General features: G+C 38.6%; 1 protein-coding gene and 1 pseudogene across 2 annotated transcripts; one reads left to right on the forward strand and one right to left on the reverse strand.

The window, feature by feature from the left end:
• Positions 1-767: 767 nt before the first annotated feature.
• Positions 768-48,552, reverse strand: Zc2hc1a (zinc finger C2HC-type containing 1A). 2 transcript variants are annotated; one of them, XM_052180893.1, is made up of 10 exons: positions 48,475-48,552; positions 34,567-34,643; positions 32,766-32,882; positions 27,774-27,915; positions 25,941-26,089; positions 24,268-24,367; positions 23,703-23,802; positions 10,923-11,039; positions 7,817-7,924; positions 768-3,308 (listed from the first exon to the last, which is right to left on the reverse strand). In XM_052180893.1, the coding sequence occupies exons 1-10, from the start codon at positions 48,488-48,490 to the stop codon at positions 3,143-3,145; spliced, it is 1,092 nt and encodes a 363-aa protein (XP_052036853.1). In that variant the 5' UTR covers positions 48,491-48,552; the 3' UTR covers positions 768-3,142. The 2 variants fall into 2 exon arrangements, with proteins under 2 accessions (XP_052036853.1, XP_052036854.1); XM_052180894.1 differs by lacking the exon at positions 10,923-11,039.
• Positions 48,553-50,078: 1,526 nt separating this feature from the next.
• Positions 50,079-50,194, forward strand: LOC127683941 (uncharacterized; annotated as a pseudogene).
• Positions 50,195-72,089: the final 21,895 nt, after the last annotated feature.

Below are 72,089 nucleotides of genomic sequence, written 5' to 3' on the forward strand. Positions count from 1 at the left end.
AGGAGCAGCCCTAGTGCCTGAGGGTGTTCAATGCCCCCAGTGTAGGGGAATGCCAGGGTGGGAAGATGGGAGTGAGTGGATGGGTGGGGTAGCAGCCTCAGAGGCAGGGAGAGGGGAGATTATATGGGAGGGGGATTACTGAAGGGGAGACCTTGGAAAGGGGAAAACATTTGAGATGTTAATAAGGAAAATACCCAATAACAAAATATAAAAAGAAAAAAAAAATCCACTTTAACCTTTTCCCAGATCTACCCAGTATTAGAAACTATTTCAAAAATCAATTGACCTCTATACTAAAATATACTTACTGTTTAAACACATGTATGTTCAACTTGTGAAGTCTTTCTGTGGTTTTGCCTATTAGATTCTTTGAGCTTATATTCCTAGTAGAGAAAGTATTCATCTTTAGCTTAGAAAAAACTGAAATGAAAAGATGAAAATGTCTAATAGCCATAGTTTCATTAGACATAGAACCATCCTACAATTTAAAGGATGGCCTATTCTTTAATCCTCAGAAACAGTTTTTCATCAAATTATAGAATATTAATCTAGAAATATTACTTTTTCAACTTAAAGTTTTGGAGGGTATAAAACCAGTATGTCTATAACTAGAAAAACTTGCAACAAACATGCCTTAAAGGGTAGGAAAAAACAATTATAAATCTTACAGTAGGAAAAAAAAAGCAAAAGTTATTCTTAGTATTTTATTTATATTTTAGTTTGTGCTTATCATTCTAAAAGATATTAATAAACACACCAAGCTGCAGTTGATGTTTTGTGTCTTTATTGGTTCAATGGATGTGCCATCTATAATTTAAAAAAACAATGAGCGAGAGACAACAGTGGTCACAATGGTCATATTTTTCAACAAATAACTTTCAGAACAATCTATAAGCTATTTTGCATTTTAACCTAAGTATACAATCATTTTTCATTCTACTACACTCGAAACTAATTGTGCAAATAAATAAAAATGAATGGTGCATAGGAAGACTGCTTAAAAACTATTGCACAGCATAGCAGCATGAGGCTAAAATATGGACCAGAGTGTCATGGTAAAAACTGTTGTAACATGTTCCATGTATGCACTTCATAGACTTAATGCTTATAGTGATCTATGAAGTCGAGAACTGAACTTGTTTGACTGGCTTGTCTCTTGGCAGCATGCTATAACATGCTTGCTACTGTTGAAGCCAATGACAACAAGCATGTGCCTATTTACTTAAAATCGATGTATCCAGCTGCTCCTTAAGTAGAAAAGACTCCATGGAGTTAAAATACAGCAGAAGGAAACCATGCTCACTCCTAGATAAAGCATATTGGTGAATTAAAAGTTCAGATATCAAGCCGGGTGGTGGTGGCACACGCCTGTAATACCAGCACTCTGGAGGCAAAGGCAGGCGGATTTCTGAGTTCGAGGCCAGCCTGGTCTACAGAGTAAGTTCCAGGACAGCCAGGGCTACACAGAGAAACCCTGTCTCGAAAAACCAAACAGTTCAGATATCTGTAACCAATTAAAGGAAAAAAGGAGTTACTAACATGAAAATCTAATGTGTCTTCTTAGATTAGTCTTCCCCGCCAGTTACTGCTTACTGAAGCTGACGAGTTTTGAATGTGTTTATCAATATGATCAAATAGAATAAACAAGAAAGGAAGCATGAGGTGAGCAAAAGGATGACTCATTATCACAAGTTTAAACCCCTCCCCAAAGGAAAATACAACAGAATGCAAGAATGAAATAAAGTTCAGAAAGGAAAATCTAGACAATGAATTTCTATATTCATCCTTAATCATAAACAACAAATGAGAAAGAAACACATCAATACACGCTGTTGGTACCTGTATAAGTTAAAGTTCAGATTGAACTGAACAGTGATTACTACAGGACTGTGGGACATACTCTGCCAAAGCAGCTGAAGGTGTCAATGATCAAAACCCATGTCAGTCAGTCAAGCTGGGCTTATGCAAGTCAGTTATGTAAAACATCTCCATACATCTTCATGATAACATGTATAGTGCCTCAACATTAAGCACTAAAGAAAATATGAATAGAAAAAAGGAGATATTCTTTCAATGTTCTTGTAATGATATGAACCATGAGGAACTAAAAAATAGTTATATCTGCATGCTCAGAATTAATGAGAAACACAATTATTATTTATTGGGTGGGGTGATGTTTTCAAATGCATTAATTTCTTATAAACACACATACATAGAAGTAAAATTTCAAACATGTAAAATATTACAAAAAAAATCTGTATACTTAAATAATTATATGTTTAATACTGCAAAGACTAACAAAGTAAAGCCTCAGAGGAGCTAGCCCAAAAACAAGGAATATAAAAATCTCAGAACACAATTGGAAGTGGAAAAAAAAGTGTGGCCAACTAAGAGGGAGGCAAATCCATCATTCAGTTATAAGCAGAGTAAGACACATTTCTGAAAAAAGAGTCTGCATAGTTACATGTTCACAGAAGGAGGATTATATGTTTAAAATTTTAATTAGGTTGTAATTGATAATGTGCAATTAATGATGTGTGATTGATAATCCATGAAGCTACAGGCAATGTGGACCTCAGGTTTTCCTTTTTAATCATTTTTTTAAGGAATTTAACACTAGTTGCTGAAGAGTTCAGCTGGGAAAATGACCTCACACCTACTGACAAGGAATAAATAACATTCTCTTCAGTAAGAGATTCTCCAGCATCTCATTCTCCTATGATACTCTTGGTGATAGGCACCAATGACAGCACCTCTTCTAATCTCTTATTCAGCAATGTGATCATCCTAAAGCTTGCAAGGCTCATCACCACAGTGAGAGTGCTTGTGCAAGTGTACTAATGTATTTAAACAGCCAGCGAGCAGTACCTAAGACAATCATCTCACATCAACTTAGTGTTTGACATGTGCTTAAGTATTTCCTGGAATGACAAAGGCTGAAGGAATGAAATTTATTATATACAGAATATATATACATACATATACATAAACACATTATACAGCCAACGGACTCTGTTCAAAGACAAAGGAGAGAGTACTGTAAATAGCTTTAGTATAACATAACTATAAGAGGTGCTGTGGATGTCAAAGCAGCAATAATCATGCCATTCTGAACCTGGACCCTTAGCGTTTGCAATTCTGTTCACAGAATCATTCTTCGAATGCCACATTCACAGCAGAACTTTGCCCACTCAACAGGGTACTTTGTCCCACACTCATGACAGAATTTTGGTAAGTGGCCAGATGAATTTCCCTCGATGCCTTTAATGTTTCCTCCATTAACTGAAGATGTATAGTCTCCATCTGGCCTACAGAAGTAGAGAAAGAAGCACAGGAATCAACCTCACTCACATCTGTAGTTATTACCATGACCCACTATAAAACACAGAGTAATAAATATCAAAAACTAAACTTGTAGTAGCAATGTTGGTATTTCTCTAGTTCGGGTTAACAATCTGTGGGTCAGGCATGGTGGCTCAGTCCTGTAACTCTAGCATGGGCAGGCAAGGTCAAAAGCACCTTCAGCTACAAATAGAATTCTTGGAAAAGTAAGGTTTAGATAAATCCTTGTCTCAAAAAATCCAAAACAAAATGAAAAATCTCAGCTGAAAAATAATATCACAAGGTTTTCCCTGAGAAAAGCTGCAGATAGGCAAATACAACCATACTCCGTACTCTCTCCCTATTATAGTCCCAGGAGGAATCATTTGTATTGTCACCAATGTTCTCTGAATGGAGACACCTCAGCTCCTTCAGTCGCTTCTACACCTCCTCTATTGGGGACCCCTGCACTCAGTCCAATGGTTGGCTGTTTGCATCTGCCTCTGTATTTGACAGACTCTCAGGAGACAGCCATATCAGGCTCCTCTCAGCAAGCACTTCTCAGTATCCACAATAGTGTCTGGGTTTGGTGACTATATATGGGATGGATCCCCAGGTGGGACAGTCTCTGGATGGCCGTTCCTTCAGTCTTCACTACATACCTTGTCTCCATATTTCCTCCCATGACTATTTTTGTTCCCCTTTCTAAGGACTAAAGCATCCACTCTTTGGTCTTCCTTCTTCTTGAGTTTCATGTGGTCTGTGAATTGTATCTTGTTTATTTTGAGCTTTTTTACCAGTGAGTGCATTCCATGTGCATTCTTTTGTTATTGGGTTACTTAACTCAAGAGGACACTTTCAAGCTCTATCCATTTGCCTAAGAATTTCATGAATTCATTGTTTTTAATAGCTGAATAGTACTCCATTGTGTAAATGTACCACATTTTCTGTATCTATTCCTCTGTTGAAGAACAGCTGGGTTCTTTCCAGTTTCTGGCTATTATAAATAAGGCTGCTATGAACATAGTGGAGCATGTGTCCGTGTTTTATGTTGGAGCATTTTTGGGTACATGCCCAGGAGTGGTATAGCTGGATCCTTAAGTTCCAATTTCCTGAGGAACCGCGAGACTGATTTCCAGAGTGGTTGTACCAGCTTGCAATCCCACCAACAGTGGAGAAGTGTTCCTCTTTCTCCAAATCCTCGCCAGTATCTACTATCACCTGAGTTTTTGATCTTAGCCACTCTGACTGGTGTGAAATAGAATCTCAGGGTTATTTTGATTTGCATTTGTCTGATTACTAAGGATGTTGAATACTTCTTTAGGTTCTTTTTGGTCATTCAATATTCCTCAGTTCAGAATTCTGTTTAGCTCTGTGTCCCATTTTTTTTTAGTATTTTTATTTTGTATAATCTTTGTTTATATTCCAAATGATTTCCCCTTTCCCGGATCCCTCCTCCCCATATGTCCCATAAACCTTCTTTCCTCCATTCATTCTCCAATCACCTCCCTCCTTTTTCTCTGTCCTTATATTCCCCTCCAACACTAGATCAATCCTTTCCAGGATCAGGACCCTCTCCATAATTCTTCATTGGAGTCATTTGTTATGCTATTTGTGCCTTGGGTATTCAGAACTTCTGGGCTAATTAATATCCACTTATCAGAGATTGCATTCCATGTGTATTCTTTTGTGACTGGGTTACCTCACTTAGGATGATATTTTCCAGATCAAACCATTTGCCTAAAAATTTTGTGAATTCATTGTTTCTAATTGCTGAGTAGTATTCCATTGTGTAAATATACCACATGTTCTGTATCCATTCCTCCTTTGAGGGGCATCTGGGTTCTTTCCAGCTTCTGGCTATTATAAATAAGGCTGCTATGAACATAATGGAGCATGTGTCTTTATTGCATGCTGGGGAATCCTCTGGGTATATGCCCAGGAGAGGTATAGCAGGGTTCTCTGGAAGTGTCATGTCCAATTTTCTGAGAAACTGCCAGACTGATTTCCAAAGTGGTTGTACCATCTTACAGCCCCACCAGCAGTGGAGGAGTGTTCCTCTTTCTCCACATCCTTGCCAACACCTGTCCCATTTTTAATAGGGTTATTTGGTTCTCTAGAGTCTAACTTTTTGAGTTCTTTGTATATATTGGATATTAGCCCTCTATTGGATATAGGGTTGATAAAGATCTTTTCTCAATCTGTTGGTTGCCATTTTGTCCTATTGACACTGTACTATTTTGAGGCATTTAGGTTACTAGTATCTTATTTATTGATGTATGTGTATGTATATGCGTGCGTGTGTGTACTCACACACCTATGCACAGCAAGGGCTCTATTCACTGATCTACATGCCCAGCATAACTCATTTTCTCCATGTGTATAAGTCTGTTAGTTCCAGAATACTCTAAATATCTGTATGACTCCCTCTGAAGTAAGAAAGATTTTTAATCATCTGTGTGACTAAGGTCTTTACCTCTAATCAGTTTGTTCTATTTATTTATTCATAAATTAATATCAAACTATCTGAACTACTCTAACTTCATGTATCATTCGCAATACTGTTTTAGCCTTGTCATATTTAGTTTCACACCTTTGTTCTTCATATATATTTTCAAAATGATTGATCAAAAGTCATGAAGCATTTGAACGCTCTATTAAAACTGTATATTAATTTTGTCATTCATACAGAAAGGTTTAGAAAAGAAATTTTTGGTATTAAATATCCTATTTTATGAAAATTTTATATTATATTTACTTATATATTCTTCATTATCATTGAAAATTTTAAATTTTCTATGTCAAAAAATTTTCATGGTCTTAAAGCTGACTCCCATGTAATTTAAATTTGTATATTCAAGTGTGACACTTATAAAAATTGTATTTTATGTTTGTTGCTGAGACAAAGATTATAATAAGTTTTAATATACCAATCTCTAATCAGAAAATATTGTTATTTATGTAATAATTGGTCTTTTCGGTATATAGACACATAAAATAACACATTTAAACTTTCATGCCATATGTCTGTATGTTTCTCTAATAATTGAGACCGTAAATCTGCTATAATTTTAAGAAAAAAACCATCAATATCTCAGCTACCTTGGATTGTTATGATCGTAATAATCACCACCTGAGATGTAAGAGTGTCAACAAGTCAACGAACATGGTCTCGCTCTGTGAGCCAGCAATCAGTTAAGAAGAACTGCATTTCCTAATGTGCAAGGTCTGCTCTTGATGGTTAGCATGTTTTCTCTTTTGATCACTTCTCTAGATATTACATTTTGTACTGTATGGTACATACATTTTTAAGAGAATATTAATCTCACTCACAAACTTGATTCAAAATACATGGAGATATACATGTGTAAACCTGTTTATGTATCACAGTAAATCCACATTTCACATTCAGCTTCTAAAACTCAGGCTCATATGGTATCTGATCAGTATGCATCAAGACCCCAGCAGGCACAAACAGCATTTATTCAATAGTCTAGTTGGGAGCATAGTAATTCATGTTTCACTGCTGTTCACATCATAGTTATGCAAACATTTATATGGTGGATACAAAGATGCCCAATGACCTCAAAAGGAAGATCCTAGGTAATTCTGATAGGCAGCTAAGAGAGAGGACAAGTGTGAGCTTTGAGCCTATTCCTGGGTTACAGCAGAATGCTCAACAACTGGGAATGCTAGACCTGAGACAAAGCAGCTAGTACACACACAACTACAACACACATATCACAAGTTTGTAGTAAATCATAGGGTATCATGTCCTTGGTCTGCAGTGAAAGACACCATGAAGTTACCCCGCAATTACAGTAAGGACATTGCTTAAGTTATTCATTATGTTACCCAGGATCTTCCCCATGAAGATCCCTGGAACAATTTTTAAGACCACAGACTAAGTACACCTTTTCAGAGAAAAATGTACCTTTATACTTTATTGACATCAAGAACAATATCCCTGCAGCCATTGTTCGTGCAGTCGTACACATTTCAGGACCCAGTTTGTAAGTCACTGCTCATGTGTGCACAGGTCTCATGACACATCTCCTATGGACAATCAGGCCACTTTCAACTTACCTTTTAATTCTCATTTTCCCACTTTTCTCTTTATCCTTTCATTCAAAAATAATTTTGATGTTTCTTGTGCAAGTGCGTGTGTGTTCACATAAAAAGGTTTTTCAGGATAGATTTCAATGTCAAAATGTAGAAAATTACAATAGTGATATTCATAAGAGCACAGTTAATACTGTGTTTGATATTTAAACATTCAAGAAAAAAGATAAAAATAAACAAATCCAGTAAAACTGAACAAGAAGTATTTGAATATTTACAATTAAAAGTGTAAAAAAACAATATTCATGCCTCAACATTTTCTATTCAATTTAAAAGACATATTGAGCTCTATAATAAAGAAAAAAGATCTAATTATAAATAGCACATTATCTAGTTTTCATGCTAAATATTAGGTTAGCAGAGCTAAACATACCTGGCTGCATAGCTCTCTGTCAAAGTCTTTCTTTTGTTGGTAAGCACACCTGACACAGAATTTCTTGCCAAACTAGGAGGTGTGGTATTTCGAGACTTGGTGTTAGCTCTGCAAGAGGAAAGGATGCGTGATGAGAAAGCACTAAAGCTAATATGTCTTGTTTTATCTTTTTACATCAGTAGTTAGAAAAATACAAGCTGTAGAGAAGTTCAACAGAGTAACTTCCAAGTAAGTATTTTTAATCTGAAAACAAGTAGAATTAGTGACTAGTAATGGTAACTGCGTAATATCAGCTTTATAAAGTAGCACACAGACCAAAGCGTACTCATGCCTCATAGCTTTTTTCTTTCTTTTTTTTTTAAAAAAACTTTTTCTCTTTTTTTCAGATTTATTTATTTTATGTTGTGAATACACTGTCACTGTACACACACCAGAAGGGGGCATCACATCCCATTTCAAATGGTTGTGAGTCACCATGTGGTTGCTGGGAATTGAATTCAGGATCTTCGGAAGAGCAGTCAGCACTCTTAACCACTGAGCCATCTCTCCAGCCCTCATAGCTTCTTTCTAAAGCCATTTGCAATGTAAATTAAAAAAATTAAAAAAAAAAAGCCTCATTTATCAGTGCTCTCAATATGGACACTGGTAACTGTTATAGACAACTCCTAAACAAATGTTACACAAGTATTATTGCTAACCCAAAAAATACAGGATATAGCTAAAATAAGAAAATGTACTTGCTACTTTAAATAATATTCATTTTATGAAAGTGACTAAAAATAAATGACTAAAAATAAAGATTTGATTTTACCACCTACACAGACTGAAATATCTGAAACAGGGGAGATTATTTTCAAATCACATATTGAAACTTTAGTACATCTAAAACTTATACATCTAAAATATGACATTACCAAGAAAAGTTATGGAGCTTACATATTTAGATTAAAATTAGCTTTGTAATAGCAATTGATAAAAAATGATAACTTTAGTTTCCTCATTGGTAAATTGATCAACATTACAGAAAGGTCTTAAGATATAAATTCATATGTAAATGCAGCATGTTGATTACACTACTACTATTGTTCCTGCCACATGTTAACTTTCAGTGGTTACTACTATGCCCTCAACATATTTCTGTATAGCATGAGTAAGTTATTTAGTTCTAATAACTAACTTCATGCTGGCTGAGACAACCAAGGCAGAAAGCGCTTGAGTAACTTTACCAACGTGACACCTCCACATATGCTGCAGAATCAAGACTCAGAAAGCCAGTGCGACATCAGTCCCTGCCTCTTCTTTTAGGACTAAGTTCTTTTGCTAGCAAGCAAAAAACAAAACAAACAAACAAACAAAAAACTGTACAAATTCTTTAAAGGTTCCCAATCACTGGGTGCAATTCTTCCTAATCTATTTATATGGTAAATATGGAAGCACCCTAAAGGTTAAATAACTACTTTCAAAATACCTGGAAGTAGTAGCTATCCTTCAAATACTTACTATACTAATAACTATATGGATACCATCCCCTTCCGTGTTAAGTTTCTTTGTTTTTAAGATATTGTATAAATATACTGGATCATATGTCCAGCTTGGAGAACCTGTGTTTAGAGACTGTGTAATCTGTAATGCTATATTATGTGGCCAGATTAGTACTTTAACTTGTAACATTACAAATACAACATTCAACACACAATGCTACAGTTCAGTTGTTCTGAATAGTCACTTTTTCAGCAAAAAGGAAGCACCTGCATGCACTTACAAGGTACCTAAGACTTCTTGAGATGGTCCCAAGTCCATATGAGATTTATTCTAGTCTACTTTCGTAAAGTAGAACTGGAATCATGCCATGCCTTCTAAGTTAATATCTCTATATAAAAAAATCATCAAGAAGTGGTATTCAATAAGGGAATGTAGTTTGTTTTTTCTGTTTTCTTTTCAAAATCTCTACTAGTATTGTCAGACATAGTATCACCTTCATATACTAAGATACATAAATAAAAATGTATTTTTAATTATATCAAATTTAACTGATAAAATTAAAGAAAAATATGAGATTATCAGCATAAATATCTATGATATTATATGCCTATTTTTTCGAATATCTTCTAAGGCAAAAGCCATTCTGAAAAGATTAGAAAGAACTAACTATACTGACCAATTTTTAACATTTTGCTCAAATACTCAAAACACTTTTCTTCCCAGTCTCAACCTAGTTAAGTATTTATACTATGTATATTTGTGAGTTTTACATGGTATGGCTCAAACATAAAATAAAGTAGATTAATTATGAAATTACACTTCGTATTTTTCATAAACAATTTCCCCCTGACATCTGCATCAACCCAAGGCTCAGAACAGTGTCTTCCTTCCACAAATGACCACTAACTACGTAGATGCAACCATGCTATGTTATAATCTTTCCCTGTAACTCTTTCATTGCTTGCGTAGATTTATCATTATATTTCATGATGAATAATAAGCAGAATGCACTGTTAACTTTGTTAATAATAAATTTAAAAAGATAACCATTTGTTACATCCTAATTTCATCACTGAAAAATAAGGACTAAAATCAATAGATATTATAAGCCCAAATCTGTGAGTCCTGAAATCTCATGCTACAAGGAGTTTCAAGAGTGACTCCGACTGCTGGTTTCCTTGGCCAGCAGGGCAGAAGAAACACGTGTGTACATGGCAGGATAATAGTTCTTCTGGGTCATCGCATGGAATTTATAGACCGTACAGGACCTTCCTCTCCTAGCTGTAGCTCATCTTCTGCCTCACTATGTACCTCGGTCTCCACGCTCCTTTATAGGGTTACTACTCCTAAAAAGCCTTACATTCATAAAAATAACTGTTGAAGGTGACTGCCACAACTCCAGCCAAACGTTAAACAGAATAAAAACATGATTGAGGTTCATTTTAATAAAAACTTTGAATAATAAAAATATTTTATGGGTTTGAAAGCTATTTAGCACTAAAACAGCTTAGAATGATTAAGGGAAGGTTATTTTTACATAGAAGACAAGAAAATTACAGTATTCTATAATACAGATCCTGTAAGAACTGAGAAAGGCCAACCAAACTGCATCAGAAGTACTTACTTGCAAATGGGTACTAGCTCATGTCTTTTGAAGGCACTGTTTGACTTTGTCTCACTGCCATACAACCTTTGCACATGTCTTCCAGTTCGAAGTGGAGGGCCTAACTTGTCCATCTTACTATCAAAATATATAAAGGTGTACCCATAAGGAGACGGCTACTGCTGCTTGCTTCTAAAGAATTACGTAGACATAAGGATTATTTTTCTTCAAAAAAAGACATTCTGGTTCATGAGAAATTCACCCTCTTCCCTTGATACCCTGACTGCCGAGACAAAACACCTGTCACAGATCTGAGTTCACACAGTGCTGTCATTAGGCCATCCAGGCTGCCCTGTCAGCTACTATGCAGATCCAATGCCTTACTTATCCTGAGTAGGGAATAGAGCAGGAAAGGATGGTTTGTATGAAGCTAGAAGAAACTTCAAGCTTTTATTCACAAATAACATAATGTTCATTTTCCCTCATCTGGAAGAACCTATTATTTTACTTTATGATTTTTCCTTGTGTTTAAAAACTGTAATAACTGAATATGGAGTGCTTATATATTTACCTTCTCTCACCCTCAAATATGGAATAAGTTTATTTCTGAAATATATGTAGCAAAAAAGCAAACCATGATCTATACTTTAAAAGACATGGTCATTCTAAATGTCACAGGAAAGACATTAACTCACCACACCTTTGTGAAAACATTTTAAACATAAAGTATGCAATATCTCCATCTAGCGGATATTAGTGTTAACTGCGGGTCTGTTGGAGACTTCAATGTTTTACATTAGCTATATAGTCCAAACACATACCATCAACAACAAAAACCAATTCATAAGAAAGAATGGGAAAATTAACAAATTAGAAAAACTATTTCAAATGACTGGTAAGAAACATGCCATCTGTAACATTAAAAATATACTTTTGAGCTAGGTGTTATAGTGCATGCCTTTAAACCTATCACTGTGAATTTTAGCCCAGTCTAAAGAATCACCATGAATTTTAGCCCTGTATAGTTTACATAGTGAGTTCTAAGACATACAAAACTACACAGTGAGATCCAGTCTCAAATGTATGTGTACACACACACACACACACACACTTATATACATACATTATACATACACATCTATATACATACATTATACATACAACTCTACATACATATACACATAGACACAAACCCTATATACATACATTATACATAAACATATATATATATATATATACACACTATATATACACACATTTATATACATATATATACACCTCTATATACATTTACATATTATACACACATATATTCTTTTAAAGAGATATCTGCTCACCCAATTGCGCTTTTATGTTTTTCTCATTAAAAGTTACTCAGTAACTTTTAATGAGACATAACCGGATGTGTCAGACACTATAAATTTGAGAAAACAGAGGAGCAAACAAAAGAGTGGAATTCTTCAAGAGGTTAGTATCCAGAAAGAATCTGATTATCATTGCAGATTTTAAGGGTCTCTCGGGAGGAATGTTACAGTCATTTGACGTTCTTATCTATGTAGTCAAACTTGTTGTCCAGTGTGTGTGTAGTGGTATGCACATTACAAACAGCCTTCAGTCAAGGTTTTAAACATAATTTGTACAAGTCTTTGAGATTAAAATTTATCTTTAATTTATAGATTAAGATTGGAGAATTCAATGACTTCAAAATCTAATTAGTCAAATTTTTCTTTGAATTGTTAAATGTTAAATAATTATTAAAGCAATACTATTGCAAACACTACTTTTAAAAAGGCATCTGTGGTTTACGAATAAGGAATAAAATCTGTTTCAGAGAAACAATTACTAAAATTATATTTTAAAAAAATTTCAGTTTAGCATACTTAGAGCTCTAGATTCAACACCAGACAAAACACACATGAACTTTCAGTAAAAACAGATTATTTAATTATGGTAACAAATATTTAAATCCTACATGTGAATTAACAAACAAGAACAGATACCCAGGATCAGAAAGCCTCCTACTCTACACATGAGAGAGCCCAGGGGAAGTAAGTTCACACTGGAAAACTACTTGAAATGGAGGCCCAGGGACGATTCTTGCCAGACATGTGAGTTACATTCAATCCACTTTAATATATATATTAAAGAAAAAAAACTATATAAAAGTTTATATACTGACTAAATAAATGATTATATTTTAAACAAAACATAATTCGATTGTTTCTTAGACCAAATTTTAGTAAATTTTATTGGGGCTAAAATAAAATATATGTTCTGCTACAATTTCCTATTGTTAGGTTAAATACACAAACTAAAATTTATAAATGTCAATTAATTATCAAGATTTTTTACAGCACTTTTTTGAGTTTTCAAAGTATTCAGTCCACTTTAGGAAATACTTGGTAACAATCTTGACCTATTTCTGGCTTGTAGTAAGTTTCAACATAAGAAAAGTTCATTGTTCACTGCTGATATAAAGAATGAGTCCACAGAGAAATAAACTTCCCTGTTAATGAAGAGTCTAACTACAGAAAGCACAAAGACCGCTGTATAATCAACAGAGGAGTTTTAAAATCATACTGAGAAAAATTTACCAGGTAGCATGTGTCATTTTATGGATTTCTATATTTTATGAATCTCTGTATAGTTAGGATATTGTATGTCATATTCTATGGCATTCAAAGCTCTAGGATGAGCCGGGCGGTGGTGGCGCATGCCTGTAATCCCAGCACTTGGGAGGCAGAGGCAGGCGGATTTCTGAGTTCGAGGCCAGCCTGGTCTACAGAGTGAGTTCCAGGACAGCCAGGGCTACACAGAGAAACCCCCTGTCTCGGGAAAAAACAAAACAAAACAAAAAACAAAACAAAAAAAAACACAAAGCTCTAGGATGATCCATATGTGTCTGTGTGTCTCTGTCTCTATCTCTGTCTCTGTCTCTCTCTCTCTCTCTCTCTCTCTCTCTCTCTCTCTCTCTGTGTGTGTGTGTGTGTGTGTATTCTAACACATCACATTTAATTGTATATCAACTCCACAATAAAAAAAAAAGAGACAGAGATGCTGGAATAATAGCTTCAGTCATTTAAAAATGCTAGCTAGGTTCATATGCCAGAAAAAAGAAAGCAGTTTTTGGGTTGGTGAGATGGCTCAGCAGGTAAAGTTGCTTTCAGCTAAGCCTGACGACCTGAGTTCAATGCCCACAACGCACATGGAGAGAAAAAGACAACCTATTGTCCACAAGTTGTCCTATGATTTCTACCTGTATGTCGTAGCATGCACATCCACACACAAAATGAATAGATGTCAAAGTAAAAAAGTAAAGGAACATGTTTCTATCATATAAAATCAAGTGACATTTCTTACTAATTTAATTAACATTGATAATTGAATTCAATGTTTTATTAGAAGATGTTCTCCAGGGTTAGGGAGACAGTAGCTCAGTCAGAAAAGTGTTTCATGCACACAAAAGAGGAGACCATGAACTTGTTCCCAGAAACCATGTACCAAACTGAGCATTATCCTGTGCACCACTACCAGGAGGCCGGAGACTCAGCCCTGGCTGGCCATGCTAGCAGAATTTTTGAGGCAGAGACCCATGATACACCCTGCCTCGAGGACTGAGGAGCTGAAGATAGTCAACACTGACCCAGGCCTCCACACACACACACCACACACGCAGGGCCACCCACACCCGTGACTGTTCTTCACGTGCACTCCGCAGCTCCACTTCTCACCCCATCTACTATGATCAAATACAAGCAGGCTTATGTGTTCACAGTAACTGAAGTAAATCACTGGAAGACACAAATTCAGCTGTTGAAAACGATATGTCTGGTATATATTTAAAATGTCAAGCATTAAGAAAGCAGAACCTTCAAGAACACAGGCATGTCAGCTTTGTGGTCTTATTCAAATGTCACAGAATTTAATAACTCAGTGTTACATCATTTTTTTGAAATTTCTGGAGTTAAATAAACTTAATTTTTAGAATTAGGACAAAAATCTATATGAATATTTTGTTTTTTAAAAAGCTATAGAAATAAGTTATCTAGAACTTAATTATGAAACATAAGACTTTTTACAAGCACAAATATTAAAATGTGATGACTGCAATATATGATGCATAACACCAGAACAAAGCGATTTGTTTCCCTCTGCACCAGCTAAGCTGATCCTCCGCCACAGTGCTCCATAGCCAATTATCACTGGGAAGAGCTGCTGTCCCAGGAGTGCCAACAAGCCTGTAAGTGTAGGGAATACCAAAACTTCTGTTCAAATTTCAGGCCGAATAGGAACCTCCCACAGTCAACAGGACACCAGAACCAAGGACCAGCTGGGGACAGGATCCTTGTACTTTCTGTCTATACCCCGGAGCTGATCCTGCACCACAGCTCTCCATACCTAAATTCCTCCCAGAGAGAAGTGGTCTCCCAGGAGTACTGATACACAGGTTTGCAGGACAGACAAGCCAGTGAGAGACAGCAAGAACAAGCTAACACCAGAAATAACCAGATGGCACAAGGCAAGGGCAAGAGCATAAGCAACAGAAACCAAGGCTACTTAGCATCATCAGAACCCAGTTCTCACACCAAAGAGAGTCCTGGATACCCCAACACACCAAAAAAGCAAGACTCTAATTTAAAATTACATCTCATGATGCTGATAGAGGACTTTAAGAGGGACATAAATAATTCTCTTAAAAAATATAGGAGAACACAGGTCGAAGCCCTCAAGGAGGAAACACAAAAATTTCTTAAAGACTTACGAGAAAATACAACCAAGCAGGTGAAGGAATTGAACCCATCAAGGAGCTAAACATGGAAATAGAAACAATAAAGAAACCACAAAGGGAAGCATTCTGGAGATAGAAAGCCTAGGAAAGAGTTCCGGCATCATAGATGCAAGCATCACCAACAGAAGAAAAGAGATAGAAGAGATTACAGAAGATACCACACAAGACATTCACACAATAGTCAAAGAAAATGCAATATGCAGAAAGCTCCTAACCCAAAACATCCAGGCAATCCAGAACACAATGAGAAGACCAAACCTAAGGATTATAGGTATAGAAGAGAGCGAAGATTCCCAAATTAAGGACTAGTAAATATCTTCAACAAAATTAGAAAAGAAAACTTCCCTAACCTAAAAAATAAGATGCACATAAATATAGAAGAAGCCTATAGAACTCCAAACAGTCTGGACCAGACAGAAACTCCTCCTCTGGTCGCATAATAATCAAAACACCAAGTGTACTAAATGAAGAAAGAATATTAAAAGCAATATGGGAAAAAGGTCAAGTAACTTATAAAGGCAGACCTATCAAAATTACACCAGACTTCTCAACAGAGACTATGAAAGCTAGAAGATCCTGGGCAGATCTCATACAGACCCTCAGAGAACACAAATGCCAGCCCAGACTATACACAGCAAAACTCTCAATTATCATAGATGGAGAAACCAAGATAGTCCATGACAAAAACAAATTTACACAATCTTTCTACAAATCCAGCACTACAAAGGATAATAGATGGAAACCACCAACACAAGGAGGGAAACTACACCATAGACAAAGCAAGAAACTAATCTTTTTTCAACAAACCAATAAAACTGACTTTCAACCAAAAGTCATCAAAAACATAAGGAAGGACATCTCATACTCATCAAAGAAGAAATCGACCAAGAAGATCTCTCAATTCTGAACATCTATGGTCCAAATACAGAGGCACCCATATTCATAAAAGAAACTTTACTAAAGCTCAAAACACACGTTGCACCTCACACAATAATAGTGGGAGACTTCAACATCCCATTCTCAGCAATGGACAGATCAGGAAAACACAAATTAAACAGAGATACCATGAAACTAATGTCTCTGTTTAAAAATATATGGACCAAATGGATTTAACAGATATCTATAGAACATTTCATCTTAAATCAAAAGAATATACCTTCTTCTCAGTACTTCATGATTCCTTCTCCAAAACTGACAAAATAAATAGTCACAAGTCAGACTTCAACAGATATAAGAAGACTGAAATCATCCCATGGCTCCTAACAGATCACTATAAATTAAGACTGGACTTCAATGGCAACAAAAATAACAGAAAGTCCACATACACATGGAAGCTGAAATAAAGAAATCAAAGAGTTTTTAGAATTTAGTGAAAATGAAGGCATTACATACCCAAACTTATGGGACACAATGAAAGCAGTGCTAAAAGGAAAACTCATAGCTCTGAGTGCCTCCAAAAAGAAAATGGAGAGCGCATACACTAGCAGCTTTTAACAGCACACCTGAAAGCTCTAGAACAAAAAGAAGCAATTACACCCAAAAGGAGTAGACAGCAAGAAATAATCAAACTCAGGCCTGAAATCAATCAGGTTGAAACAAAAAGAACTATACAAAAAAAAAAAAAATCAACAAAGGCAGGATCTGGTTCTTTGAAAAAAATCAACAAGATAGATAAACCCTTAGCCACATTAACCAAAGGGCACAGAGACAGTATCCAAATTAACAGAATCAGAAATGTAAAGGTAGATATAACAACAAAAACTGAGGAAATCCAAAAACTCATCAGATCCTACTACAAAAGCCTATACTCAACACAACTGGAAAATCTGGATGAAATGGACAATTTTTTTTGACAGATACCAAATACCAAAGTTAAATCAGGATCAGATAAAAATAAACAATCTAAGGAGTACGATTATTCCTAAGGAAATAGACATAGTCACTAAAAATCTCCCAACCAAAAAAGCCACAGTTACGCTGATAACAAAACCTCACAAGGACCCAACAAAGAATGAGTACTTCACACCAATTTCCATTACGAATACTGATATAAAAATACTCAATAAAATTCTCACAAACTGAATCCAAGAACATCAAAACGATCATTTACCATGATCAAGTAGGCTTCATCCCAGGAATACAGGAATGGTTCAATATATGGAAATCTATCAATGTAATCCACTCCATAAACAAACTCAAAAAAAAAAAAAAAACACAAAAACCACATGGTCATTTCATTAGATGCTGAAAAAGCATTTGACAAAATTCAACATCCCTTCATGTTAAAAGTCTTGGAAAGATCAGGAATACAAGGCCCATACCTAAACATAGTAAAAGCAATATACGGCAAACCAGTAGCCAACAGCAAACTAAATGGAGAGAAAGTCAAAGCAATCCCACTGAAATCAGGGACCAGACAAGGCTGCCCACTTTCTCCCTATCTGTTCAATATAGTGCTCGAAGTCCTAGCCAGAGCAATTAGAGAACAAAAGGAGGTCAAAGGTATAAAATTGAAAAGGAAGAAGTCAAAATGTCATTATTTGCAGATGATATTATCACATACTTAAGTGACCACAAAAATTTCACCAGAGAACTCCTAAACCTGATAAACAACTTCAGCAAAGTGACCGAATAAAAAATTAATTAAACAAATCAGTAGCCTTCCTATACTCAAAGGATAAAGAGGCTGAGAAAGAAATTAGGGAAATAACACCCACCCTTCACAATAGCCACAAACAATATAAAGTATCTCAGTGTGACTCTAACCAAACACGTGAAAGATCTGTATGACAAGAACTTCAAGGCCCTGAAGAAAGAAATCGAAGACCTCAAAAGATGGAAAGATCTCCCATGCTCCTGGATTGGCAGGATTAATATAGCAAAAATAACCATCTTGCCGAAAGCAATCTACAGATTCAATGCAACTCAAAATTCCAACTCAATTTTTCACAGAGTTAGAAAGAACAATTCTCAAATTCATTTGGAATAACAAAACACCCAGAATAACGAAAACCATTCTCAACAATAAAAGAACTGGGGAATCAGTATCCCGGACCTCAAGCAGTACTACAGAGCAACAGTGATAAAAACTGCATGGTATATGTACAATGACAGATAGGTAGATCAATGGAATAGAACTGAAGACTCAGAAATGAACCACACACCTATAGTCACTTGATCTTTGACAAAAGAAATAAACCATCCAGTGGAAAAAAGACAGCATTTTCAACAAATGGTACTGGTTCGACTGACAGTCAACTTGTAGAAGAACACAAATTGATCCAGTCTTATCTTCTTGTATAAAGCTCAAGTCCAAGTGGATCAAGGACCTCCACATAAAACCAAACACACTAAGAGAAAAGAAAGTGGGAGAAAATCTAGAACACATGGGCACAGGGGAAATTTGCCTGAACAGAACACCAATGGCTTATGCTCAAAGATCAAGAATCCACACATGGGACCTCATAAAACCGCAAAGCTTCCATGAGGCAAAGGGCACTGTCAATAGGACAAAACAGCAACCAACAGACAGGGAAAAGATCTTTACCAAGTCTATATCAGATAGTAGGCTAATATCCATAGTAGCGGAATATAATATAGTAGTAGAAAAGAACTAAACAAAGAATTCTCTACTGAGGATACTCAAAGGACTGAGAATCACCTAAAGAAATGTTCAACATCCTTAGTCATCAGGGAAATGCAAAACAAAACAACCCTGAGATTCCACCTCACACCAGTCAGAATGGCTAAGATCAAAAACTCGGGAGACAGCAGATGCTGGCAAGGATGTAGCAAAAGAGGAACACTCCTCCACTGCTGGTGGAATTGCAAGCTGGTACAACTACTGTGGAAATCAGTCTGGAGGTTCCTCAGAAAATTGGACATAGTACTACCTAAGGACCCAGCTCTACCACTCCTGGGCATATACCCAAAAGATGTTCCAATGTATAACAAGGACACATGCTCTACTATGTTCATAGTAGCCTTATTTATAATAGCCAGAAACTGGAAAGAACCCAGATACCGTTCAAGAGAAGAATGGATTCAGAAAATGTGGTACATTTATACAATGGAGTACCATTCAGCTATTAAAACTGATGAATTCATACAATTCTTAGGCAAATGGGCAGAACTAGAAAATATCATCCTGAGTGAGGTAACCCAAGAACAAAAGAATACACATGGTATGCACTCACTGATAGGTGGATATTAGCCCAGAAGCTCGGAATACCCAAGATACAATTCACAGATCACATGAAGCTCAAGAAGGTAGACCAAAAGTGTGAGTGCTTTGGTCCTTATTAGAAAGGGGAACAAAATACTCACAGGAGCAAATATGGAGACAAAGTGCAGAGCAGAGACTGAAGGAAAGGTCATCCAGAGACTGTCCCACCTGGAGATTCATCCCAGATACAGTCACCAAACTCCAACACTATTTTGGATGTTAAGAAAGGTTTGCTGAAAGGAGCTTGATAGAACTGTCTCCTGAGATGCTCTGCCAGAGCCTTATAAATACAGAGATGGATACTTGCAGCCAACTATTGTACTGAGTGCAGGGTCCCCAATGGAGGAGTTAGAGAGAGGACTGAAGGAACTGAAGGGGTTTGCAAACCCATAAGAACAACAATATTAACCAACCAAAACCCCCAGAACTCGTAGAGACTAAGCCACCAACCAAGGAATACATGCAGCTCTGGCTGCATATACAGCAGAGGACAGCCTTGTCAGGGAAGAGAGGTCCTTGGTCCTATGAAGGTTCAATAGATGCCCCAGTGTAGGGGAACTGAGGGCGGGGAAGCAGGAGTGGTAGGTGGGGGATAGCCTCATAGAAGCAGGGGGAGGGGCATACGAGGGTGGGTTCCAGGGAGAGGAGGAAACCAGCTAAGAGAATAACACCTGGAATGTAAATAAATTAAAAAATAAGACCAGAATACATGAATAATGTGACCTATACCAAATGTTGTAAGCAATGCTTGAAACAGCTGTAAAGTCCAGAAGAACTAATATCAGGCTCGGTTGATTTTTCAGTCCTGTCAATGTTACAGTAGACCAAATGCCTCAGTACAAGTTAATGCATAACAGAAAAAGTTCACTGCCGGGCAAACTTTAAGGAAGTCTTTTACAGAACAACTATTCTATGAGGCAACAGGTTTATAGTTGAGAATTTTAACTTATCGATTCATTAGTTTTATCGTCATTCCATAAAAACGCCATACATTTAGGTAGGGTTTCTTTTTTCCTTCATTTTGATCACCAGGGTGTTTACACTTTGACAAAGAAAACAATAAAATTAATTGCTGCTCTAAAGATTCCAACACAGAAATGGTAGTTGGCACTCAATAGATAGCTGTTGACTGCTTCTACGTTAACAGGAGAATAGTAATCTCCAATTAATACTGTAATACAGAAACTACGTTGACCAGAAGCAAAGAATAACTCTGGTTCAAGGATAGGGGCCTTCTATACAGACAATGAGAATCTGAACACATGTGACTGCCAATTTAGTATGTTGTGGGGCATCCAAAGTGATCAATTTCATGGTATTATAAGCAGTACAATACTTGGAAAAGCATATGTTCAAAATGTTTTCCTGTTAGTAAAACATATTTTCTCTTGGGGATCATATAAAGCAGGTTTTGATCAGGTTTCTTAAATTAGTTATAAAAATATTTATAAACACAGTCACAAAGTATTGTCAGAGAGACATACTCAAAGTTTCACACTTACTTAGTGGCACAGTAGAACACAAGTGCCTTGTTGTCTACCTCCACCATCAGTGTGTTCTCACTCCTGTGCTTTCTCTCTCTCTGTGGTGTTTGCATGAATGTGTATGCAATTTTTGTTTTGATCTGTTATTTTGGATATGTGCGGCTGCATGTATGTGTACCGGCAGGACTGAAGTTGGAATGAGGAATCATACTTGTTCTCTATTCTTTGAAGCACGGTCTCTTAAAAACCCCTGAGTTAGTTGGCAAAGCTTGCTTCTCAGTTTAATCAGGTGACTCAGACACCACCTTCAGGGCTGAGCTGAAGACAGGCAGACTGCTATGTCCACTCAGGGCTACAAGGCTTCTAGTAACAGAACTCTAAACTCTGAACGTGCATAGCAAGTTCTTTAATTACTGAGCCGTCTACCCAGTCCCAAAACTCTTTTTTGAAAAATTCTATCAGCCAGCTTCATGTGCAGAGTCTACTTAAAAAGTTTGTCAACAACTTACTTCAACCAAAAAGGAAATCATCAGTAAAACAGAACTATTGAAAAATACTGCCTTCTAATTTATAATCAGCAATACCTAAAACCCTAAAAGGGCTATAGTCTAACTAAAAATAATTCTCTTTGCTATAGTAAAAAGGTTTTATAGAGTTGACTGCTGTGCCTATGCATTACTGCATAATGAGCTGACCAGTAGAAAGAAAAAAGGAAACCACTATTGTATTTATTAACCACCAGAAGATCAATAAGGAAAAGGCAAGTAACTCCTTGTACTTTGTCAGTATTTTGTTAGTTTTTTATTCTTTCTGCTCTGTAGTCTTGCTCATTTGTTTCTTTTGCTGATCTTTGTTCTAACCCCAAGGATGTGAATATGCCACGAAATTATCCCACCACTGACCTACATAGTCATCTGACAATGTTGTGTGTGTGTGTGTGTGTGTGTGTGTGTGTGTGTGAACACATGTGAAGGGAAGAGAGCAGTACCAGGAATCCATCCCCATCTCTACCTTTTTTGGCATTGGTCTCTTGCTTTCTGCTATGTAAATCAGGCTAGCAGGTCTGTGAGCTTCCAGAGATTCTGTGTCTGCCTCCCACAGCCCCAGCAGAAGCCTAGCATTACAGTTCCTGCAGTATCATGCCTGGATTTCACATGGGGTTTTCATGCTTACATGCCAAATGTGCTATCCACCTTGTATATCTTGGATTTCATATGCTATCTGATTGGGGGGGGGGGGGGAGAAAGATGGCTAATCACAACTGACCAATATTCCTCTGTAAATTTTCTTCATGAAAATAAGTGACTATGAGTCAGGGATAAAGTATTCTTGAAAATTATGTTAGTTATGTTTCCTTCACCAACTACATATCTAAAAAAATGTCAAAATTTTCTGTTTTGTTTTTGTTTTCTTTATTGTCATTGTCATTTTGCAATTTATTAACAGGGGAAAGTAAACCTGTGAAAATACATGTTTAGATAATAAAATGCCTAATTTTATCAAGTGTTCTAACATTATAATAGATTGTTAAAAGTAGAAGTTATTTCACTAGAAGCCATTATATAGAAAAACACAGTATAGAAAGACTAAAATTATTAGCAAATAATAATTTACTGATGATTCCATATATGCTGTCTACACAGAATATTCTATCTATAATATGTCTACATATATTTTTAGTTCTCATTATACTATACGTCAGACAATGCAGGCATACTACAGAAAATTCCATGAGGAATTTTGTACCCTATATTTTTCTTATAGCAAAATCATTATAAAAGTATATTTATTTTTACAATTCCAAATAACTTTATATACATCTCTATACACATTATTCAAGCAAAACTATACATTTTGTGATTTTTATGCATTATAATAAAAAATTTGACTGTTTTCTAGTCAAGGAGATCTCGCTGAGCACCTGACTGTTCCTAAAAGTTACATACCTTTAAAGAAATCTGATTCTCTGAGTTCCTCCATGACTACAAAAGAATTAAGTACAGACTTCAAGATATTAGTTATTACTAAACCTTCAATATTATACGTAATTTCCTTAGATACACCAAAATAAAACTTTTTACCCAAACACACACACACACACACCACAAATACATCCGGATCTTGATGAAGAGCAACTATATTTTCCGAAACAGTTATACTAGGATTTTAAGAGTATCACTGAATGTCTCTGCAGCAGAAATCCTCTAAGAGCAACACTGAACAACGGAAGAACAGAGCAAGGCAAACACAAAGCACTGCTGTCATTCAAAGCACAGCACCAAGCACGTGCAGCATGGACTTACCCTGCCTGAGGGGCTGCTACTGCTCTATGAGAAGGAGATAAGGTCTGAGGTTTGTTTCCCAAAGGACTGTTAACTGAAGATGCTTTACCAGTAGGCACACCTTATAATAAAAAGGTAACAGGTTTTGTTTAACAATTGTATGAAAGAAAATTCACATCAAACAGAGTCTCTAACAAGGAAAGCAGTTCCTTAGAGCCTGTAGTTATAAAATAAAGACTTTAAAACTACTCGTAAGAAATGCGTCCAGTTCTGTTTTTATCCCATCACTGCCACACAAACAACATCCCACTTTAGTGGTTTCCTCTTTAAGCTGTTAGTACCTGTCTTACTGGAAAGTTTCAAGCACACATACAAAAAAAAAATCATTGTGTCCTTTCAAGTAATAAAGAAAAGAACTTGGCTGTAGTTACTATTCAAAGTGACTTCTATTTTACCCAGAAATAACTACTAAGCTAAATTCTTATGTATAATTTTTTAATAATCTAAAATAGACCATTTTGGCATATCCTTATCAACTAACATGGTTTTGTTTGTCTGTTTAATTGGCCATATGGAATCTCATTACCTACAATTGTTTTGCTAGTAGTACTTGGTTGTGGTAGTCGGGAAGATCCTGATGATGTAATTCCAGGAGGATTTGATTTTTTAAGCGGAGACGGCTTATACTAAAATAATGAAAATTGGGGGAAAAAAACAACATCATTTTGATATTAAGAGGTACAAACTAGCAATTCAACAGCTCATAATTCCTAATGCCTAGAGTCTGTCTGTTTTGTCTCACATGAAGAAAAGGTTCTAGAGACAGATGATGGCAGTTATGCAGCATTATGAGTGAATTTAATAATACTGATATATACATAAATCCAGTCAAGCAAAATAGTCATAAAATATAAAGTATTCTAGTACAGAAATCAAAACAAGTTTATTGTTGACAAAAATGCTTCCATAGACCAACTCTTCTATCAAAACCATAAATATCTCAGGCAACTATGAAAAGAAGTTTACAGTTCCATGAAAGCCGTTTTAAAAGCACTGAGTGTTAGAGGCAGGAAGAAGCCACCATGTTAGCCCGCCCAGGCTGTGGTGACTGCAGGCCGGCCAGCACACAGACCCAGTTTCTAAGTAAATCAGTCAGCTACACTGACAGCACTTAACCAAACATGGAATGTTTCCAGACAGATGGTCTCCAAGAACCAGAGAGACACTGAAATACAAAGCCTGCCTTTGTCCTTAGCACCAGTGATGGAGGAGCGGAAGAATAGACATGTGTCTGGGTAAAAGCTGAAGGCAGCAAAGACCTAACACAATTTCCCAAGAATAACAATATTTCATGTATATGTTCAAACACTCAAACAACCCAGTGTACTTTGAAACAGCATGAACAAAAGGAACTAAATAATTAAGACTATAAAAGTCTAGTCTCTAGATTGGCAAACATATATTTAAGGTGAAGAAAAGAAAGAAAACATGTAAGCAAAACTAAAATTCATAAGTTGAAATGACTATTTTCTTATTAAATACAATACACTTAAAATCACCAGGAATAAAAAGCTAGTTTAAAGGACAATAAAGGGCACTGTATATTATGGATCACAAAAGCAGGCATTATTACAATCTAAGAAGATTTCCAAGTATGTGATATATAAGAGTCAAAATTAGCATGCGAAAGAGAAAATACTATAATCAAAGCTAAAGATTTTTCTCTGTAACTTGTGAGAGAATGAAAGCAAATGTCAGTAAGGGTCAGTCAGTTCCATCTGGCATCAACGCCTCGCAGCATGCAGCCTCACATGCAGGGGTGCTGCAGCACACACCCCAGGGAGACTGCACGCAAGGCACCAGAGCACACTCTAATAGCAAATGCATTCCTGGACTAAAATAGAATGAAAAATAAGCAGTAATATATCTACTACACTCTAGTGATCTGAAAATAAATAATTCACTTGAAATGAACTATAAGCAAACATTAATAATTAGAATAATTTTTAAGCTAAAAAAATTATAAAATGCAATTAAAGAGACACTAGGATAAGGAATGAAACACCTTTTAAATACATTAATTTGTGCTATTTTTTCCTCAAACTGTCACTTGAATTTTATACCAAGGCCCTTAGAAATAACATCCATTTTGACTGATTAAAAATTTACAGTTTATTGTTAGGAAAAATAAATATAAAAATATGAATCTCAAAGAGGCACATTCAAAATTTATAGAAATATTTCAAATTATCCATTTACCTGTGGCCGAGAGGCTGTTTTTCCTTTGGAATCAGTAGAAAATTTGCCCTTATTACTAATACGTGCTGCCTGCTCTTTACAAAAATTTATATGTCTGTCGGCTGCATTTTCATTGAATCTCCTCTGGCAATATGGACACTGAATATAATCTAAAGCATAGCAAGGGAGAAACACAGTCAGTGTCCGAACACTCCAATGGTCAGGATTTAAGCTGCGAAACACACACACTGGCACGTGATAAGCATGAGGTCGATCCCACACAGCATCCAACTTGGCTGACCTGAACTTGGTAAGGCTAGTTATGAAAAGTCTAAGTCAGTATCTCAACCAATCTGAGAAAAACTGAAGAAAAAATACGTAAAAGTATCAGTAGAAAAGAAAATGAAAACAAAAAAATATTTGTTTTCATTATGGAACAAACTTTATTGTACCTAAACAGTAAAAACACATTAAAATAGAAAGTGAGGTACAGATTAAATTATAAAATCTTTTTAAAAATAAAATCAAGAAATAGGTACGCAGACTGCAAAGAAATGTATTTTCTAAAAGGATGTACCAAGAAATGGCAGAAGTAGTTTAAAAATCAAAACGTCATTGACATAATTCAAGTTTCAGAAAAAAAATCCTACTTTTTAATGGGACAGTCTAAAGCATCCAACAACAAAATATACAGCAAGTCCAAAACCTTACAGAATTCCTGCAGCCCAGGCTGCATCTTTCGCTATGTCCAGGGATATGGCAAGCACAGCTAAGAAGCTGAGGCGTAGTTCAGAAGTGCCTGCAGAGTGGGATCTCAGCATCATGGCGTGTGAGTGCGCACTCCAAGGCCTTCCAGCTAGCCCAGGGGGGATGATCCCAAAAACCACAGGATCATTCCTACGTTAGGAGTTGACAAACTATAGCCTGAGGCACAATCCTGTCTGCCCATTGCACGTTTTTAAAAATAAAGGTTTTTGCTCTTGTTATTGTTTGGGATATAACTTTATCCACTCATTGACATATTTTGGCTTACAACAAGGAAAAGCAAAATAGTCCGATAAGTAGTCTTACCAATAGTCGATACTTAAAATTCTTACAACTCGATCTTTTACTAAAATAGTTGACAAGTGTCTCCTCTAGAATAAAATGTTTTAAATAATCACATACAGGTTTGCTAAAAAAAAAAAAAAAAAAAAAAATACTCCCTTTGATTTAAACTCCAATCTACAGCAAGGATGTCCTAATAGCCAATAGCAAAATGTCAATCCTACTATTTTATGTCTACCTTAGTATTTCATATGGATTTGCTATAATCTTTTTCCTTTGACAATAATAAACAGTACTTCTAGTTTCCCAGTAGAAACTGTAGTAAAACATAGTTTTGAAAACATCATTTGGGTAATTGGTATACATTTGATGTTCTGAATTAAGTATATAGTTTAGAAATGTTTTAACTTTTTTTTCAGGGGAAATACTAAAGAACCAAGCAACATAACTGTTCAATCCTAATGAATGTAAAATGAGCATAACTGATTTTCTATATATCAATGTTTTACAATTAAAACTTTTAAAACATTAAGCTTAAGTTTAAACAACGTCATTGTGATGAGAAGCAGTGTGTTTTAATGGTCTCTAAGGCTGCAATTGTATACCCAGATTCTTGATTATCACCATTACATTAATACAAGGTATTAATATAATATAAAGTATTAATACAATAAAGCATTAATACATTAATACAAGAGAGTATTAATACATTAATACAAAGGATTATGCGTCATTAGGTTTCTTGATAAATTATTTCACATCAACTTAAAAACACATGAACGTTTCTGGCAACAATCCTCCACATACCAGGGTCGTAAGAGGGTGGGGGAGGAGGGGGGAGCTTGCCGCCCTCTTTGAGAGCTTGGTCAAGGCCTTTTGCTGCTCTTATGGTGGCAATGAATTCCTCATGCTTTCTTCTCCAATTAGATGGTTTCTTTGGTGGTTCTGGCTAAAAATGAGGAAGAAGTAACATCAAAATATACTTTTTAATATACTGAAACAAAAATTCAGATAAAGCCATATTATTTTAAATGTTTTCTTAGCAGGAATCCATCAGTGAGCTTTCCCAAATTAAACATCAACAACCACTCTGTGTGCAACTTTTAAATACAATTCTCCTCAAGGCTAATACTGATCAAGCGTCCTCTACAGCGATGTAGACAAAGCTGTGCTTGCACTCCATATGTCTCTTTTGTGATCCTTTATATATGGTGTATGTACTGAAAGTGGATGGTTTGGACTGCTGCAGAGGTAGAGAACAGATTTACTGACTTTCTTGGACGAGTGAGACTGAAGACACACCCACTCTCAGGAAGCCATCTTGGTTTACCCTGTGAGCAGGCCACATTCCTAGGCAACCTCCCCCTGACTTTCAGTATTTCAGGAATAATTCTTCTAGGCTCTGAGGAAAGGATCCTTTTTTCTCCAATTCCTATGGATCTTCAGGTATCTTAAAACTATTAGTTAATTTACTATTTTCTATTGGGTTTTAGCTTTGTGGTTTGAATTTTATTTCTATTTTATTCATTGTGGATTACATGTATTTGCACAATGAATAGGATATGATACTATTTCAGCTTATTTTTTAAAAAAGTCATGCCATTGTGTCTGTATATTAACTCCCTACTCAACCACACTCCTACAGAGAGACACCCTCTTAAGTTTAAGTAAATTAGTGTATACCTAGTCTTGATTTCCCCTTCATTTCACTGCATCGAGCAGGATCCTTGCGCTAGCATTTAAACCCTGAAACTGTGTGGCACATGTGGCACCTGACGGGCAGCTCTAGCTCATGGCCACACTTTCAGCTTCGTCTTTCTTACGTGTGCACTGCTCTGTATCATCTCATAACTGGCTTCTCACTAAAACACTATTGATTTAACTAGAAAAACTGAACATTTTATTCATAAATAATTTAGGGAATCTAATCTTTCTTCATTTATGTTTTGAGTATTCTAAGTACTCTTCATAGAAGGCTTATACTTTGATTGCAAAATGTATTCCTAAGTAACCTAACACCTTGTGTTTTCATCTATATATGATTTTTCATAACTTGTTTTAAGAAGTTATCTATTACGTATATCAAACCTAGAAATGCTGCTTTTGTTTCCTCAGGTGAGGGATGAGATATAATCCATACCTAAGGAGTATGGATATCCGGCCTGGGCTGAGCCCAGAGCTTTTCTTTCTCTCTCCTAACTTTCCTAGGCCTAGGTCTGGAAGCTCCCTGCCTCAGTACAGTCTAATCTTCCAACATTACTGACTCAATCTGGTTTCTCTTGGCTTCTGCCTGACTTGCCAGCTGTCCTGTTCCTCTGACTTTTATAATCTCTCTGTTCCCCTTTGTACGATTTTTCCTTGAGCCTTATGTGTAGCAGGTTGCCTTACAGTTGTATCAGTTGGAGTTGGCCACCATGTAATATTTGCAGTGTGGACCTCTGTAAGAGTCCTGTTATAACAGAAGTTTCTTGGATGAAGTGTGAGAGCTACACTTGACCAGTCTAGGCCTGCACACATGCTGTATGACGAAAAAGAGGCCTGGCACTTAGGGTTTTAGTTCTTACTGTTTAGTTTTGGATTTGTATTTTTAAATAAATGTCTTTTGACAGCTGGCACAAAATAGTGACCTCTAAACATGACAGGAAAATTGCTCTCATGAAATCTAAACAGTATGCTTGCCTGAAGAAGACTAGTACAATGAGAATACCTGCTGACATATCAAAGTATGCGGGGAAAGCCCTCGATTAGGAGTTATGGGTGGTCCACAGCTCCAGGGAGAGGAAGAATCCATTTTCTCTAGGGATAATCTATTCCCGAATTACACACACACAGCATATGCATACACACACATATGTATGTACAACCCCAAGAATCAGCCCTGGACACATGTACATATTAACAATGCTAAATGGACTCAATAGGTTGTACATACACATGTGTATGTGTGCATATACCATGCATATAATAATAAGGGAAGACAGGGGAGGAAGGTTGAGCCAGTGGTGCAATGTATACAGCGATGATGTATGAAGTTCTCAAACTCTCCTACTAATTAAAAATAGCTGTCATGGATAGTTCTTACATGAAAGATACAGAAAAATTTGCAGAACAAAAATGGTAATTAAGATTAAAAAGAAACCTGGCAATAGTGTGCACATTATCCTAGCACTTGGAAGGCAGATGCAGGTGGATCTCTGAGTTCCAGGAAAGCCAAAGCTACACAGGAAAACAATGTCCTACAAAACCAAAAATAGAGAAATGGAAAGGAAAAACTGGAAAGCATCTTTAAGAAACAAAATAGCAACCAGAAAAAAGTTCACAAGACCTATTTGTTTTAAAAAAGTAATTCTACTATTAAAAACTTTCCTACCAAAAATTTCCCAGGCCCATATATCTATACTACTGAGTTCTTTGTTGTTGTTGTTGTTGTTGTTGTTGTTGTTGGTTGGTTTGTTGGTTGGTTGGGTTTTTTGGTCGTTGTTGCTGTTTTTTAATTAGATATTTTCTTTATTTACATTTCAAATGAGTTCTTTTAAAGTGCTATTTTTCCCAAACCATATTTTAAAGCTGTATTTTCCCCACAATTTATGAAAGCAATAAAACTTGGTAAAAAAAAATTATAACCAGCTTCACTCATGGATATATAATATAAAAATCTTCCATTGCAAAGTTCTCATTTTACAGCTAACTGTAACATTTATCCATTCTGCGGTATCAGTCATCTAATGGCAAGGTGTGTTTTCCTTATAGACTGATCATTGTATCAATGAGAGCTAACAGACTTTCTATTAATCATCACTGAATGAAGATGGTTTTCCTGGTATGTTATACCATGGTCCATTAATAAAGCTGTTTGAGGCAATTTCTGAGACATTATGGAAAACTACAACTAAAAGGACAGTCTTGTAATCTGTGTTCTTCCATAACTTTGGCTGTTCTGGAATTTAGCTTCCATGCAGGAATGGGTTTTCCTTTAGATTACCTATTATCTTATCCATTGTTACTTCGATGATGATTTGAACCAGGACCTTTCCCTGTGACTACATACAACTTGAACTCAAAGTCAACCTTGCTCACATGAACTTGCTTAGCCCTCATATACGAACTGTCTGATGCCCTGAGTAAAGCTGGCTACTACAGGAGGCTTTAATCGCCTCCATTTCAGCTCTGCTCTCCCAGGCTCATGTGGCCAACCAGAGTGGCAACACTGGTGCAGCCACTGGGAAAAGCTGAGAGGCAAAGGGTGCAGAGACCGCCAGGCTGCAGGAACAGCAGCTATCTTCTTCCTGCGGGGAGGAACAGACTAATTCTTACAAATCAGGCTCTATGTGACTGCAAGCACCTGCCTCCTACACTTCCTTAGGAGACGGGGAACTACTACTGTGACCTTCTTCCCTTCAGGAAGGGTTCTGAGAACCTTCTGAGAACCTCTAGCATTCTTTATCTTGTGTCTCACATGGCTGTAGTATAAGATACACATCCTTAAAAAGCTCACCTTAGAGGAATTTCCTTTAAGATGAAAAGACCCTCCTGTACTATACGATGTCAGACTCTTGGCCACAGAGTCCCACACACTTCCTACACATTCTCAGTTGCTTTAGGCCATTCTTATGTGTATCTGGCAGTCTGTTCATGGCATCTTATCTTTAATTTTATCGGCACTAGAGTCTGTTCAATTGTTTAGGTGCTTGCAATTTTACAGGAGTTCCTTAATATAAATAAATACATTAAGAAGTACACTACAATGTCTTCTAATTGCTTTTCAAACTATAATACACCCATGGATCTTGTAAACAGCAGATTTTAATTCAATGTATACACTGAATATATATGTAGGATATCCAAGATTCTGCATTTCTAAGAAGTTCTCAAATAATGCTGCTATTAATACACTAAGGATCATACTTTAAGGAGAAGTAAGGCAGCAAACTACTCAGTATAATTTTACTTTGCTTTTATTATTAAAACAATTAAATAAGACTTTTGAATATTATAGTCATTTGTAACCTCCTGAATAACCCCTTAAGATACCACCTCCATCAGCACTGTAAAGGCACACAGGAGCAAACACAGGCTAACTGGCCTAATCAGCATAGAATGTCACCTAAACACATCCAAGTCTAGGATTTTCATTCCTGTAGCCAGTCTCTGTACCAGTGGCCCATACTGCCTCATATATTCAGCTACCTTACCTACTTTATAATGTAATCACATAAATGGCACCTAGTATGAAAAACTTCAAATACTCATTTATGTTTCTTAGTTAAGTCTCACCATCATTCCTGCAAGTATTCGAAGACAGCAAAACAAAGTTAAATATCAGATTAGCCTAGCATCAAATAACTTCATCTTAAAAAGGGAGCTACTGGGCACAAGGGCTGAGAACTGAACCTGATTCCTCTGAAAGAGTGGCAATTACTGAGTGATCTCTCCAGAACCAATTTAACTCAAAAAAATACACTTTACTAAATTTATTTTTATCAGTATCTTCAAATTATCCCACAAAAAAAAAATCATATGGTTAGTTTAAAGAAGCCACTTAAATATAACCTAGCTCACAGTGAAGTTTTATTCAGCTGGAATGGCCACCTGACACCACAGATTTTCCTATATAGTGTTAAAGTTTCATTTTCAGTGGCATTTTTACTCATTCATGTTCTTAATTAAAATAAAATTTATATTCCTGATGACATTTATTCTGAACACATAACATGGAATTTTGTTTACCTAGACTCACACTCATAATTGTTTCACAAAGTGTAGTAACAAGGTTTACACTGCTCAGAAGCCTAGAGTTACCCTGGGTTTGAGAGGCTTGACTGTGGGAATATCAGTCCCTTCAGCTCTCTGCCGGCTGGAATCAAAAGTCTTCCGCTTTTTAGTGGCAGTTTTCTGGCAAATGGGTCCATGCTTTTTCTGTTAAAAATCAAGAAAGGCGGTATAATATTTTCTTTTCTACAGAGGAGAAAACAGCAAAACCAAAATTTCAGTCCTGCTTAAACACCATATTAAAAAACCCAGAGGAAAACAGTTACATCTTTCCTTAATTAGATTAAGCTTTAAAGCAAGTGTGTGCGTACACACACACACACACACACCACACACACCTACCTTTCAGGAAATTATAGGGGAGTATCTTAGGATTTTGCCAGGAATCATTTAAAATTCCAGTTTTCATCATTGCTAAGAAGCAATAGTGAAAGAACTCAGAGCTACTTCATGAGAAGTCCTCATACGTAAGGACACAGCCATGAGAAATCTTGTAAGAGCAGAAGAACTCAGTCTTGGGTTACAGAAGCTACCCATGGTACTTGGATGACATAAGGTAACATAAAAAATGAATTAATACAACACTATCTCAAAGTAGCAAGCAGAGTGGTCCGATGTGCATCCTTCCTATACAACTATCCCTTTCTCCTAGAACTCACCATCTTCCCTCCTTCTAGAGCCCAGGCTTGTTTTCTTCAGCTATGATTTTTCCTGACATGTGTAAGGGTCTGTATCTACAGATTGTTTTCTTAATAAATGCTAAATTATTTGCTCATTTTAAGCATGCACAGTTAAAGTTATCTTAGCCAGTCTCCAAATAACCACTTCTATAGAAAGAGATTCTCCATCCAGTACAGCAAGTTGTGACTGAGACAACAAGCTAAATGCACCTTTGCTCCTTTTGCACTTCAGTAAATGCAAGAAAACTGTACTGTTAAGTTTATCTTTAAAAAAGAAAAGAAGGGAGGGAGGGAGGGAAGGAAGGAAGAGGGAGGGAAGGAGGAAGGGAAGGAGGGGGAAAGGGAAAGGGAAAGGGAAAGGGAAAGGGAAAGGGAAAGGAAAGGAAAGGAAAGGAAAGGAAAGGAAAGGAAAGGAAAGGAAAGGAAAGGAAAGGAAAGGAAAGGAAAGAGGAAAAAGGAAAAAGGAAAAGGAAAAGGAAAGGGACTCCCTTATTTAGTACCAATGCCAATCATGAACCCACTGTCCACTTCTATTTGTTTTGTGCTTTATTTCAATAAACATTGCACTATAAATAGCTTTTACAAGGTTTGAACATGTACTTTTATGTGTACAAGCATGGACTTTCAAGTATGAGCATGTATCACATGCATGTCTGGTATCCAGAGGCCAGAGAGTGTGGGATCCCTGGAAATGATGGGTCACTATTAAGACCCCACATGGGTCCTGGAGGCAGAAGCTGGCTCTTCTGCAATGGGAACAAGGGCTCCTAGCTGCCATGTCTATCTTTCCAGCCTTTGATGAAAAATTTTAAATGTCTTGTTTTGCTTTTGAAACAGGGTCTCAGCCATTACTTTTGCCTCAATTTCTATTCATCAGACTGCTCAACAATTTCTCACATTTTAGAAAATAATCCCTGTGCTACCAATACTTTAAAGCCAATTCTAGAAATTATAAATTTTGCTGATGCATTGTCACTGATATCTATGAGGTACTTTGTCTCTTAAATTTATGTTGAGTGTTCTATCTCCTAATAGGCCCATTGCTCCTACAAGGCTGAAAGAGTTAGCATAACACAGAGCAACTGTCCTCATGTATGAAGCAATCCCTTCTACAAGGCTCCAGTGCAAATAGTTCGAATCAGCCTTCTCACCAGTGCTAATGGGAAGAATGTTCTTCCACAAATCTTGCAGGGCAACAATTCTCCAACTTGGACAGCACTTCCATTTTCTAAAACATAAAAAAAGTCCAATTAGAAATTTTCACAAGTCAAATCATAAAACTTTAGTTTTTAATGTTTTTTCTTAGGTCTTATAAGTGAGTTAAGAGCTCTTCCTTAAAAGTTTCATTTTAAAATGAGCAAAATTATCAATTTAAACGGCCTAAGGCTTAAGAGTTGCCAGTGACCTAAAAGACAACAGTACACACAAACAGTGATAATCCAAGGAAAACCAAATTGAGATAGTTGGAGACACAACAGTTCTCTTTTAATTACTTATATCTACTGTAAGGACAAGAATTCAGAATTTGATCTATCTTGGTAATGCTCTAAGGTATGGAGAACTACCTCTTATGAGCAGCTAATCACCTGAGCTTATCTGGGAGTCTAGAGTCAAAAGAATCTTATTTCATTTATCAACAGATAATATAAAATAGAAACACCCAAAGTTAAGACCATCTAGTTATGTAAACTGCATTTTGTGTACCCTAAAAATTACTCATTTTTATACATACATGTAATACTTACATGTACTCACTGGGCGCAATTAAAAAGAAAAAACTAGCTATAATTTGTACACAATTAAAAGCAGAGATATCATGTACCATTATACAAGAAATTTTATTGCTAAAATGATCCAAAAGAAAAATAAACCTATGTTCTTTGGGATGCTGTGCAACTGATTTAATTAAATACTTTATTTTTCTACCTAACTATTCTAGTAAATTGAAACTTACATCCATACCTGGGATTTGTAAAAGTGAATTGGAAACCTGTAAACTGAACATATATACCTTCTGTTGAAATTTCACTGTCAAAATTCTTTATTTATATAAATAGAAACTAGGGGGAAAAAGTTTTCTTCTCAAAGTAACAAACTCCTGAAAAAAACAAACAAACAAACAAAAAACAACAGAATTTGATTTCATAAAATATGCCCTTTGGCCTTTAGGTGAGTCCACAGAAAAGCACTAGAAAGGCCCAGCAAACAGGTACTTAATGCAGTCACAGAAGAGCATTTGTTCCTGAGTCCTTCTGGTACCCCACTGACCTATCTCACTGGTGAATGGTGGCATCTGCACTCAGATGGTGAGATGTCTGTGTAACAGGAGTTAACCTGCACTGAACTTTAGAAAGGCAAGCCTGGGACTCACCGGGTGTTCTCCTCCTCTAACACCAGCATTAAAAGGGTCACTTAAAGGAGCCTCCCTGCTCTGGACTAAAAGGCTGAAGTGGTTTCCATAAGCCTCATTAGGCCCATTAAGATAACAATGTTTTTAAATTAATGAGTCAAAGTAACTGGACATGCTTAATAATCTATTACCCTTCCTGAGTTTTCATATATTTTCATGATCTAAAATTTCAGTATTATAAATTAAAACACACACAGTTAGTTCACTTGGTTAAAAGTATATTTCTTTAGTTATCTACTTTGTTACAAAGGAAAACCTCATGACAATTAATTCCTGAGGCTGTAGGTATGGTTTAATGGTATGTGTTTAGTCACACCTAAAGCCTATGTTTAATCCCTGCATCCCACACCCAACACGTACACACTCCTTTCTTAACCATTCAGAAAAAAATGAATTCAATTCACTGACATGATCTGAGTGGAAACATGAGCACCTACTAGTTACCAGGTATATACTGGAGGACAAATATTGAACACCAACATCACTCTCTAAAGCCAACACTATCCACTTACGTACTTATTATCTATTCAACTCAGCAGGAATGAAATCGCCTCTCATGTTTTAGGTAAACTTCATAGCTGCTACAACTTTACCATATGATAAAATGGAATTATTGGAATGAATCCTTAGAAGCCACCAAACACCCTCAAAATATCTTGAAAGGAAGAAAAAACAGTCACTAGAATAAACATAAAAATGTATGTATATAGCTGTGCTAATCTCAAGCTATGTGGGATCCATTCCTACAACCGTGGCACTCTAGAGCTGAGATGTGAGGATTAGGATGTTAAGGCCACTTTGGGCTCCTTAGCAAAACCCTGTTTTAATGATGTGGTGGAGAGATAGTGTCTTAATTTTCCGTTGCCGTAAACATATCATGACCAAGATAATTTATTGAGGGCTTATCATTTCATTGGGTGAGTGCATGACTATCCAGGCAGTAGCGGGAGTGGGGGGGGGGAGAACACAGAGACAGAGACAGGGAGTGAGCAAGCTAACTAAGGATGGCGAATCTCTCGAGCCTTTGAAACCTCAAAGCCACTCCCCAGTGACACGTCTTCCAACAACCCACACTTGATTTCAACACAGTTCCACCAATTAGAGACCAAGTATTCAAACATGTGAATCATAGAAGCCAGTCTCAGGCAAACCACCAAGTTCCCTTCTCTAGCCTCTACAAGCTTATAGCCACCTTGAAATGCATTTAGACCAACTTCAAAAGTCCCCAGTCCTTCAGTCTCAACAAAGTTCTGAAGACCTGAGTCTAGTCTAATACCCACAATAATCTTAATATTAACCCCTGTAAAATCAAAAGCAAACTACTTCCTTCCCATCCTGACTTTGCATTAGCTGTCCTTTAATGCACACATTTTCTTTTTTAAAAGAGGAAAACCTAGCAGGGGTGAGTTCCTGCCCTGGGGGCACTACTTTCTTTATTCCATTTCACAGCAGGCTTCTCTTTATTTCTTTCAATTTAATATTGAACCTTGGCTCCAATATTAAATTTCCTGTGCTTCTCCTCCTCAGGTTGTATAATTTGTATATCTCTTTTGCCCCAGTTACTTTTTCATTATATATCTGCAAAAGTGTAATTACTAATAACCAAGTGACAGGGTCAATATTAGGCTGTCTTGGAATCTCCTCTATGAAGGAATTAGTCCAAGAATCTTCAGTTTAGACTCAGGCAGACTCTTAGGACAAATGGAAAAAGCATCCACATTCTTTGCCAAAGCATCACAACAATGCTCTCTATCTTAACTGCTAATATTGTTCTTCTGGAGCCTCTTAGGCCTGGCCACAGTCCACACTGCTCCCAGCACTATGTCTTCAAAGCTCCTATAAGGATAGCCCATAAGATTCCACTTAGAGCATTCTATCACTTTCCTCATCCAAAGTCCCAAAGTCTTCCACATTCCTCCAAACAACATCATAGTCAGGCCTGTCACAGAAATAGCTCACTTCCAGATATCACCTTCTGTCTTACTTTTCTATTGCTATGAAGACATTATAACTGTAGCACCTTATAGAAGAGTATATTGGGGGCTTACAGTTTCAGAGGTTAGTCTATGACAATTATGGCAAAGAGCATGACAGCAGGCAGGCATGGTACTAGAGCAGTAGTTGCTAGCTCACATCCTGAGATGGTCACTACAAGGCAGGAAGAGCATCAATGGTGTAGTGGGAATTACTAAAAAGAACCTCCCCATCAACTCTGTGTGGCGGTGGGTGACCCAAGCTCCCTGGCAGTCCCCAGCCTGACTGTCTCTCCATCAGTAAAGCATGACCCTTAATAGTTAACCAATTGTATTTATGTATATGAAACTCCCAATTACAAGATGCCAATTTACAATGATAAAAGTCTTATCCCAATTTTCTAACCTTTGGATAAATTAATGTCTGCTACCATAGCCCTTTATGACCTCCAGTGCCCCCCTGTCTCTCTCTCTCTCTCTCTTTCTCTCTCTCTCTCTCTCTCTCTCTCTCTCTCTCTCTCTCTCTCTCTCTCTCACACACACACACACACACACACACACACCTCCCAGCCCTTAGCTACGCCTCCTCTTTCCTCTCCAATCACAAGCCTCTCACTGCCTCAATGTCATTGGATAGGAAATATCTTGCAACATTTCACCCTGATTAATTAAAAAAAAAAGCTTTCTCTCCAAATATAAGTAGAGCACAACTATCACCTTTGTAAGTTATAAAGTACAAGACAGACTAATACCCAGTGCAATTTTCCCCACTAGTATCCCACTACACAGCTGGACAAGACATGGGCTTTAAAACCTCAAAGCCTGCTCCCAGTGACATAGATCCTCCAGTAAGAAAGTCACACCTTCTAATCTTTCTCTAATAGTTCCACTAACTAGGGACCAAATATTAACACATATAAACATATGAAGACCATTCTCATTTTTAAAAAGTCTTTCAAAATGAGAAAAAGATAAATTTCTACTCTCCTTTTGATTTACCCACGTGTGTATGTTCATTGATACCAATAAACCTAATAAAAGATTACACAAAGTTGTCATGATAAATAAACTGGGTCTCAAGAACCAGAAGCTAATTCTGTTCTTTGCAATTATTTAAAAGATATGGCAGTAATAGTAGTATAGTGTAGTGGAAAAATAATAGGAGTCTGTTATATATTATCTAACCTTAAACTGCAGCTCTACCACTGGAACTAAGTCCCTGAACAAGGAATTTAATCACTGTGGTATAAAATAAGGATGTCAGATTACATGATGCACCTGGTTCTTTTGTACCCACAACATACCAAAATTTAACAAAACACGACAACTAAGTTAATAGGTAATATAAATGAATAACAAAAGACTTCCCTTGTATTTTGTAAATTCCTCAGGTGTAAGAATTAATAAGCTAATGCATAAGGGAAAAAAAAGGAAGTATGTACTATGCTGATGAAATCACTTCTAGTCTACACAGAGGACTAAAATATAAAGGGCTCTATAGCAACGAAAATGTACTTTCTCTTTTTGCAGGTTCTCACCAATTGAACTAAAATAAATATGAAGCTAATTACATGGATAAATTCAGCTTAGCACCTGTCACATATGGGTAATATGCATTAAATTTACCTACAATTTGATTAAGATGTTATATAATAGAATTATTTACCTTACATAAAGAAGTATTCATACTTTCTGAGTTATGAAAACCTCTGCTAAGCTCTTCCACATGACAAAAATCTGTCAAATCTTAAAGCACACAAAAGTACAGCAGAGATGACATAATTCATAGTGGTGAAACCTGTAGCAGAGTCTAAACACTGCTGGGGGAAGGCACTCAGATTGGTGGGAACAAGTCAATAAAGGATTGTATTGTGCATGGGTGGGCAATGATTCTCCCAGAAGATATGAAAATCTCAATACCACATACAGGATATTTCCTTATTAGTTACTGGTCATAGAGATCAACACACACAGACACACACACACACACACACACACACACACACACACACACACACCTACACACACCCCACCAAACCAACAAAGCTACTGCCATTGCTCCTGGTTGCCTACCATTATTAGATGGTTAAGACCCTACTGCCTAAGACACAACATATGTTGGTTGCAAGATAGAGAAAGCAAGCTGGAACTGACCTGAAATAATCTTCCCTGGTGGCTAGCTTTCAATAATGCCAAAAGGTGCTGTGGAAGTATCTTCACTATGGAGGGGTTTTACTCCCTCGAAAAAACACCAGGACCATGGAAACTCAAATCAAGGAAAACGCGGGGCTGGCTTACAGGTTCAGAGGTTTAGTCCATTATCTTCATGGTGGCAAAGCATGGCAGCACACAGGCAAACATGGGGCTGCAGAAGAAGCCAAGCGTTCTTCATCTGGCTCAACAGGCAGCAGGAAGACAGTGACCCCAGGCTTGGTTTGAGCATTTGAATCCTCAAAGCCTACTCTCAGTAACACACTTCCTTCACCAAGGCCACAACTATTCCAACAAGACATACCTCCTAACAGTGCCATTCCCTATGAGTCTAAAAGAGCCATCTTCATTCAAACCAACATCGGAGGCCACTGGAGGAGAACAATACATACATAGTCTTACCTAGTGCTGGGTTAGATGTTACAGGACCAACAGTGGAGTGAGGAATACAAAGAAACTAAGTACTTTTTTATTGGATTTGAGGCCCATTTGAGGTGAGAGTCATGACTGGTGCTGTAAATCTGGTTCAAGGTCCCTAGCTCAAGTGGTCATGGGCTTTGGAAAGAGCCTATTACTAAACAGATATTTTTAGACATGTTTAGACCAAATATATTGTCAATCATTGCTCTCAATATTTATGTTTATACCCACAGATCAGTGCTGCCTTCAGCCTTGTCTAGAGATGCTTCTTCTGAATCAGATAGCAGTTAATGTGGAGACCCATAATTGGTCAAGTGCTGGTGATTGCTTAGTGCTCAGCCAAGAGTCAGGCAACATATCAGAGAAGAGTGCTCAAAGAACAGAACAACTGAAAGATGGGAAGGACCACCAGGAAATTCCTTCCACTGGACATGATGTGGGTACTGCACTTAGAACACCAAGGTTGCATTATATGCACAAGTCTGAGCCTAGACTCAGTGGGTTATTAAATAATAGGCAAAAACTGTGAGAACAGGGGCATGTGCTGTAAAATATCTCTGGTGAGTAAGTGGGAGGAGTTGGGGGTGGATATGATCATGATACATTGAAGATATATATAAGACTGCCTATGTATAAAAAATATTTTATTTAAAAATATTTTTAGCATTTTAAAACTCAAAAACCCAATATTTTCCTTGTGAAACTTATCCAGTATAAACAGGATTCTATATTTACTGGCTTCAAAACTTATATAAAGCTTATATATGAAATTATACTTTTATATAATACTAGCATAGAGTATTGGAGATATGAAAGAATATACTATTATCTAAAATGGTTATAATACTCTAAATGTATACAATTACTAGGAGAAAATATTTTCCAAAGATTTTGTGGCAACTAGAAACAATTCCTGCACCCAGTATAGTTATGTCAGTTTGCTCATAGTCAGTCCTATAAATTATAAAGAACCATAGCTCTTCTGAATCCAACTTTAACACACGATAGAACTCCTAAATTTGTTATACCATTTTCTTCCCAACATCCTGTACAGGCAGATCTGCTTTCAGATCTACAATCTCTAAAATACCTTAAAATTTTCCTTTCAAATCATTTTAAACTAATACAAATACACACACCATATTCCATATATAACCTTCATCATCCACACCACTTTAGTTATCTGACTTTGGATTAACAAATACGATTTAAAAGATTAAAATTTTTCCTAAAATATTCAATCCCTATCTGTAGATTTCTAGCTCCTAGTCATTATCTTAGCTTAAAGTGACTGACGTCTTTTCTAAACATAGTTGTCCCTCTCACCCAAGTTTTCATTTACTATAATTTCACCTAGTCAACCATAATCCACGAAATTAACATTAACCTTGACTTGCTCTCTCAAGGCCACATTTCCATAGCTAATGTCAGAGTATGATTATTCACTTTGCTGTCAATCTGAGCATGCCCAATATAAAAGCTAATTGTTTCATTCTTAAGTGCACACGGGGAAGCCATAGCACATACAGCAGGCATCCTAAGGAGCTGAAAAAGATGAGCTTCAGACACAGATGCTGCTGCATACTCCTCACTCCTAGGAGGGTTCCCACCTACCTGGTGTGCACAGACACAGATGCTGCTGCACACTCACTCCTAGGAGGGTTTCCACCTACCTGGTGTGCACAGACACAGATGCTACTACACACTCATTCCTAGGAGGGTTCCCACCTACCTGGTGTGCACAGACACAGATGCTACTGCACACTCATTCCTAGGAGGGTTTCCACCTACCTGGTGTGCACAGACACAGATGCTACTACACACTCATTCCTAGGAGGGTTCCCACCTACCTGGTGTGCACAGACACAGATGCTACTGCACACTCACTCCTAGGAGGGCTCCCACCCACCTGGTCTGCACAGACACATATGCTACTGCACATTCATTCCTAGGAGGGTTCCCACCCACCCAGTCTACACAGACACAGATGCTGCTGCACACTCATTCCTAGGAGGGTTCCCACCTACCCAGTCTACACAGACACAGATGCTGTTGCACACTCACTCCTAGGAGGGTTCCCACCTACCCAGTGTGCACAGACACAGATGCTACTGCACACTCACTCCTAGGAGGGCTCCCACCCACCCAGTCTACACAGACACAGATGCTGCTGCACACTCATTCCTAGGAGGGTTCCCACCTACCCAGTCTACACAGACACAGATGCTGTTGCACACTCACTCCTAGGAGGGTTCCCACCTACCCAGTGTGCACAGACACAGATGCTGCTGCACACTCATTCCTAGGAGGGTTCCCACCCACCCAGTCTACACAGACACAGATGCTGTTGCACACTCACTCCTAGGAGGGTTCCCACCTACCCAGTGTGCACAGACACAGATGCTGCTGCACACTCATTCCTAGGAGGGTTCCCACCCACCCAGTCTACACAGACACAGATGCTGCTGCACACTCATTCCTAGGAGGGTTCCCACCTACCTGGTGTGCACAGACACAGATGCTACTGCACACTCACTCCTAGGAGGGTTCCCACCCACCTGGTGTGCACAGACACAGATGCTACTGCACACTCACTCCTAGGAGGGTTCCCACCCACCTGGTGTGCACAGACACAGATGCTACTGCACACTCACTCCTAGGAGGGTTCCCACCCACCTGGTGTGCACAAACACTGATGCTGCTGCACACTCACTCCTAGGAAGGTTTCTATACACCCGGTCTGCACAGACACATATGCTACTGCACATTCATTCCTAGGAGGGTTCCCACCCACCCAGTCTACATAGACACTGATGCTGCTGCACACTCATTCCTAGGAGGGTTCCCACCTACCCAGTCTACACAGACACAGATGCTGCTGCACACTCATTCCTAGGAGGGTTCCCACCTACCCAGTCTACACAGACACAGATGCTGTCGCACACTCACTCCTAGGAGGGTTCCCACCTACCCAGTGTGCAGACACAGATGCTGCTGCACACTCATTCCTAGGAGGTTTCCCACCCACCCAGTCTACATAGACACAGATGCTGCTGCACACTTACTCCTAGGAGGGTTCCCACCTACCCAGTGTGCACAGACACAGATGCTGCTGCACACTCATTCCTAGGAGGGTTCCCACCCACCCAGTCTACACAGACACAGATGCTGCTGCACACTCATTCCTAAGAGGGTTCCCACCTACCCAGTGTGCACAGACACAGGTGCTGCTGCACACTCATTCCTAGGAGGGTTCCCACCTACCCAGTGTGCACAGACACAGATGCTGCTGCACACTCACTCCTAGGAGGGTTCCTGACCTACCTGGTGTGCACAGACACAGATGCTACTGCACACTCACTCCTAGGAGGGTTCCCACCTACCCAGTGTGCAGACACAGATGCTGCTGCACACTCACTCCTAGGAGGGTTCCTGACCTACCAGGTGTGCAAAGGCACCTATTGCTTCCCCTTTCATCAGTCACTCTCAACTTCCTTGTTACATGGGCAAACGTTTATGAAATATTCTAATTAACAGAGCTAAATGATCTTTCTTACTTTTTCAATTAAAAAATAATGAAAATATTTTCCTACACTTATATCATCAGGAATTCTCTTTACAACCAACAAATACTTAAGTCCAAGGTTCCAAGGAGTAGTATATTTTCAAACACTGACAATTGTCTGCTAAGTCCCTCCCTCTCACTCTCTCTTCCTAGGTGATTAAAGGCATGCTTTCTAAGCCTATCTTCTATATTAAAATAGGGTTCTTACTTGATTCAACAAATATTAATTGGTTTTCTGGCATTAGCTAAAACTGTTCTGACATCTGAAGCTAAAAGTAATAAAGTAAAATAAAATAAAATAAAATAAAATAAAATAAAGGTCCCAATCTTACAGAGATTCTACTCATCAACTATTGGGGGCGGGGGGAAGGTTAGTAAAAAGAAATGTTTAAAATGCCAAATGAATAACCACATGGAGAAAAAAAGGGTAAGGGAAAGCAGAAGCCTGGCTCAAGCTGTCTTCAGGAAGGCGACAGGATCCGGAGAGCTACAAGCAGAGCCTCAGCCATGGCGGCAGCAGGCCAGCATCACAGGATCCTAAGGTCACATCACATCCCACTGTGTCACGCTGAAATGCCTCTCTGCTCCCACTGCCTAGGCTGACCCTAGTTCCAGGGTCTGTTCACGGACCTCTCACCTTTACCCTTCTCACTCTTTCTGCTTCTGTGTTTCCTCCCAATCCTGAATGTCCCGGGGTTTCATCGCACTGGCAGGATTTGACAGGTCAGTACTAGCTTTCCGACTCACACCCAAGGACTCTGAATGTCTCCCTCACTTATTTATAGGTCAGTTTCTTCCCCCACGTTGCTGTCTTGTCTTTTCTTTCATTGTTTCCTTTGGCAATTTTTAAAATTTCCTTCAGATTCCACCCACCCATTTTTCCATCTCACATACCCTGAAATATTTAGTTTTATAAATAGTTTTTCTCAGTTAAGAATGATCTGCCTAGACAATGGCTCCCACTTGCTAGTGATAATCACTAAGATCTGCAGGTCAATAATTTCCAAGTAACAGCGAGGTTTGTTTATTTTAAACCTGACACTCCCAAGCACTGCATAAACACATTTCTAATGCCAGAGTCATTAAGTCAGGAACTTTACTCTCTTGCACCAACCACTCAAGCCTCATTTTTCACTCTCAGAAATATCTTCAAAATTTATCTTTTTTTACTTCGGCATGCATTTGCCATAATATTAATCTTCATCATAAAAACGCATTTGAAGTCTCTCCCTTTTTCCAGTTTATTTTGGGCATAGTTATTTGGGCCTCTTTACTGGTAGGCCAGTAAAGATGGGCTATATTTGAGCTTTATTGAATATTTTTAAGCATAGAACATGCTCCCTTAAGTCTTTAACCATTGAAAAATAAGAACTTCAATGAATTTGACATTTAGGTAATGTTTTTTTCTGTGTATGTTTAATACTTAATATAGTCAATGTGATTTAATTTTTAATAGTTTTGCTTTTTATAGCTGAAATTCTTAATTGAATAATACATCCAAATTGTGAATTAGAGAGAGATGACAAACTAGTTAAAAGTATTTGCTGCTTTTGCAAAGAACCCAGGGAATCTGCCACTTCCTTGTAACCTCTGTCAGCACCAAACATACACATGGTGCACAAGTGTACATGTACACAAAGTACTCACACACAAAAGACTTTATATATACATGTATGTATTCATTCTGCAAATCATAGAGGGGTAAAAAGGAACAAGAAGAAAAATCAAGAATTTAGATAAAGGCTTCTTTAAACCCTGGTCATTAAAATAACTGAATTCCTACTCAGCACCAATTAACAACCACAACAAGAAAAAAATGAATGCTGCTAAGAAAGATGAAGTGTTTCAGTATTTCTACGTCAGTATACAGTTATGCTAAGTTCAAACAATCAGAAGCAGTGACAAAGTAGGATGGCAGACTCCACCTGATCTGTGCTATAATAATGAGCAATGGGACTAATCAAGCTTCAGAGGCAACACTAAGATAATAAATTAAGCAGACTAGATGAGGAATGGCCTGCCTAATTTCTGCCATAATGGTTATAAGCATACTTTAGAATTTTAGGAAAACAATGGCAATATCTTATCTAAGGATAAAACCTTAGATCACCTCAATCTTACAGAGATAAAACTTGTAAGATATTAGAACTTCCCAACTCAGAAACTAACAGGGCTCCTTAGATAAGTCTAGTGTATAGCTTTCACATGAAAAGAGATTAAAGGCTTTGCTCTAATTAACCAGGCCATGCAAAAAGTTCTGCTATCAATTATACAACATTATAAGTAAGCTTAACATTTGGTTTCAAAATGTTATAGTGTACAATTTAAGTTCATTTTGTGACAATTCCAGACATAAAATTCCCAGATTAGTAAAATTTGCTTTTAAAGGGTAAGAACAGGCGACCAATAACTACTTTCAACTAGAAATGTAATTCAGATGTCAAAAATTACTTTTGCTGAATGACAAAGATAAAGTAAACAAACTTGAAGATTTTATACAACATAATCTCCTATAACATCCAATATAGAAAAAAAAAACCCTACCAAATATAACTTCTTGCATATTAAGTAAAAGCCTGGGTAAAAAAAAATAACAAATTTTATCCTTAAAACTCAAAGTTTTGAACTCTGAAAACTGTGATGTAGCAGGAGCTCACTTTTAAAAAGGATGATGGGTGTGGGGTGGGGCTGAGTCCAATCCAAAACAAAACAAAAGAAAACAAAACAAGACAAGCACTGTCTTCCACTCAACAGAACACTCTGGGCTTTAACTATGTTGGTTCACTTAAAGCTGCCAACAGTCACCTGTTCTGTCAGACAGAAACAATGACTTTCTTATATTTCAACCTAATTCATGACAATTGAACATATAAAGTGATGGCATCTTAGTTTGCTCAGGAAAAAAAAATCAAAGAGTTTAAGGGCCAGCACTGTTTAACATAAACCAGACTCATGAATCATGATCCATACTACATCAGGATCCATATGTTCTACACACACATACATACAGTGTACATTATACTAGTTTTCAATTACATCTCCTACATTTCTGATTCAGATAGCAAGGGCTTTGACAATCTTTTATTCTTTGCAAGCATAGATAAATAAGTGAAAAATTGGATAAATATTTCACTGTAAATGTTGATCAGTAAAAATTTGGGACGTGTTCTTAAACACTCTTCGTGGAGTATGATAGCAATGTAAAATCTTCACACCTATGCTTCAACCCTATTCTCTATATAGCCTCTACAGTAGTATAGTTTTAAATAATTAATATGAGCTGCCTGTAGGGGTATCCAAAAAAGGAGATTTTTGAAAGGTAGGTGTGCTGTTATTACTATTTCTCATTTCATGCTAATATGAATGTCACACCAAACAAGACCTTCACAGGTAATCTGCAGCATAAATGATCTATTAGAATTCTTTATCACCTTCGAGATGTTTGGAGAAAGCTTTACTGCAAAATAAAACTATGAAATAAATTCATATTATATTATTGTATTTTCTTTCTGGAACACTTAAATCACTGGGAAAAAGTTATCAGTTACCACCGTTCACTTCGTAACATGTCCTGAAATATTTGACTATATATAAGCCAAGGAAATAAAGAGATCAGTTCCCCTATTCATTCCAAGTACATAAAGTGGTGAAACATTTTTAAAGGGAAAAAAAAAAAACTGTTTTAAGACAACAGGATCCAAAAATTCTGAAAGCTTGTGTATCAGAAAGAGTCACCATCTTTTTAAATCCTGAAACTGTTGTCATCTCTGTTAGGATATTTGTTTTCTTCCTTCCTTTGTTTCTTAAGCGAATGTTTGTCCTTGCATGGGATTAAAATGGATGAAGAAGGAGGGACAAGTGAAAGAATTCGGAACAGAACAAAAACTGAAGCTCAGGCTAAGGCACGAGGATAAGTGAAGATAAGGAAGCAAAGCTGGCTCTTCCCTAGACAGTCCTCGTGAATAAACCATTAAGGCTGAAGCTATTGTCCCTGCGGTAGAGCTCGCCAGGACACTTCCTTGGGAGATGCTCAGGCATCTCTCGGAGCAAGGTGCGGTAGAAATGGAAGGAATGCTACCCTACCTAGAGAAAGGTGTGTGTCCTGAGCTCGCTGGAGCGGGGCGGGTCCTGAGGGGTCAGCAAGAGCTGGGGACCCGGGCGTCGCGAACCTTAACCAAAAATACACTTTGCAAAGACCGAGTGCCCACGGGAAACTCGGGGGTCCGGGAAGAACCCGAGATGGTAGTTAGGCCCTTCCGGCGCTCACGCTGGGGCTCCAACCCGGCGGGGAAGCCGCGCACTGTGCCCGGCGGGCAGCCCGCCGTCACCGCTCCGGTACGGGGCCGTCCAGCTCCGCCCCGGGTGTCGGCGAGCGCGGGGACCTCGCTGCAGAGCCGGCCGGCCGCACTCACTCCCAGAGTCCACATCCAGGTCGCTGGGGCCCGCTCGAGCCCCGCGGCCGCATCCCCTCACGCCTCACCTTCCAGCCCGTCCATGGCGCGCCGCCTCAGGCTCCGCAGGCAGCAGCCGCCACCGCCCAGCTCCGGCTGTAGCAACCCGGCCGCGCCTCCCACACTCTAACATCCTTGCCTCCCATTGGTCCGCGCGGGAGGGGCGGGCCACTGGGGGAGGGGCTACTACGGCGGGGCGGTGCCTCCTGAATTCGCCCCAAGGACGCTCCCTAAAGCAGCGATTTTCCAGCCTCCTCTATGGAAACCGCTGCTGCTTTGGTTGGCGTCCCGATAGCCTTACATGCCTTTGTTCCACTCCAGCCGCATTTAGCTTCCCACCTTGTTTCCCTGCTTAGAATACCTCCGCATCTCGGAGCTCCTCATCTCTGGTCAGTAAGAGGATGTCTTTTTGCAGGTCCCTCTGAGCTCTTGTTGCAAGGTAAGGGAGCGTTGGTCCAACACCATCCCGGGTTCGCCGCCCTTTTAAATCAAACAACCTCCTCTAGACTTGTTCTTCAGACACAGCTGTATGGGATAAGACATTGTTTCCTAGCTAGGTCATATTTTCTGTATGAGATTGTGGCGCTGAGATTGCCCCAAACTTTTGAAAACAGTTTTCTCACTATAAAAAGTTAGGCCCAAAATTAGAAATGAAACTTCCCCCTTGCACAATCGTTCCCTGGCCAGCACTGTACTTGCACTCAGCCTGCTCTCCTTACAGTTAATACAGTTCTACATCTCATCAAGCCTATGCTGTACTGAGCAGTTTAAACTGGGAAGCTAACCTATCAATGCCACAAAGGTGTCTTTCTGTCACAATCAAATGAAGTCCAACCATTCAAATGGTTTTGCTTCACAATCTAACACATTTTATTTTATCCTTGCTAAAACTCTTAGAAATTTTTACTTAGCAAGAATAAACTACCCATATTGTTTGCTGATTCTGAGGTATCCATTGCTAAGTTATCAGTATATTTTGTCTGTAACAAGTCTTACATTATTTTCCTATTGACCTGTTTAATTCAAAAGTTCTCTTAATTCTGTATACAGTTAACAAACCAGTAAACAAAGTCTCTGGTTTTGTTTGAACAAGTAAACCCCCAGAGGTCTCATCTATGAGAAGATGCTCACGGTGCATGTGAGTATGGTAGAGTTTATACTCACTTGTATAGAATCGTATAAGAAACCGTCCATTCGGGAGTTCTCTATCTCATGAGACTTTCCCTTGTTCTGCTCTGGCATGCCCTCACTTCTGAGTTTCTAAGCCAGGGACATACCCGGGACCTCCATACAGGCAACTTAGTTACCCTATATTGGTGTAGAGAGCCCGACCCCCTACCCCACCCCAACCCTTGTCCCAGACCATGCTTCTAAAACAAAATCAGATGAGATTGAGGATAGCTTTTATAAGAATACCAAAGAGGAAAAACAAAATGTACACAAAAACAATTATCAAAAATGAAGAAGGCTTTAAACTAGCTTTAAACATTGCATACTGCAAGTATTTCACCTGAAGTTAAGACAGATATTAGGATGATGGACACAAGTGTTATTAGCCGTAAAATCTACAGTAACATCAATAACAATAATAAAATTAGCAACAACAACAACAAAAGTACATTAAGAGGCCACACCTTCTTTCTAGAAGGCATTACTGGTGTGGCTGCTATGTCACATGCCTGTCAGTAGATGGCAGAGAGGAGAGAAGCTGTGTCTACACAGCTGACCCATGAACATGAGCCTAACATTCCTGAAAAAAAAAACCTGCCAGAGAAGCTTCCAGACTGGCACCAGGGGAGCCATACAGTGCCCAGGACTGGGAGCAAGTCTGAGGCTACAAGATGACCAGGTGAAACACCAGCCAGAGATGACCACCAGAATGGTGCCATGGGGCCTGGGCAGAGAGGAATCCTGAGATGACAACCAGTGGAGGGCTGTGCAGGCATGGAGGGGGCAGACCACTCCTGAGAGGACCCCTGACCAGCACCGTAATGCACGAGCAGGGCATTGCACGCCTAAGACAATCCCAGACACTCAGAGATCCCAGGCGCTAGTACGAGGAGCACGTAAGTGTGGAGAAATGGAAAAGAAAGACAGGCAGAAAGATGTGAACACAATGAGGAGAGGCAGAACTGGAGACTCGATGGTAGTAAGGAGCATCTCGATGTGAGTAGCCTGTGATGCTGTCTGAGACCATGGGGATGAAGTCCTGTGTTGTTACAGAGGCCATCTCTGGCTTCATAGCCCTACAGTAACAGAGCTCTGCTGCCTCCAAAGGCAAGGTGGGTGTCCCCATTTTGGGCTCTGCCCAGGCACATGATGATGTCTGAAAGCTGTAATGAACTGGCCCAATCCCTCACCTAAGCATCCTGTGACAGCAGGTCCTGGGAGCAAGACCGCAGGAAAGCAAGGAAAGCCACTCTTGACCTTTCTCTGCTGCAACGCTCAGGAGAGCAGACCCTGCACCTCCCTCACCTGGGCAGCACAGTACAGCTGCGGGCTGTGGGAGTTGTGAGTGAGCCAGCACTAAGGACACAAGTGCCCAAGAGCTGGCACTGCCTCTGTCTGCTGGGCTGTTGTGCAGAGGAAGCAGAGACACCCTCCTCGCCTCCCTCATTCCTTGCCTTCTCTGGCAGGCAGGAGATCTGGGCCTGGATAATGACACTGGAAGAAGTGACCATGTCCCTCACAGGCCACAACACTCAGGAGAGCCGCCCTGTGGCTCACCTGGGCAGCAGGAGAGAGCTGGTCCTGGTAACAGAGGATGCTGGTTAGCGCACCCAATGGTCAACTCAGATACCTCTCAGGCCCAGATCCAGGCCCCTATGTTGGCCCGCCCCAACAGCAACCCCAGTGATGAACTGCTGGAGTGCTTGGAACTGCCAGTCCTCTATATCAAAACTAAAGGATCACTATGACTCGTGGCAACAATAGGATATCCTATAGGATCCCCAGTGAGGATCCAGTATTGATCGTGTAGCAGAAGCCAGAGGCCCATATCAGACCAACAAGACATTGTGATGAACATTTGTAAGCAACGAAGTGTAGGGGTGTACTGTGAGACGCACTGTGACACACTACAGCTTCCACAACAGTATTTTTTTCTCTGTTGCTTCAGGGAAGATTGCAGGAGTGGAGGATAGGAATGAGAGGAGGTGGAGAGGAGTGGGATTGGGTGCATGAGGTAAAATTCACACAGAACCAATAAAAAGATTTTAAAAAAGAGGCAGGCTAGTCCACTTAAGTAAAAGTGGACTTGGTATGCAAACCTAGCCATATGAGTCTACTTTCCAGAACCCACAGTGAGAAGAGAGAGCCAACTATGACCTTCACACATGAATAACATGACACATACACACATCATGATACATCATATTAATAATAAAAAGAAAAAACATACATCATGTTAAGTATGTTTATGCATTCAATCTGCAAAATAAGTTCACAATCTTCAGTTCCAAGAATTAAAGTCTTCTTCTTCTGGATGTGACAATCCTTAATCTTCCATCGCGCTCTGTGCCAGAGGAGAATGGCAGAGCTCGGATGTAGACTCTGCTGGGTCTAACATGGGCGCCTCCAAGACATCCTTATGTGCCCTACCCCTGCCTTGTCTCCTCCCGCAGTGATTACGATCCCAGCCATTCAGACATTTGGACAGACACTGCTATAACTGCTATTAATTCTAAAATCCTGTTTGCTACACTTCTCTGCTGTGCTGGACTCCCAGCACTTTTATGCTACAGCCATCTTGCCTCCTGCAGCCCTCCCTGGTACTGGCTCCAACATAAAGTGTTGTATTCCTTAGCTGCCTGCAGCTATTACGAACTGAGTTGCTGGAACAGAAGCTGAGGGATGGAAGGGGAAGGGGTAAAAAGAAAAAAGGGCCAAGACAATGTTTCACTGATCGAGGCTGGAAACTTTAATGGCGCCAGACCTTTTAACAGTTTGGGCAAACTCTTCCCCCCAGACTCCGGGCTGAGTTCCGGTGGAAGTTGTCTAGCTTCTCTTGGAGGTCCTCGTCTTGACTGCTCCAGCAGCTGGGTAGATCACCTGCTTAATTCAGGAATTCCTAGACCAGGAGGAACAATGAACTTAGCCTTCACTGAACTTTTCCACCCTAGGATAAAAATTCCTGCTTTAACCTACTTCCCTATTATGTCCTAATGGCAGATTCCTGCCCGAAGCCAGGGATTGTCCTTGACCAATGTCAAACTCCAACCTAGTGCATGACTGCTGCAGTATGGCTCTGTACAATAAAGAAGCCACATTCCTCTCTGATGGCCTACATGTCTTTCCCTGCCCTCTAAAACCCTGGATTGTGAATATCCGTCTTCTTGGCCCACGTTTCTGACATCTATAGTCCATTCCATCTTCCTCATGAATCTATTTAGCAAACATGTATTGATTACACTTGAGGCTTCCGGCTGATTTTACTACTGGACAGACACAAGGGTGAACTCCTCAGTGTTCTTTATGCGCCTAAGCTCTTGTCTGTATACTATTTTAGCTGCCAAATGAGGCTAGTAATTAGTTGATAATGAGAGTTTCTCATTTCCTTACCATACAAAGGGAAAACTTACTTTAAAAATGTTGTCTGACCTGATCCTGTTACCCCCAAAGCAGGAAGCAGCTGAAATAAATATTCTACCTTGCCTTATTCAAACACATGATTTGTTTATCTTATATTACGTTCTCTTGTGTCACCATTCACGGGAGACATTCCACTCTTCCTCTTCAGCTGAGAGGGTTCAGTCAGTTACACAGAGCTTTATGTTTGGAAGCTGCAGATTTTTGTCGGGTCTCACACAAAGTTCAAGTTCCATTTCAAAAGACAGCCTGCACTTCTCATTCAGACCATTCCACGAGCTCAGCCGAGGGAGCGTCTAAATCTCTGTGAAAGACCCTGCTTCACCGTGCAGAGCATTTCTCTCACCCAGGGCCACAGAGCGAGGGGCCTGCCACGGCTCCATAGTCAAACAATAATATAATCAGGCAATCTTTAACAAAAGACAGATTAAATTAGTATTCAATGAAAAGATTTCCATTTTATTTATAAGTCAGGAGAAGCCATTGCCATAGTCTGAAAGTGCAAGTTTTGAACTAGGCAAGTTTCATTTCCCTTTTTACATTTTTTTCTTCCTCTTTAAATTGAAGTAGAAGGCAAAATTCATGAGATGTTCAGAGAAAAATTAGGGATGGTGGATTGTTAATTTGTATAGTCAGAAAGGAATGACAAGTATGCTGTAGGAGACAGAGATTTGTTGGGGAAAGGGTGTCCCAGGTAAGAAAACACGGAGTAAGAAGGGTGACGCTTTGATACAGAGGAACCTAAAGCAGGCTTCTCTTTGTGCTGATGAACAGCTCCATTACTTCTTCCCAGTGGGTAAGAGCTCCAATCCGTTCTGTACTGGGCTAGGAAAGCACCTCCTTCTCTTCTGTCCTGCTAGGTTAGTTCCACACAGAAAACACCACGTTTTCAACCTCCTATTCAGATCCCACCCATCAAGCTGTTGCAGTTAGAACTTCAAAGAGATTTCTCTTTTTTTATTCTTTCTTTTTTTTTAGATTAAAAACAAACAAACAAACTTTAATTTGAAGTTTGTGGTTCCACGGGATTACAGTCCATGATGGAGGAGCAACATGGGTTTATTATATGGGTTACTACAAACATTTCTCTATGCCCTGAGATCATGGGATTATCTGCCCTTGGCTAGAGATCTTTTTTTCTTAATTAGGTATATTTTTATTTACATTTCAAATATTGTCCCCTTTCCTGCTTAATCCCATAGCCATCTCCCCTTCCCCAATCAACCCTCCCCCACTTCCCTGCTCGGGTATTCCTCTACACTAGGGCATCAAGTCTTTCCAGGACCAAGGGCCTCTCCTCCCTTTGGTGTCCAACAAGGCCATCCTCTGCTGCCGATGTGCCTGGAGCCATGGGTAACTCCATGTGTACTGTCTGGTTGATGGTCTTGTCCCTGGGAGCTCTGGGAGCACTAGGTGACTCATACTGTTGCTCCTCTTGTGGCACTTCAAACCCCTTCAGCTCCTTGGGTCCATTCTCTATTGGCTAGAGATCTTGTGTATTCACAGTTGAACGCAAGGAGAAATATACACAAACACATTTGCCCGCCCCAGCCATGACAGCTTCACAGTTCAGATTCTTATGTAGCTTCTGTTCTTTACTCAGAGGGGTTCAACCTCCTTTCCCTGAAGTTTTTCTGTTCCACTGAACTGGCTTCAGAAGAGGAGCCCCGGAAGTCCCTGAAAACATCAGCAAACCTTCTGTGGTGGATTGAATGAGAATGGTTCATGGAGGCTCTTTCTACTGTTTGCCAAACAGTTCCACTAACTGGGAGCCATGGCTGTCTGCTTCCAGCTTTCAGATGGAAATGTGAGCCCTCAGAAGTTCTCTCTGTCATGCATTCACTTGTCCATCACAGACTGTAACCCTCTGAAACCATAAGCTTCAACAGCAAGGTCTCCTTTGGTAGTTTGCCTTGTTCACAGTTGTTTTATCATACCTGCACCTCCTCTGGCTTCAGCTAAGCATAAATGCCACAGAAGGGTTTATTGCTCCTCCGTGTTGTTCAGCTAAAATCAGAGATTTAAATGTGAATAGTCCTAAATGGCGCTCTACACTCAGGTAGCCTTCCCTTGACCGTCTGCCAGGATGCACATTTTCAATTGCTACTGCAAAACTATTAGGTTTTCATTGGGTTTTTATTAGGTTTTTCATCTCCTAGTACTTCAGTACTCTAGGCATGGCAGAGTTTCAAGCACACCGCTCAGATCACTAGGAAGTGGAAGTCCTGTATACGATATGATGCAAAGCTAAGTCTTAGATGTCATGGAACAACTTTTAAAAGCAGTTTGCATGAATGGAAATATTTGAAAGATAAGAGGCAGAAGTTAAACCATATCTTGAAAAGTATCATTGGAGAGATAGGGACCACTAACAATGCAATGTTATAAGTCTTCTTAAAAAAACAGCAACAACAAAAGCATGTCAGCCTGGAACATTCTGAGAAACAGTAAAGAAACAATGATAGTACTTGTATACATGTTTATTCCTATATAAAGGTTTTCCAGTTTAACATGCAGAGTTCAGGCAATAAAATGCACGTATCTAATGCCTGGTACAAATGAAAAATTAATTCTACAGTCCAAAAACATGGCCTGTTCCATTCCCTTTCTAGCTCTCTTCAGTGGCCCCTCCCACACATGGCATTCTGTTGCCCTAATTGGTGGTTAAGTTACAGTTTGAATAGGTACCAATACCCAAACTGATTTGAAACTGTCAACTTTAGCTTTATCTCATTTTGCTCACTGTCTTTTAGAAAGCTCAAATGTTTTCAAACATTCTTTTAGTACCAGGATAAAAAAGGAAACAGAGGGAAAAAAAGAGGAAAATCTACACACTCCCCTTTGTGTTCTTATTAATCGTAATATCTTTCTATGGCTGATAACGCTTGTCAGAAGGATTAAGTGATTGCCGGTGCTGACAGATGATGATGGGGTCTTTTGCTAATGCCAAAGAAGGAAAGCTCTTCGGATTTGAACCATCTAAATAAACAGACATTTCTCTGTGATTTTAAAACCTATGATGCTTTTGTGAAAAGGACACCTCTTAAATAACATAGTTTCAATAGCTGTTTTTTTTTTTTTAATAGAAGCGAGTATGTGAAAATTCACCCTAAAAGCATATGAAAATTTCTAATATAATTTATTAGCTGGATTTGCTTCACATTAGAATAAAAAAATTGAAAACTCTGTATTTAAATAAAAGTATATACCATTAAATAGTTAGACAAATGTTCCCATCTGAAGCCCATAGTTGTAGGAAACTTATTGAGTGATAATACACTGTTCTAGTTACTTATTTCTGAGTTAGAAATATACTGAAAGTAAGCATTTGGCATATTGCCTGCCTTAGATCACATAAATCAGTTCTTTGTTTTTTCTAAGAAACCTGAGATTCCTTGAGGCTATGTATATTTATGTTTCTTAGAAGTTAATAGATAAACAAAGTAGAAATAAAAAAAATCTTATCTACCTATGTGCTTGTTTTTGCAGTAAATAAAATTTAATCAAGACAGAAATTAAGTAAGGAACAACAAATGGATGGGTAAATCACTCGGAGAACAGCATAGATGTACAAACTGCTTAAAAATCACTAATAAATAGAATATACAGGACAAACTGGAAATCTTTAATACATACAAACATAATAGGCATTCTAGAGGAGACAGTGAAATGTATTAACTGCTGTCGCTTTCCAGGCCTTTACTACTGAAGGAATGGAAAGGAGGAGACATACAAGTGTAGATCAGAAACCAGAAAATGCAGTGAAGGCCTCAGAAACTGGGAAGGAAATGACTCAGCAGGTTTGGTTAATGGGAGCAGAAACTTAATCCTGGAAGAGAACATCACAATAAGCAGCTTGATGTACACCCAGGGCACAGGAACGTCAGGACGTGGAGTCTGGGACTTGGCTAAGTCTTCACAGATGCACACCTACATCTCTCTCACCAGGTACATCTACTGAATCTCTCCTGCTTGCTCCCTGATGGAGGACTGACATTCTGAGCATCTCTTGGATCAGAGACAATAGACCTAGATGAACTAAACAAAGCACAATTTTGGGTGCTAAAGAAAATGCATTTGAAGCTGGAACTGGTCCACCAGAAGCCCAGAAAAAAGACTCTTCTCGATAGATGTCATTTTTAAAGTTTGTGGAAATTAAAGAGAGGCCCTGACACATTTTGAATGCTATTTCTAAAAACTTAAGGGCAACACACCCAAACTAAGAAGTGTGAAGGCTCAGAATAGAGAGCTTGCCTAAGATTTGAGAGGTTCTGGATTCTATCCCTGCTACTTAAAAAAAAAAAAATTAAACCACCTGTATTGCTTGTTTCTCTGGAAAAACACCATGTCATAGTCCTTCTCTGAGGGAAGTTAAGACAGGAACAGAAGCAGAACCATAAAGGGACATTTCTTACCGACTTATTTTCTATAGATTTTCAGCTTGCTTTTTGAAACTACCTATGTGCTTTTAACTCATGTGTATCAACACAAGAAAGAATTCTAGATAATAGACATTGTCACAGAAATTTAATTTACCCATAACTTATTAAATGAACATCAATTTTCAATAACTAAATTAGAATAATTTTCAAGTTTTGCAAATTAGTTGAATTGTTTTTGATAGTGTGAATTACTTTTAGTAGCCAAGGTTATTATTGCCTCTAATGCCCCTGACTCAAAGGTGTAAGCTCAATTTTGATTAATGATTAATCTCTGCTTTTTTCTCATCATCAAGGGTAGAACCAAGCTGAGAGAGCAGTGCACCCCAATGAACTGGAAGTCATTGAGCAATGGCTACCTGCCCAGCTACCTGCCTAGACTCGGGTGGAAGAACACAGTCTTTAAGAAGGCTACATCCTCACACATTTTTTTCCTACCCTACTGACTGGACTTACTGTAAACTTCAAAGTTTTTTGTCATGTGGGTCTTTTACTTGCTTAGTTAGCAAGATTATATTTTTTGATACTATTTGAGGCTATTGTGAGAGGTATTGTTTTCCTGAACTATTTGTTTTGTTTTCCCAGACAAGGTTTCTCTATGTAGCTTTGGCTGTCCTGGAACTTACTCTGTAGTCCAGGTTAGCCTAGAACTCAGATATAGACCTTCGTCTGTTTCCCAATTGCTGGGATGAAAGGTGTGTTCCACCTCTACCCTGCATTTCCCTGATTTTGTTCAGGTTTTTTGTTTGTTTGTTTTGTATATAGGAAAGTTATTCATTTTGTGAGTTAATTTTATATCCAACTACTTTGTGGTAGGAGCTGTAGGAGTTCTAAGTGAAATATTTAGGGTCACTTATGTGTGTTCTCACTTCACCTGCAAATCAAGGTACTTTGACTTCTCCCCTTAAAATTTGGAAGTGTAAGCTCAATAAACCCTTTCCTCCTCAACTTGCTTCTCAGTCATGATGTTTGTGCAGGAATAGAAACACTGAGTAAGACACTATTCCAGCAGGCAGAACTGATTTGTACTTGATACATTAAAAATAAATGAATATCTTTCTTCCTGCATGAAGAAGAGTGCAAATAGAACCATATTTATCAGCCTGGCCAAAGCTCAAGTCTAAGTGGATCAAGTACCTCAACATAAAACTATATACACTGAATTTAATAGAACAGAAAGTGGGAAATAGCCTTGAATGCATTGGCCCAGAAGAGAATTTCCTGTCAGAACATCAATGGCTCAGTGGTAGGGCAATGGGTGGAATCTTTAGGAAGTCTCAGTGACCTGGTTGGGGAAGGCTCCCAGGAGTCAAAGCAGGTGACTGTAGCCAAGATGCCTAACTGTGGGGACATGGAATTTGAAGAAGCCATACAGGACCCCCAGGGGAATGATAAGGACACCAACCAACTGACAAAAGCTTTGACTCAAAATTTGTGCTGTCTAAAAGCAATGCTAGACAGAAGCTGAAGGAATGGACAACCATTAACCAGCCAACTTTGAGACCCATCTAATGGGCAAGCACCAACCCCTGATGCTATTAATGATACTCTTTTATGCTTGTAAACAGAATTCTAGCATAGCTATCTTCTGAGAGGCTCTACCTAGCATCTGACTGAAACAGATGCAGAGAACTACAGCCAAACATTGGATGGAGGTCGGAGAACATCATGGAATAGTTGAAGGAAGGATGGAAGGTCCTGAGGGGATTGGAATTCCACAGGGAGACCAACAGAGACACCTAACCTTGGAATTCTCAGAGACTGAGCAACCAGCCAAAGTGCATTCATGGGTTGGACTGAGGTCCACAGCCATCCAGCTCCATTTCCATGGCTTCCTTGTCTAGCTCCAGTGGGAGACTATGCGCAAGAGTAGGGGAATTACCATGGAGGACCCACCCACTCAGAGGAAAAAAAAGAGGGTTTGGGGGAGTGACTCTCTGAGGGAGCACTGGAAGAGGGTAGTATTTGAGATGTAAATAGATAAATGAATAAATTTTTCAAAAAGTAACATAAGCCAAAAAACAGAGGAAAGGCATGAGGGTAGGAGGGAGGTTGTCCTGGGAAGTAAGAAGGGTGTGTGTGGATGGTAGATATGATCAATGTATATACATCTCTCTGTATAGACATGAACTATCAAAATAAATAGTTAAGTCATGATTAGAAGACACAGATTAAAACTATTATAATCTAAATCTTTTGTTTTAGTATTTATTCTATAAACTTTTCCTATCATTCTGGCAAGAGGTGTTAGTTCAAGATTCTCTCCCTCACCACAACTTCTGCTCCTGAATCATCTACTGAAATAGTCTCTCATTCTTTCCCAGTTGGTCATTGCATTCCTAGCTGAGGCTTGTTGATTCTGGCTTCAAAAGTATTTTTAAGTAGAGTTCAAATAGTATAACATTAACATTTTCTGTTTTCAGATTGCCAAAGAGTAATCATGCTTGGATCTAGGCTTGGGTGTAGAGAATGCTTACCAGAAGTCCTAATATTAGGAACTTGAGGTACTTTATCTCTTATTCCTAAAATATCTTAATCCTTCTAATATAGCAAGAAATTTCAAATGAATTAACTTTTGCTTTCAAATTAAAACATATTTATCACCTACGTGTGGAGATAAGAAAAGTCAAGTTGGAAAGCAACATGCTATATACTTCTGTTAGAGCATGTGCTTATTTTCTTCATACAGAGTGAAGCTGTTCTAAGCACTTTGTGCTTCTTTACAAACAACAGGAGGAAATAACAAAATTGCTTTCACTTTCCAGCTGAGTAATGGTGTTTCCTCCTTTACAGCTTGTTCTCTCAAATGCCACCTTGTGAGCGGGAGAAATGCCTCACTTATTAAAAGCACTTGCTTACAACATGCTTCTATAAAGGATCCAGATTTGGTTTCCAGCATCCATACCTGGTGGGTCACAACTGCTAAATTCAGCTCCAGAGAATATTGTCCCTCTTCCAGCTTCCATAGGCACTTGTATACCTGTGGTTGACATAGACACACACACACACACACACACACACACACACACACACACACAATGATGTTGTGATATTTTGGTAGTAACCAGTAGACGTTAGTCGAGTAAGAGCTCTGTGCTAGGTGTGTTGCATGGTGTATGGTGCACAGAATCAAAGACATTCTACGGACTTATCTTGAGAGACTGAAATTCTTTTGAGAGTCACCCCAAGTTGAGATAATTGTGTTCATGTATGTAAGTTTTCACCAGGTCAAACAATTATCTTTTGACAAAGCCAAGATTCAAAGTTCGGTATAATGACTAGAAGTCCATTCTGTCTGAAATGTAAAGCATTGGCTCGTGAGGTAGGTCGAGGGCTGGGAGAATTAACACAGTACAGAGCTTTTGTTCTTTTCCTTGTTTAAACGATGCTTCCTCTTATCTTTGATAAATAATTCATTTTGTTTTATAAACAAAATATCTTTTTATGTAGTTCCTTGCTGTTTTTAAAACTGTCAATTGCCAGACAGTGGTGGCGCACGCCTTTAATCCCAGCACTTGAGAGGCAGAGGCAGGTGGATTTCTGAGTTTGAGGCCAGCCTGGTCTACAGAGTGAGTTCCAGGACAGCTAGGGCTACACAGAGAAACCCTGTCTCAAAAAGAAAAACAAAAAACAAAAAAACAAAAAAACAAAAAACAAAACAAAAAAAAAACCTGTCAACTGATAATGTGTATGTTACAAAATTTCATAATAAAATTCAGATCCTTGAGAGTTAAAAGTATATGCCTAAAATTATGCTACAAATTGGGCCACTTTTAATTTGTGATTATTTGTCTATTTTATTAGAATTTTACAAACTAAACATCAGGATGATTCTTCCCAACCTGTGTGATCATCTTTATCACTATTTTCTTTGTCTTCTCCTCCTCTTCATCTTTCTCCTCCTCCTTCTCCTTCTCTTCTTCCTCCTCCTTCTTCTACAATAAGTTCTAAAGGGGCAGATATTTAACTGTATACCAATCACTTTTCTAAATATTAGTCTGTAGGTCATTACAGGTTACCATATTTGAGGTATTATGCAATTTTTAAAATTCTAAGAAATGCTAGGACTCTCGGTTTTCACAGCTACATTTTCTTTTTAAAATTGTAGTTAATTCATTAAATATATAATAATAGAGTATAGTAATTATTCTGGAATTTTGCTTTCTTTAAAAAATATTATAAGAAAATATTTTTGTTTTAATCCCAGGTATGGGAATGTGGTAAGCTTGCTTCAGATTGTCCTCTACAGCTGACTATGATTAGCCTCATGCTCCAGTGGAGGATGGTTTTGCAAACTGCAGATACTGTCTGTGATTGTGTGATGTTAGGAATTCTGGGATCTTCTCAGAAGGTACATAAATGCTAAGGCCGTTAAGAGACAGGATCAGTGGTTGTTGTCAGTTCTGCAGATATTGGTTGTAGTTTGTTAGTACTCTAGTTCAAAGAAGAAACAGAAAGAAATTAGATTAGGGGATTTCTCTTTCTTCCTCCTCCTCCTCCTTCTTCTCTTTCTTCTATCTAGTGTTGGGGTAGGTACCAGGAGGGATAAAAGGTGGGAAAAAGAAGAACTTCACTATGCTAAGAAATGCCAGGTTACCTTCTAGTCTGCTTCCATACATGGGATAGATCAGCAGGCCCAGTAACTTCCCAAACTCTACAGTCTGCATGTCTCCCAGGAGGTCCACAGTAATCAGGGACACAGCCTGCTTGCCTCCCAGAAGGTTTGAAGTAACCAGGGACACAGGCAGCCTGTTCTAACCAGAGTCATAGGAGGCTCACCCTAACCAGAGACAGCACTGCCTGCCTCCCAGAAGACCAGTTCTAACCCCTGACACAGAGCTCTGCCTGTCTCTAAGGAGGCCAGCTCCAATTAAAGACACCAAAATCCAGTTGATATCAGAGATAACCAGTTGGCAAGAGGCAAGCACAAGATTATAAGCTACAGAACCCAACGCAATTTGGCACCATCACTACCCATTTCTCCCACCACAGCAAGCTCTGGGTACCTGAGCATGCCTGAACAACAAGATAATGACCTAAAATTCTATCTCATGAAGATGTAGGGACTATCAATGGAATATAAATAACTCCCTCAAAAAATTTACAGGAAAATGTAGGCAAACAGGTAGAATTCCTTTAAGAGGAAACAAAGAAATATAGGAAAATACAATCAAGCAGGTGAAGGAATTGAATAGTCCCAGAATTAAAATTGTAAAGAGAAACAATAAAGAAAACACAAATGGAGACAACCCTGGAGATGGACAACTTAGGAAAGAGGTCAGAAGCTGCAGATACAAGCTACAATGAGAATACAAGAGATAAAAGAGAGAATCTCAAATATAGAAGACACCATAGAAAATATTGATACATTGATCAAAGAAAATACAAAGTTTAAAAAGTTCCTAACCCAAAATATCCAGGAAATTTGGGTCACAATGAAAAGGTCAAACCTAAAAATAATAGAAATAAAAGAGGGTGAAGAATTCTCTTGGGATTCTAGCTCAATGGGCCAGAAACTATCTTCAACAAAATCAGAGAAGGAAACTTCCCTAATCTAAAGAAAGAGGTTGCCATATAAATGTATAAAAGTCCTATAGTACACCTGTAGCCTGGACCAGAAAAGAAAATCCTCTCATTACATAATAATCAAAGCACTAAATACACAGAGCAAAGAAAGAATATTAAAAGCTATAAGGAAAAAATGCCAAGTAACATAAATGCAAATCTATCCGAATTACACCAGACTTCTCAACAGGGACTCTAAAAGCCAGAAGATGCTGGACATGTGACATACAGATCCTAAGAGAACACAAATGCCAGACCAGGATGCTATACCCAGCAAAACTCAATCACCATAGATGGAGAAACCAATATATTCCATGAAAAAAAAATCAAATTTAATCAGTATCTTACCACTAATGCAGTTGTACAGAGGATATTGGAAGGAAATCTCCAAAACTAGGAGGGCAACTACACCCAAGAAAACACAAGAAATTAAATATTTCACCACAAAGAAGAGAATCACACACCACCAACAACAAAAATAACTGGAACTATCTTGTCTTTAATATCTTTCAACATCAATGGCCTCATCTCCCCAATTTAAAATGGCACAGGATAAGAAACAGGATAAATAAACAGGATTCCTCATTCTGCTACATGCAAGAAACACACCTCGCTGACAAAGACAGATACTACCTCAGAGTAAAAGGCTGCCAAAAAGCTTTCCAACCAAATGTCTCAAGAATGAAGCTGGAGTTGCCATTCTAATATCTGATAAAAGAGACTTTAACCAAATGTTTTCAAATGAGATGGGGAAGTACACTTCATACTCATCAAAGAAAAAATCCACCAAGAGGAAGTCTCAGTTCTGTTCATTTATGTCCCAAGTGCAAGGGCACCTACATTTGTATAAAAATTTTACTAAAGCTCAAACACACATTCAACCTCACACATTAATAGGGGGAGACTTCAATACCCCACTCTCATAAATAGACAGGTCATTAAAACAGAACACAGATGCAAAAATACTCAATAAAATTCTTGCAAACCAAATCCAAGATCACATCAAAAGCATAGTTCAGCACGATCAAGTAGGCTTCATCCAAGGAACGCAGGAATGGTTCAATATACAAAAATCCATCAATGTAATACACTATATAAAATTCCAGGAAACAGGCAACATGATCATCTCATTAGATGATGAAAAGGTAGTTGACAAAATATAACATACCTTCATGTTAAAACTCTTGGAGAGATCAGAAATTCATGGCACATATCTAACAATAATAAAAGCAATATATAGCAAAGCAACAGCCAATACCAAATTAAGTGGAGAGAAATTTGAAGCAATCCCACTAAAATCAGGGGCAAGACAAAGTTGCCTACTCTTTCCACATCTCTTCAATTTTGTACTTGAAGTTCTTGTTAGAGCAATTAGAAAACAACAGGAGATCAATGAGATTAAAAAAATGGAAAAGAAGTCAAAGTATCTCTATCTGTAGCTGATATGATAGCATACATAAGCAACCCACAAAATTCCAACAAAGAACTCTTACAGCTGAAAAACAACTTGAGCAAAGTGACTGAATAAAAAATTAACTCAAACCAGTGCCTTTCCTTTATACAAATATAAACAGGCAGGTAAAGAAATTATTGAAACAATATCCTTCACAATAGCCACAAATAGTCTAAAACATCTTAGTGTAACTCTTACCAAGAAAGTAAAAGGTCTGTAGAACATGAATTTCAAATCCCCGAAGAAAGAAATCTAAGAACTCAGAAAATGAATTGATAAACAACTTCAGCAAAGTGGCTGGCTACAAAATCAACACAAGCAAATCAGTAGCCTTTATATACTCAAAAGATAAGCAGACTAAGAAAGAAATTAGGGAAATGACACCCTTCATAAAAGCCACAAACACCATAAAGTATCTTGGAGTGACTCTAACCAAACAAGTGAAAGACCTATATGACAAGAACTTCAGATCTCTGAAGAAGGAAATCAAAGATCTCAGAAAATGGAAAAATCTTCCATGCTCGTGGATTGGCAGGATTAATATAGTTAAAATGGCCATCTTACCAAAGGCAATCAACAGATTCAATGCTATCCCCATAAAAATCCCAACCCAATTCTTCATAGAGCTAGAAAGAGCAATTCTCAAATTCATCTGGAATAACAAAAAACCCAGGATAGCTAAAACTATTCTCAACAGCAAAAGAACTTCTGGGGGATTCAGTATCCCAGGCCTCAAACTTTACTACAGAGCAATAGTGATAAAAACTGCATGGTATTGGTACAATGTCAGGCAAGTGGATCAATGGAATAGGATTGAAGACCCAGAAATGAACCAACACACCTATGGTCACTTGATCTTCTACAAAGGAGCTGAAAGCATCCAGTGGAAAAAAGATAGACTTTTCAACAAATGGTGCTGGTTCAATTGGAGGTCAGCATGCAGAAGAATGAGAATTGATCCATTCTTATCTCCTTGTACCAAGCTCAACTCCAAATGGATCAAGGACCTCCACATAAAACCTGACACACTGAAACTAATCGAAAAGAAACTGGGGAAGACCCTTGAGGACATGGGCACAGGGGAAAAGTTCCTGAATAGAACACCAATAGCTTATGCGCTAAGATCAAGAATTGACAAATGGAACCTCATAAAACTACAAAGATTCTGTAAGGCAAATGACACTGTCAAAAGGACAAAACATAAACCAACAGATTGGGAAAGGATCTTCACCAACCCTAATCCAACAGAAGAATATCTAATATATACAAAGAACTCAAGAAGGTAGAACCCAGAGAACCAAATAACCCCATTAAAAAGTGGGGTATGGAGCTAAACAAAGAATTTTCACATGAAGAATTCTGAGGGCTGAGAAACACCTTAAGAAATGTTCAACATCATTAATCATTAGGAAAATGCAGGTCAAAACAACCTTGAGATTTCACTTCACACTAGTCAGAATGGCTAAGGTCAAAAACTCAGGAGACAGCAGGTATTGGTGAGGATGTGGAGAAAGAGGAACACTCCTCCACTCCTGGCGGGATTGCAAGATGGTGCAACCACTTTGGAAATCAGTCTGTCGGTTCCTCAGAAAAGTGGGCATGATACTTCCTGAGGACCCTGCTATACCATTCCTGGGCATATACCCAGAGGATTCTTCAGCATGCAATAAGGACACATGCTCCACTATGTTCATAGCAGCCCTATTTGTAGTAACCAGAAGCTGGAAAGAACCCAGGTGTCCTTCAAGGGAAGAATGGATACAAAAAACGTGGTATATTTACACAATGGAGTACTATTCAGCCATTAGAAACAATGAATTCATGAAATTCTTAGACAAATGGATGGAGCTGGAGAACATCATACTAAGTGAGGTAACACAGTCTCAAAAGATCAATCATGGTATGCACTCACTGATAAGTGGATATTAGCCTAAAAATTTTGAATACCCAAGACATAATCCACAAATTAAATGATGTCCAAAACGAATGGAAGAGTGGCCCCTGGTTCTGGAAAGACTCAGTGCAAGAGTATAGGGGAATACCAGAACAGGGAAGTGGGAAGGGGTGGATGGAAGAACAGGGGGAGGGAAGAGGGCTTATGGGACTTTCGGGGAGTGGGGACCCAGAAAAGGGGAAATCATTTGAAATGTAAATAAAAAATATATCAATAAAGGAAAAAAATTAAAAAAAAAAAGAAAATGGAAAGATTTCTCATTCTCATGGCTTGGTAGGATTAACATTGTGAGAGTGGCCAACTTACCAAAAGCAATCTACAGATTTAATATAATCCCCATCAAAATTCCAACACATTTGGAATGTAAACAAAGAATATGGAAATAAAATTTAAATAATGCAACTGTCTACCAGCAATGTGACCAAAATAAAATTATTAATCAAACTAAAAACAAAAAACTCCAACACAATTCTTCATAGACATGGAAAGAGTAATTCTCAACTTCATATGAAAAACAAAACAAAACAAAACCCAGAATAGCCAAAATAATTCTCAACAATAAAAGATCTTCTGGGGGAGTCACCATCTCTGAACTCAAGTTATAGTAGTGATGAAGACAGCAGGGTATTGGTACAGAGACAAATTGATCAGTGGAATAGAATCGAAGACCCAGAAATAAACCCACACATTTGTGAACACTTTAGTCTTTGACAAAGAAGCCAAAACATACAGTGGGGGAAAAAGCATCTTCAGTAAGTGGCACTCATCAAACTGGTGGTCTGTGTGTAGAAGAATGAAAATAGATTTATATTTATCACTTTGCACAAAGCTCAAGTCCCAGTGGATCAAGGACCTTAACATAAAACAAGACACACTGAATCTAATAGAAGAGAAAATGGGAAAGAGCCTCAAACTTGTTGGCACAGGGGCACATTTCCTCAACAGAACACCAATGGTCTCGGCTCTAAGATCAAGAATTGAAAACTGAAAACTTTCTGTAAGGCCGAAGTCACTGCCAATAGGACAAATCGGCAACCTATAGATTGAGAAAAAAATCTGTACTAACCCCATTCTGATAGAGGCCTAATAACCGAAATATATGAAGAACTCAAGGAATTACATAACATAAAATAATATGTTATGTAATTACATAACCCAAACATAAAATAACCCAATTAAAAATGGGATACAGAACTAAAGACAGAATTCACAACAGAAGAATCTCAAAAAGTCAAGAAGCACTTAAAAAATGTTCAAAGTCCTTAGTGATCAGGGAAATGCAAATCAAAACCATCCTGATATTTCACCTTACACCAATCAGAATAGCTAAGATCAAAAGCTCAAGTTACAGCACATGCTGGTGAGGAATACTCCTTCATTGCTAATGGGATTGCAAATTGAATCTCTACAATTACTCTGAAAATCAATCTGATGGTTCCTCAGAAAATTGGAAATAGATACAGCAATTGGGCATATACTCAAAAGATGTCCCACCCTGCCACAGGAGCACGTGCTCTACTATGTTCATGGCAGCCTTATTTGTGATACCAGAAACTGGAAACAACCCAGATGTTCCTCAACTAATGAATGGATACCGAAAATGTGGTTCATTTACACAACAGAATACTATCCAGCTACTAAAAATGAGGGCATCATGAATTTTGTAGGCAAATGGATGGCACTAGAAAATATCATCCTGAGTGAGGTAATGCAGACCCAAAAGAAGATGCATGGTTTGCACTCACTGATAAATGGATGTTAGCTAGAAAGTACAGAATACCTTGGATACAACCTACAGACTGTAAGAAGTGTAACAAAGAGAGAGGCCCAAGTCAAGATGAGCCACCAACCAGTAGTATACTGTGCTGATCCAAGGCCCCTGGCACAAATATAGCAGAAGACTGGTCTGGCCTCAGCAGGAGAAGATGCACTTAATCCTAGAGATATCTGAGGCCCCAGGGAAGGAGGAGGCCTGAGGGGGTGTACCCTCTCAGAGGCAAGAGGGAGGAGGAATGAGATGAGGGACTGTGGGAGGGGAGACCAGGAAGGAGGGCAATGGCTGGAATGTAAATAATGGAAAGGAAGGAAGGAAGGAAGGAAGGAAGGAAGGAAGGAAGGAAGGAAGGAAGGAAGGAAGGAAGGAAGGAAGAGAGAGGAGGAGAGGAAGAGAGAGAGGGAGGGAGGGAGGGAGGGAAGGAGGGAGGAAGAGAAAGAGAGAGGGAGAGAGGGAGGGAGGGAGAGAGAGAGAGAGGGAGGGAGGGAGGGAGGGAGGGAGGGAATGCCAGCTCAAACAATATCTCTGAAAATCAGATTTCTCCCAACCTGTGCGATCAACATCACAGTCATCACCATCATCTTCTTCCTCACTAAGTTCAAAGAGGACACTAAACCAATAACAACAAAAAAGGAGAAAGCCACTACTCTTGTTCTGTGCCTTACCTTGGGCTGGAGCAGTCCCCAGCTCTCGGTGTTCCTCCTTTATGGGAATTACATCAGCGGTGTTCCCAGGAGATCTCTAGTTTACAGAGGGCAGATTCAATATTGAAAAACCAATTCTGTATAATAAATTTTGTCCAAAAACATATATCTTACTGATTCTGTTTATTTTGTTTTGTTTTGTTTTGTTTTGTTTTGGAGAAAACAATCCAAAATTTACATTTGAACTTTACTCAGATTTTAAAAGAATTAAAATGCTTCATGAAATATGAAGTAAAATGTGGGATTTAGGACTATTTCTGCAATTTATTTGTGCTTAATCTAATTTTATAAACCTATAAATCCTCATGGAAGCAGATGGTTGTCATACATTATGCATATGCTGAGGGGAGGAAATGTAAGTGATGCTTGGCCACCCCCTAGTGGATTCTGTTAGGACTTAACTAGGAGAAATTTCAGTCCTATAACAAGTATATGAAGGAAAACTTGGGCCTGTGTGATTACATCTCAGCCTTTATCACACTCAAGGATGTGGGTCAACGTTCTATAAATAAAAAAAAATAGAAGTTTAAAAGAGAATTTCATTAAGTTAATTTACTTTTCTCTTATATAAAGGAAATGCAATGCCACTGTAAAACATGTAGCAGTATGACTCTTGCTTGGTGACCATTAGATGATCATTAAGTTTTTCTTCCTAGAAATTAGCACATTTAGTAGTAATATCTTTTCATAATAATATTGTAACCAATACTGATGGTGCATTTTCTGATTCTGTGTGTCTTGATATTTTTCCTTTTTTTTTTTCCACACAGGCTTTCTCTGTGTAGCCCTGGCTGTCCTGTCCTGGCACGCTGCCCGGCGTCATGATGTTTTTGATGAGCAAATTACTCTATCATTTTATCCACTTATACTTACATTTTTCATCTACTCTATACACAACCATACTTAAAATATATTTGATTCTCAACAATGTACAGGATTTGAAAATTAAGTAAGCAATTGTAGTTTCATGGATGAATTTTGTTTGGATGTTTATTAGATGTAATTAAGTTTTATGATTTAAATTTTTAAAAAGTAACTTCCATATGTGTAAATCTTACCTAAAAGGCAAAATAATTTCTGAGAAACAAAGAAAATCAACATGTAATTGTATGAACCTGAAGATACTAATATTAAGAGAATGAAGCCAATCACTGAAAGCAATATATTACAAACTTTCTCTTACTTGTGTTTCCTAGATTTTACATAGATACATGAAATCATGCAAATATTGATATGAACATATAAGTAAAATTGATTAGGGAAGAAGGGATTGATGATGGACAGAATAGCTGATCAGGCCATATGAATGTGGGTGTGCTCAACAAATAGCACAGGCTTGCACACAAGCTTTAAAAATGCATTTTATAGAAGATAATAATGGGTTGACTTTTCCAAAAAGACTTTCTATCCATATTACCACCAATTAAGTGGTTTTTTTTCCCAGAAAGTTCTATTTTGTTCTTTGGAATTTCTTATTGTTTTAGTCTTCTTGATGGTCAAAGCACTCTTCCTTCTTACATTCTGAAACCTCCATGCCAAATGCAGATAAGGTAAACAAACGGCTCTGCCTCTCATTAGGCAAATAAACAATACACTATTCAGAATACAAGAATAACCTATGGAAAAGGTACATGATAACAATGACATGTTAACAATGACATGGTAAGAAGGAAGAGTGGGGCACTGGAAACACTAAGGTAGGGCAAGCAATAATTTGTAACCTTTGCTAACATTTATAATGATGGGCCAGCTACATCGTGACTGTGCACACAGAACTGTTCTTTTACGTATTGCTTCACTATTCATTTAAATAAAGAACGTTAGAAGGTTGAGGCTAACAAGGATGTAGACTGACCGTACTCTTCGTATATGGATCCACTCCTGGCATCTTACAGCCCGGGATGCTTTAAGTTGTCTTTGAAATCCCTGTGGTGCTGCCATGTTCACAGTTACCAGGGAGAGAGTGAGCTCAGTGCCTGGGCACATACCGAGTCAGCAGTGCTCTGGAAAACCCCTTTTCTGACAGCTGCTGCAATGTTTTTCTCTGGAATATCTTATAATCCTTAACAAAATGTGCTCAAAATGAAATAAACCAGAATGTTACCACAATCTTCTTTTAAACTTTCTTAATTGGTGTGTGTGATTACTGTACCTCTCTGAGAGTTTCATTTTACTCCTCTTGACTAAATTATTTTCTATCAGAAAACAGATATAAGCAATGGTATAGGTGAGAAATAATTTAGGAATTTAAGTTTTAAAGAAAATGTACTCAGTTTGAATTACTAAGGTATGCTGCAATGAGAAGTAAACTTCATACAAGGAGAAAAAAATGTTTGGCTAAATGTCCAGTCAAAATTAAATCTTACAACTGAAAACTATGGGACAGATATACATGGCATACAAACTGGTCAAGTGTCACCATTGTCATCTGATATAATAGCCAAATTTACATGCACCAAAGTCTAGAGACGTCACCAGAATGTTCTGTTGTGAAGAAAGTATAATGACCATGGAAACTCATAAAGTAAATCATTTAATTGGGGTCGAGGAGCATGGGAACCAGTATGGTCCTGAACACTAGCTGAGAGCTACATCCTGATTTGCAATGAGAGGGAAGAGAAAGAGAGAGGTAGAAAGGAAGGGGAGGGGAGGGGAGGAGAGGAGACAGAATGGGAGAGGAGGAGAGGGGAGGGGAGGGAGGGAAGAGAGAAGAGGAGACAGTAGAGGTGAGGAGAGGAGAAGAGAAGGGAGAAGAGAAGAAGAGGAGAGGAGAAGAGATGAAGAGAAGAGGAGAGGAGACGACAGGAGAGGAGAGGGGAGGGGAGGGGAGGAGGGGAGGGGAGAGGAGGGGAGGGGAGGGGAGAGGAGGGGAGGAGGGGAGGGGAGGGGAGAGGAGAGGAGGAGGGGAGGGGAGGGGAGGGGAGGGGAGAGGAGGGGAGGGGAGGGGAGAGGAGAGGAGAGGAGAGGAGGGGAGGGGAGGGGAGGGGAGGGGAGAGGAGGGGAGGAGGGGAGGGGAAGGGACGGGAGAGAAGAGGAGAGGAGGGGAGAGGAGAGGAGAGGAGAGGAGGGGAGGGGAGGGGAGGGGAGGGGAGAGGAGGGGAGGAGGGGAGGGGAAGGGACGGGAGAGAAGAGGAGAGGAGGGGAGGGGAGGGGAGAGGAGGGGAGGAG

Source organism: Apodemus sylvaticus, chromosome 4 (genome assembly GCF_947179515.1).
Source record: "Apodemus sylvaticus chromosome 4, mApoSyl1.1, whole genome shotgun sequence".
Taxonomy (NCBI): Eukaryota; Metazoa; Chordata; class Mammalia; order Rodentia; family Muridae; genus Apodemus; species Apodemus sylvaticus.

Coding starts and splice junctions, on each gene's coding strand:
- Zc2hc1a (XM_052180893.1), bottom strand. Junction 27,916..32,765: donor TCAAGCCTCTCAAACCCAGG/GTAACTCTAGGC, acceptor CCTCATTTTTAG/CCAGAACCACCAAAGAAACC. Junction 23,803..24,267: donor TACTAGCAAAACAATTGTAG/GTAATGAGATTC, acceptor TTTTATTATAAG/GTGTGCCTACTGGTAAAGCA.